This window comes from Triticum urartu, chromosome 3A, assembly GCF_056163025.1.
Source record: "Triticum urartu cultivar PI428250 chromosome 3A, HENAU_Tu73, whole genome shotgun sequence".
NCBI classification, from domain to species: Eukaryota; Viridiplantae; Streptophyta; class Magnoliopsida; order Poales; family Poaceae; genus Triticum; species Triticum urartu.
This window is the reverse complement of record NC_141875.1, coordinates 43,274,732-43,345,465: the sequence shown is the minus strand read 5'-3', so window position 1 is coordinate 43,345,465 and position 70,734 is coordinate 43,274,732. Positions and strand designations below refer to the sequence as shown.

General features: G+C 46.5%; 6 protein-coding genes across 7 annotated transcripts; 2 read left to right on the top strand and 4 right to left on the bottom strand.

Annotated features, from left to right (window-relative positions):
* Positions 1–1,773: 1,773 nt before the first annotated feature.
* LOC147978349 (uncharacterized) lies at positions 1,774–3,331 on the bottom strand. Its single transcript, XM_087514719.1, has 5 exons — positions 3,245–3,331; positions 2,740–2,901; positions 2,546–2,644; positions 1,946–2,439; positions 1,774–1,795 (listed from the first exon to the last, which is right to left on the bottom strand). The coding sequence occupies exons 1-5, from the start codon at positions 3,329–3,331 to the stop codon at positions 1,774–1,776; spliced, it is 864 nt and encodes a 287-aa protein (XP_087370845.1).
* A 12,488-nt stretch (positions 3,332–15,819) lies between these two features.
* On the top strand, positions 15,820–27,203 carry LOC147978348 (uncharacterized). Its single transcript, XM_087514718.1, has 5 exons — positions 15,820–16,796; positions 24,954–24,996; positions 25,918–26,058; positions 26,925–27,069; positions 27,124–27,203. The coding sequence occupies exons 1-5, from the start codon at positions 15,820–15,822 to the stop codon at positions 27,201–27,203; spliced, it is 1,386 nt and encodes a 461-aa protein (XP_087370844.1).
* Positions 27,204–29,180: 1,977 nt separating this feature from the next.
* Positions 29,181–30,935, bottom strand: LOC125546601 (uncharacterized). The gene is made up of 2 exons (XM_087516578.1): positions 29,608–30,935; positions 29,181–29,202 (listed from the first exon to the last, which is right to left on the bottom strand). Exons 1-2 carry the CDS (start codon positions 30,933–30,935, stop codon positions 29,181–29,183), a joined length of 1,350 nt encoding a protein of 449 aa, XP_087372704.1.
* Positions 30,936–34,928: 3,993 nt separating this feature from the next.
* On the bottom strand, positions 34,929–44,923 carry LOC125546600 (uncharacterized). Its single transcript, XM_087514717.1, has 3 exons — positions 44,499–44,923; positions 41,815–41,824; positions 34,929–35,828 (listed from the first exon to the last, which is right to left on the bottom strand). Exons 1-3 carry the CDS (start codon positions 44,921–44,923, stop codon positions 34,929–34,931), a joined length of 1,335 nt encoding a protein of 444 aa, XP_087370843.1.
* Positions 44,924–47,907: 2,984 nt separating this feature from the next.
* On the top strand, positions 47,908–48,616 carry LOC147978347 (jacalin-related lectin 19-like). Its single transcript, XM_087516577.1, has 3 exons — positions 47,908–48,000; positions 48,110–48,307; positions 48,380–48,616. The coding sequence occupies exons 2-3, from the start codon at positions 48,119–48,121 to the stop codon at positions 48,614–48,616; spliced, it is 426 nt and encodes a 141-aa protein (XP_087372703.1). The 5' UTR covers positions 47,908–48,000; positions 48,110–48,118.
* A 6,661-nt stretch (positions 48,617–55,277) lies between these two features.
* On the bottom strand, positions 55,278–58,434 carry LOC125542635 (uncharacterized). Of its 2 annotated transcripts, none has more exons than XM_087546236.1 (2): positions 57,015–58,434; positions 55,278–56,623 (listed from the first exon to the last, which is right to left on the bottom strand). In XM_087546236.1, the coding sequence occupies exon 1, from the start codon at positions 58,233–58,235 to the stop codon at positions 57,810–57,812; it is 426 nt and encodes a 141-aa protein (XP_087402362.1). In that variant the 5' UTR covers positions 58,236–58,434; the 3' UTR covers positions 55,278–56,623; positions 57,015–57,809. The 2 variants fall into 2 exon arrangements, with proteins under 2 accessions (XP_087402362.1, XP_048561705.2); XM_048705748.2 differs by having other exon boundaries at positions 57,015–58,404.
* Positions 58,435–70,734: the final 12,300 nt, after the last annotated feature.

Here is a 70,734-nt window from a genome sequence, read left to right as displayed (position 1 = left end):
ATAGGATTTTGCACAACCGGTTGATCTTGACTGATGCCAAGGTTGAAACTCGGTGGGGTAAAGGCCATTGGGTGCCTCTCATTCCTGCTGGCCGGACCACGAACGACTTGCGGGGCAGAATCCAAGGGTGAAATATCAACAAACATATCTGAATCGGCAGCTGCAGAATGATCGTCCTTATTTGCAGGGCGGGGCGTGTTGTCAGTGGTATCAACCGTAGATTTCATGACAATCTTCTTGTTTGGGCTGTAGGGGACACCGACGTTGACTGGGAGCCTGGAAGTGCGCAGATTTATGCTGGGGATTTCCACTGCATGAAAAGGCGCAGTCTGCTCCGGATGTTCACCTGCGTCGCTCGTGCCCGGCTTGACACCTGCATCAGTTGTGCTCCGGTCTTCAGGTTTCTCCGTCACATTGCTTTTGGCAGGTGGCGGGAACAGTGTGGACGCAGGAACAAAACCAGACTCATCTCTCCTGCTCCTGGCTACTGTCGGTGTGTTCGGTATGTCTGTTGGTTGCTTGCGGGGGCTACGACGCCTAGGTGGTAGACCAACACGCGAGACAGTCGCCTTAGCAGTATCTGCACCGCCAGGAGCTGGAGCTGTTGTGCCAGGACTCTCACCTGTAGATGGCATGTCCTTGTGAACTGCCGCCTCGACCGCTTCTGTCGTGGACACAGGAGTGCCACCACGCACGCGCTTGGAATCAGTGTCAGATGAGCGGGAATCTTCCTTGCCTAGGTTCGTCTCGGGAGCGTCCACTTCAACGCTTGCTGATGGGGTGGCATGACTCACAGTAGCATCCTTCATTGCCAGAAGGGTTGGCAGTATTTCAGCTGTCCTGGCAGATACCGACTCGTCACTCCCCGATGTACGGATGCCTGTTGTTGTAGGCTGCACATCTGCAGCCGGCGGAGATGGTCTGCCACTTGCATCATAGTTGGTGGGAGCGGTCAACGGTGCAGCAGCAGTATTGTCGACTGGTGCCTCCTGTACATCTGAGTTGCCCCCTGTTGACAACTTTGAATGCATGCGTTCGAGCGGGTCCTTACTGATATGCTTGGACCCACGCATAGTAGTCTTCTTCACCCTGCAAAAAAATGAAGCGCGTGAAAAAGGTATTTAAAAATGAAACAAAATTATGTTTGCCTTGGTAGAAATCTTAAGAAAATGGAAAAACAGGTGGAAAAGCTGGCAGTTGCCATGTAAGGGGAACGTCAGTTGCCATGTGTCATAACTAGCAGTTTCCATCCAGCAGCAGTTGCCATGTTAGCAACCTTGAAAGAATGATAAAAATGTCTGATCTGCCATGAATGCAATTTCAAACCTAGGCGTGGGATGAGCTCACAAGACAACGGTAAAAAGATGGCAGTTGCCATAAGGTACATTAAAGTTACCATTTGGCCTACATTCCAAATGCCATGTGAAAAACAAAAATAGAAGTTGCCACACGTTTAGAAAGTAAATAAAATATCATTTGGTAAAACAGCGGTGGCCACGTGGGGGGGGGGGGCGATGACAGAAGACAATGTGACAAGCTAAACGAATGCATTGGAAAATCAAAAAAATATAGCGCTATGTCAATGAAAGCGGATGAAGAAACCTACTTCCTGACTGCCTTCCTCAGGTCTGGCAACACAACAGGATCCCTGGTGTTGGTTGTCGTCGTGCGAGGAGATGTCCTGGTGGAAGTGGTATCACCGGCAATGGGGGCACCTTTGTTCAACCGAGCAGAAACACGGGTTGGCGTTGGCGCCTATTTCTTCGTAATTGCTCATCCACCAGCTGTCGGCTCGCTGCACGTATGAGATGGAGGTCAAAAAAAAGAGGTGGCAATTGTCAGACAGCAATCTCGTTGCCGCGTTTGAAAGAACACAAGTGCAAAGAAGAGGATGAGTCTGTTCGAAGAAAATAGACAAAGCAAAAAGCTAAGATGAAAGTCGAACCTCTTCCCGGCAGCTACAGGGTCGGTCCTAGACCTCTTGCCAGCAGAAACTTGCCCAGCACCCTCTGGAGCCATCCCCCTCTTTGATGGCAAAACCCCTTCGCCTCTCACAGCCGTGTGTTGTTTGACTTTATCCGGTTGGGGGACATCTGTTGCATCCTTGCCCTTGTTACCACCTGCGCGAACTTCAGCGTGTTCATCATCATCGGTGTCCTCTTGCACATTATCCATGACATCATCGTCATCCTTGCTGAGACCAGCGTCTCCACCTAGTTCATCTTGTGTGTCAGCGGGCTCCTGGGAACTGTTGTAGTCATACCGGCCACGGCAACTGGTTGGCCGGTGTGTACGTTCTGGGACGAATGAAGTGAATTGCCTCGCAACCGCGTCGCCGTCAGAGCCACTGAGGGACGTCCACCCCTCAACCAACTTCCCGAGCAAGCCAGTCATTCCAGATGCAAACTGCCCTATTAGCTGCTCAACAGGTGCCCTCGCCTGTACACAAAACAAAGAGGCATCAATGACAACCCCGTATTGCAATCACTTGCACGACATCGAAAAATACTCCACGGCAAACCATATATGTAGATCTTTTGATTACCTCTGAAGGACAAGACGGAGCTGAGTGCACGTCCATCCACTTTTCAAAGTTTTGAGGCCCCCCAAACACGCTGTAGTCTATAGAATGCTTGGCCATCAGCTGGGGAGAAAGAAAAAAAAGTAGCAAACGATATAAGAGAGAGAATGATGAACACTGACTAGCAGTTCATGTGTTGCAAAAAAAGCAGAAGTAACCTGTAGTTTACCATATTTTCTATCAGTTACCCTGTCTGCAGCAAGCACAGCCTTGACAGCATCGATAGTCCACGCAGAAACATCAAACTTGTGCGCAGGCGGCGGGCCTCCTGTCCCAGTGAAGTCCACGGTGGACAGATCAAGGCAGTCGACGTACATGAGCTGATGTACAAAAATTTTAAAAAGAAAGAAAAATCAGTTGCGGTCATGGTATTTTGCGACAAATAACAGGATAAAATATATGGTATTTTACGAAGAATATGCCATCTGCATGTGCTAGTTGCCATCATAGAGTGATGGCAGTTGCCATCATAGTATGATGGCAGTTGCCATGTTGTCATGTTGGCAGTTGCCATCACAGTATGATGGCAGTTGCCATATAGTCATGATGGCAGTTGCCACATAATCAACATGGCAGTTGCCATGTTGTTATGATCATGTTGACATGCATGAATAATGATGTGTTAAAAAATAGTGTTCACATAAAGGACCGGTAAAAAAATACCATTAAATGCAGTCGACAACCCTTCTGGTACACCTTGCTTGCAAATGCATCATGCAGGAAGTCGGCAATGAACTTACACCAGTTCATGTTCTTCACATATTTCAGTTTCGCCTGCACCGCATAAAATTCAGGACAAGGAGTTGCCGCATCAGAATTCCAATGGAAAAACAACAAAAAAAACTGTCAGTGACTAGCTTGCACATGACATCGGAGCAAAAAAATTGAAGGAAAAATAATGTAGTAAAGATAGATCATTCACCAGGATGGGGAAGCATTTGTTGCTTGGGCGAAGAGAAGTGGTCGGCGCGAAAACGGCTGAGATGAGGTACATGAGTAGCTTCATCTTGAAAACATCTCCGTGCGTCGTCATGGCCTCCAACGAATCTGCCACTGCAGTCGTGTCCGGCATGGATTCCAACCCAGGAAACAAACGAGGGAACAACGCTTCCTCGATCTCGTTGTTGACCTCGTACGGGACTTTGATATGTCCATGGGGCACACCCAACGTGCAGAACACGGATTCCTCATTCAGCGGTAGTCTTCCGCGTCCCGGAATCACGAATTCTCTGGAGGCGGGGTCGTAGATCTCACCAAGCCAATCGCATACAGGGTTGACAAGGTTCGTGCACTGGACAACCATCATAGACTGCATACCCATCTCAGCAGTAGCCCCCTTCTGATCGTCGCTGAATTTGTCAGTCAACGCAGTCAGTCATTCTTGGGAGGCTCTGTTACGAATACGTTTCTTCTTCTGCAAAAAACAGACATAAAGTGATCAGTTGTTGCCATGTTTTTGCAAAAAACAGATCAGTTGTTGCCGCGTTTTGCAATGTAAAGAAATTTTAGTTCGTGCCAGACGACTGCAAGCTCAAGGTTGTCAACCATTAACATACAGCAGGAGGAAGGGGGGATGTATGAACATTTACCTCATCACCCTCTTTTCTTTGCCCAGTTGCCCGATTACGCTGTGGTGGATCCATGAAATCATCATCGTCGTTTTGACGATCACCACGAGCCATTCTGCTGAGATGGGAACAGACCAAATTGTCATGGTGGAAATGTAAATGCAAAGAGGTCAGCAAAAACTTGCCACATGCAAAGCATATGTATGGCATCTGATACATTTGATATGCAAAGTCGGTTGCCACATTATGCAACCAATTTGCCACATTGTCTTATATGCAGAATGGCAACAGACAGTGTGTTCACACTCTATTTGCCACATGAATATACTATCCAGGTGGCAACAGGCACACTTTATGTGCACAGTGGTTGCCATCCAGTGCAGTTGGCTCGTGAATGTACATTGACTACCGATTGTGGCAACTATCACAGTGTGGTTACTATCACATATCATTCGGAAAAACACTAGCCGCAATGAAAATAGCATGATTGTGGCACCTAACACAGGAATTCAGCAAATCTTAGTTGCCACACAGAGAAAGAGCGTGTGCGTGGCAACTATCACATTACTTCAGCAAAATTATTTGCCACATGGAAGAGCGTGTGTGTGGCAACTATCACAGTCATTGAATGAAAAAATAGTTGCCATGTGAGAAAGCTTACATGTGGCAACTAACACAATCATTTCAGTAATTTGTTGCCGCAAGGGGAAACACGTTTGTGGCAACTATCAAATTTGTTCAGGGAGTTAGTGGTCGCACAAACATGATAGTTAATGTAACTATCAAGTTCACCTCATACTGCATTTTCAAAACCAAACTAACTAGATCTAGGGTTCAATGGCAACTACCTCGACTTCAAATTCACCCTCAAAATTCTCCCACGAACTGACTGCAAACACAAAATCGAACCAACGCACATCAAAAACAACCCCGGGAGACACCTGCTCAATCCATAGGCAATACTAGTTCGTGCCTCCGAACAGGCAGAACCACGCCGACGATGCCGCCGCCGCGCCCGCGACAAAACTGACCAGTGCAACCAAAAGCGGCTATCAGACGACTTCGGCGCCGGCAGGAACGCCGACGCATCGACGAATCGCCTGAATTTCTACGAATCTCGATCGAGAAATCGAACAGGGAGGGAAGGGGAGGAAATGCAGGAAGGGAATGCGAGGGTTGCAGCGAGCAGTACCTTCAACCCGCAGGCGCTCCGGCGAGCCGCTCCGTTCCGGCGAGCACCACCGATGGTCCCGAACACCGTCGATTCTTCCGCCTCCGCCGTCGCCTTCTCCCCTCGCCTTCTCCTTCGATGGTTTGAAATGCGAGTGGGTTCTGCCGGTAACTGCGGTGTGGGTGAGTAAATGGAAGTGTGAGGGAGAGGGGGCAGATGTTGGGTTTCGTAGTAATTTCAAAAAATTTCCTACGCACATGCAAGATCATGTGATGCATAGCAACGAGGGGGAGAGTGTTGTCTACGTACCCAACGCAGACCGACTGCGGAAGCGATGACACGACGTAGAGGAAGTAGTTGTACGTCTTCACGATCCAACCGATCAAGCACCAAAACTACGGCACCTCCGAGTTCGAGCACACGTTCAGCTCGATGACGATCCCCGGACTCCGATCCAGCAAAGTGTCGGGGTAGAGTTTTGTCAGCACGACGGCGTGGTGACGATCTTGATGAACTACAGCAGCAGGGCTTCGCCTAAACTCCGCTACAGTATTATCGAGGTATATGGTGGCAGGGGGCACCGCACACGGCTAAGGAATAGATCACGTGGATCAACTTGTGTGTTCTAGGGTGCCTCTACCTCAGTATATAAAGGAGCCAAGGGGGGAGGGGGGCGCCGGCCAGGGAGAGGGCGCAGGAGGAGTCCTACTCCTTCCGGGAGTAGGACTCCCCCCCCCCCCAATCCTATTCCAACTAGGATTCCCAAGGGGGAAAGGGGGAGAAGGGTGGCCGGCCACCTCTCCTAGTCCTAATAGGACTAGGGTAGGGGGAGGTGCGCAGCCCCCTTGGTCTGCCCTTTTCTCCTTTCCACTAAGGCCCATGAAGGCCCATATGGCTCCCGGGGGGTTCCGGTAACCTCCCGGTAACCCGGTAAAATCCCGATTTCGCCCGGAACACTTCCGATGTCCAAACATAGGCTTCCAATATATCAATCTTTACGTCTCGACCATTTCGAGACTCCTCGTCATGTCCGTGATCACATCCGGGACTCCGAACAACCTTCTGTACATCAAAATGCATAAACTCATAATGTAACTGTCATCGTAACCTTAAGCATGCGGACCCTACGGGTTCGAGAACAATGTAGACATGACCGAGACACGTCTCCCGTCAATAACCAATAGCGGGACCTGGATGCCCATATTGGCTCCTACATATTCTACGAAGATCTTTATCGGTCAGACCGCATAACAACATACGTTGTTCCCTTTGTCATCGGTATGTTACTTGTCTGAGATTCGATCGTCGGTATCCAATACCTAGTTCAATCTCGTTACCGGCAAGTCTCTTTACTCGTTCCGTAATACATCATCTCACAACTAACATATTAGTTGTAATGCTTGCAAGGCTTATGTGATGTGTATTACCGAGAGGGCCCAGAGATACCTCTCCGACAATCGGAGTGACAAATCCTAATCTCGAAATACGCCAACCCAACATCTACCTTTGGAGACACCTGTAATGCTCCTTTATAATCACCCAGTTACGTTGTGACGTTTGGTAGCATCCAAAGTGTTCCTCCGGTAAACGGGAGTTGCATAATCTCATAGTCATAGGAACATGTATAAGTCATGAAGAAAGCAATAGCAACATACTAAACGATCGGGTGCTAGGCTAATGAAATGGGTCATGTCAATCAGATCATTCAACTAATGATGTGACCTCATTAATCAAATAACAACTCATTGTTCATGGTCAGGAAACATAACCATCTTTGATTAACGAGCTAGTCAAGTAGAGGCATACTAGTGACACTTTGTTTGTCTATGTATTCACACATGTATTATGTTTCTGGTTAATACAATTCTAGCATGAATAATAAACATTTATCATGATTATAAGGAAATAAATAATAACTTTATTATTGCCTCTAGGGCATATTTCCTTCAGTCTCCCACTTGCACTAGAGTCAATAATCTAGATTACATTGTAATGATTCTAACACCCATTGAGCCTTGGTGCTGATCATGTTTTGCTCGTGGAAGAGGCTTAGTCAACGGGTCTGCAACATTCAGATCCGTATGTATCTTGCAAATCTCTATGTCTCCCACCTGGACTAGATCCTGGATGGAGTTGAAGCGTCTCTTGATGTGTTTGGTCCTTTTGTGAAATCTGGATTCCTTTGCCAAGGCAATTGCACCAGTATTGTCACAAAAGATTTTCATTGGACCCGATGCATTAGGTATGACACCTAGATCGGATATGAACTCCTTCATCCAGACTCCTTCGTTCGCTGCTTCCAAAGCAGCTATGTACTCCGCTTCACATGTAGATCCCGCTACGACGCTTTGTTTAGAACTGCACCAACTGACAGCTCCACCGTTTAATGTAAACACGTATCCGGTTTGCGATTTAGAATCGTCCGGATCAGTGTCAAAGCTTGCATCAACGTAACCTTTTACGGTGAGCTCTTTGTCACCTCCATATACGAGAAACATATCCTTAGTCCTTTTCAGGTATTTCAGGATGTTCTTGACCGCTGTCCAGTGATCCACTCCTGGATTACTTTGGTACCTCCCTGCTAAACTTATAGCAAGGCACACATCAGGTCTGGTACACAGCATTGCATACATGATAGATCCTATGGCTGATGCATAGGGAACATCTTTCATATTCTCTCTACCTTCTGCAGTGGTCGGGCATTGAGTCTTACTCAACTTCACACCTTGTAACACAGGCAAGAACCCTTTCTTTGCTTGATCCATTTTGAACTTCTTCAAAATTTTGTCAAGGTATGTGCTTTGTGAAAGTCCAATTAAGCGTCTTGATCTATCTCTATAGATCTTAATGCCTAATATGTAAGCAGCTTCACCGAGGTCTTTCATTGAAAAACTTTTATTCAAGTATCCCTTTATGCTATCCAGAAATTCTATATCATTTCCAATTAGCAATATGTCATCCACATATAATATCAGAAATGCTACAGAGCTCCCACTCACTTTCTTGTAAATACAGGCTTCTCCGAAAGTCTGTATAAAACCAAATGCTTTGATCACACTATCAAAACGTTTATTCCAACTCCGAGAGGCTTGCACCAGTCCATAAATGGATCGCTGGAGCTTGCACACTTTGTTAGCTCCCTTTGGATCGACAAAACCTTCCGGTTGCATCATATACAACTCTTCTTCCAGAAATCCATTCAGGAATGCAGTTTTGACATCCATCTGCCAAATTTCATAATCATAAAATGCGGCAATCGCTAACATGATTCGGACGGACTTAAGCATCGCTACGGGTGAGAAGGTCTCATCGTAGTCAATCCCTTGAACTTGCCGAAAACCTTTTGTGACAAGTCGAGCTTTCTAGACAGTAACATTACCATCAGCGTCAGTCTTCTTCTTAAAGATCCATTTATTTTCAAATGCTTGCCGATCATCGGGCAAGTCAACCAAAGTCCATACTTTGTTTTCATACATGGATCCCGTCTCAGATTTCATGGCTTCAAGCCACTTTGCGGAATCTGGGCTCACCATCGCTTCTTCATAGTTCGTAGGTTCATCATGATCTAGTAGCATGACTTGCAGAACAGGATTACCGTACCACTCTGGTGCGGATCTTACTCTGGTTGATCTACGAGGTTCAGTAGTATCTTGATCTGAAGTTTCATGATCATTATCATTGGCTTCCTCACTAACTGGTGTAGGTGTCACTGAAACAGTTTTCTGTGATGTACTACTTTCCAGTAAGGGAGCAGGTACAGTTAGCTCATCAAGTTCTACTTTCCTCCCACTCACTTCTTTCGAGAAAAACTCCTTCTCTAGAAAGGATCCATTCTTGGCAACGAATGTCTTGCCTTTGGATCTGTGATAGAAGGTGTACCCAACAGTTTCCTTTGGGTATCCTATGAAGACACATTTCTCCGATTTGGGTTCGAGCTTATCAGGTTGAAGCTTTTTCACATAAGCATCGCAGCCCCAAACTTTAAGAAACGACAACTTTGGTTTCTTGCCAAACCACAGTTCATAAGGCGTCGTCTCAACGGATTTTGATGGTGCCCTATTTAACGTGAATGCGGCCGTCTCTAGAGCATAACCCCAAAACGATAGCGGTAAATCAGTAAGAGACATCATAGATCGCACCATATCCAGTAAAGTACGATTATGACGTTCGGAAACACCATTACGCTGTGGTGTTCCAGGTGGCGTGAGTTGCGAAACTATTCCACAATTTTTCAAATGTACACCAAACTCGTAACTCAAATATTCTCCTCCACGATCAGATCGTAGAAACTTTATTTTCTTGTTACGATGATTTTCAACTTCACTCTGAAATTCTTTGAACTTTTCAAATGTTTCAGATTTATGTTTCATTAAGTAGATATACCCATATCTGCTTAAATCATCTGTGAAGGTGAGAAAATAACGATATCCGTCACGAGCCTCAATATTCATCGGACCACATACATCGGTATGTATGATTTCCAACAAATCTGTTGCTCTCTCCATAGTACCGGAGAACGGTGTTTTAGTCATCTTGCCCATGAGGCACGGTTCGTAAGTACCAAGTGATTCATAATCAAGTGGTTCCAAAAGTCCATCAGTATGGAGTTTCTTCATGCGCTTTATACCGATATGACCTAAACGACAGTGCCGCAAATAAGTTGCACTTTCATTATCAACCCTGCATCTTTTGGCTTCAACATTATGAATATGTGTATTACTACTATCGAGATTCAATAAGAATAGACCACTCTTCAAGGGTGCATGACCATAAAAGATATTACTCATATAAATAGAACAACCATTATTCTCTGATTTAAATGAATAACCGTCTTGCATTAAACAGGATCCAGATATAATGTTCATGCTCAACGCTGGCACCAAATAACAATTATTTAGGTCTAATATTAATCCCGAAGGTAGATGTAGAGGTAGCGTGCCGACCGTGATCACATTGACTTTGGAACCGTTTCCCACGCGCATCGTCACCTCGTCCTTTGCCAGTGCCCGCTTATTCCGTAGTCCCTGTTTCGAGTTGCAAATATTAGCAACAGAACCAGTATCAAATACCCAGGTGCTACTGCGAGCTCTAGTAAGGTACACATCAATAACATGTATATCACATATACCTTTGTTCACCTTGCCATCCTTCTTATCCGCCAAATACTTGGGGCAGTTCCGCTTCCAGTGACCAGTCTGCTTGCAGTAGAAGCACTCAGTTTCAGGCTTAGGTCCAGACTTGGGTTTCTTCTCCTGAGCAGCAACTTGCTTGCCGTTCTTTTTGAAGTTCCCCTTCTTCTTCCATTTGCCCCTTTTCTTGAAACTAGTGGCTTTGTTAACCATCGACACTTGATGCTCCTTTTTGATTTCTACCTCCGCAGCTTTCAGCATTGCGAAGAGCTCGGGAATAGTCTTGTTCATCCCTTGCATATTATAGTTCATCACGAAGCTCTTGTAGCTTGGTGGCAGTGATTGGAGAATTCTGTCAATGACGCAATCATCCGGAAGATTAACTCCCAATTGAATCAAGTGATTATTATACCCAGACATTTTGAGTATATGCTCACTGACAGAACTGTTCTCCTCCATCTTGCAGCTATAGAACTTATTGGAGACTTCATATCTCTCAATTCGGGCATTTGCTTGAAATATTAACTTCAACTCCTGGAACATATCATATGCTCCATGACGTTCAAAACGTCGTTGAAGTCCCGATTCTAAGCCGTAAAGCATGGCACACTGAACTATCGAGTAGTCATCAGCTTTGCTCTGCCAGACGTTCATAAAATCTGGTGTTGCTCTAGCAGCAGGCCTGGCACCCAGCGGTGCTTCCAGGACGTAATTCTTCTGTGCAGCAATGAGGATAATCCTCAAGTTACGGACCCAGTCCATGTAATTGCTACCATCATCTTTCAACTTTGCTTTCTCAAGGAACGCATTAAAATTCAACGGAACAACAGCACGAGCCATCTATCTACAATCAACATAAACAAGCAAGATACTATCAGGTACTAAGTTCATGATAAATTTAAGTTCAATTAATCATATTACTTAAGAACTCCCACTTAGATAGACATCCCTCTAATCTTCTAAGTGATTACGTGATCCAAATCAACTAAACCATAACCGATCATCACGTGAGATGGAGTAGCTTTCAATGGTGAACATCGTTTATGTTGATCATATCTACTATATGATTCACGCTCGACCTTTCGGTCTCCGTGTTCCGAGGCCATATCTGCATATGCTAGGCTCGTCAAGTTTAACCTGAGTATTCTGCGTGTGCAAAACTGGCTTGCACCCGTTGTAGATGGACGTAGAGCTTATCACACCCGATCATCACGTGGTGTCTGGGCACGACGAACTTTGGCAACGGTGCATACTCAGGGAGAACACTTCTTGATAATTTAGTGAGAGATCATCTTATAATGCTACCGTCAATCAAAGCAAGATAAGATGCATAAAAAGATAAACATCACATGCAATCAATATAAGTGATATGATATGGCCATCATCATCTTGTGCTTGTGATCTTCATCTCCGAAGCACCGTCATGATCACCATCGTCACCGGCGCGACACCTTGATCTCCATCGTAGCATCGTTGTCGTCTCGCCAATCTTATGCTTCCACGACTATCACTACCGTTTAGTAATAAAGTAAAGCATTACATCGCGATTGCATTGCATACAATAAAGCGACAACCATATGGCTCCTGCCAGTTGCCGATAACTCGGTTACAAAACATGATCATCTCATACAATAAAATTCAGCATCATGCCTTGACCATATCACATCACAACATGCCCTGCAAAAACAAGTTAGACGTCCTCTACTTTGTTGTTGCAAGTTTTACGTGGCTGCTACGGGCTTAAGTAAGAACCAATCTCACCTACGCATCAAAACCACAACGATAGTTTGTCAAATAGACTCCGTTTTAACCTTCGCAAGGACCGGGCATAGCCATACTTGGTTCAACTAAAGTTGGAGAGACAGTCGCCCGCAAGCCATCTATGTGCAAAGCACGTCGAGGGAACCGGTCTCGCGTAAGCGTACGCGTAAGGTTGGTCCGGGTTGTCTCGTCCAACAATACCGCTGAACCAAAGTATGACATGCTGGTAGGCAGTATGACTTGTATCGTCCACAACTCACTTGTGTTCTACTCGTGCATATAACATCAACATAAATAACCTAGGCTCGGATGCCACTGTTGGGTTTCGTAGTAATTTCAAAAAATTTCCTACGCACATGCAAGATCATGTGATGCATAGCAACGAGGGGGAGAGTGTTGTCTACGTACCCAACGCAGACCGACTGCGGAAGCGATGACACGATGTAGAGGAAGTAGTTGTACGTCTTCACGATCCAACCGATCAAGCACCGAAACTACGGCACCTCCGAGTTCGAGCACACGTTCAGCTCGATGACGATCCTCGGACTCCGATCCAGCAAAGTGTCGGGGTAGAGTTTCGTCAGCACGACGGCGTGGTGACGATCTTGATGAACTACAGCAGCAGGGCTTCGCCTAAACTCCGCTACAGTATTATCGAGGTATATGGTGGCAGGGGGCACCGCACACGGCTAAGGAATAGATCACGTGGATCAACTTGTGTGTTCTAGGGTTCCTCTACCTCAGTATATAAAGGAGCCAAGGGGGGAGGGGGCGCCGGCCAGGGAGAGGGCGCAGGAGGAGTCCTACTCCTTCCGGGAGTAGGACTCCCCCCCTCCCCCAATCCTATTCCAACTAGGATTCCCAAGGGGGAAAGGGGGAGAAGGGTGGCCGGCCACCTCTCCTAGTCCTAATAGGACTAGGGGAGGGGGGAGGTGCGCAGCCCCCTTGGGCTGCCCTTTTCTCCTTTCCACTAAGGCCCATGAAGGCCCATATGGCTCCCGAGGGGTTCCGGTAACCTCCCGGTAACCCGGTAAAATCCCGATTTCACCCGGAACACTTCCGATGTCCAAACATAGGCTTCCAATATATCAATATTTACGTCTCGACCATTTCGAGACTCCTCGTCATGTCTGTGATCACATCCGGGACTCCGAACAACCTTCTGTACATCAAAATGCATAAACTCATAATGTAACTGTCATCGTAACCTTAAGCGTGCGGACCCTACGGGTTCGAGAACAATGTAGACATGACCGAGACACGTCTCCCGTCAATAACCAATAGCGGGACCTGGATGCCCATATTGGCTCCTACATATTCTACGAAGATCTTTATCGGTCAGACCGCATAACAACATACGTTGTTCCCTTTGTCATCGGTATGTTACTTGTCTGAGATTCGATCGTCGGTATCCAATACCTAGTTCAATCTCGTTACCGGCAAGTCTCTTTACTCGTTCCGTAATACATCATCTCACAACTAACATATTAGTTGTCATGCTTGCAAGGCTTATGTGATGTGTATTACCGAGAGGGCCCAGAGATACCTCTCCGACAATCGGAGTGACAAATCCTAATCTCGAAATACGCCAACCCAACATCTACCTTTGGAGACACCTGTAATGCTCCTTTATAATCACCCAGTTACGTTGTGACGTTTGGTAGCATCCAAAGTGTTCCTCCGGTAAACGGGAGTTGCATAATCTCATAGTCATAGGAACATGTATAAGTCATGAAGAAAGCAATAGCAACATACTAAACGATCGGGTGCTAGGCTAATGAAATGGGTCATGTCAATCAGATCATTCAACTAATGATGTGACCTCATTAATCAAATAACAACTCATTGTTCATGGTCAGGAAACATAACCATCTTTGATTAACGAGCTAGTCAAGTAGAGGCATACTAGTGACACTTTGTTTGTCTATGTATTCACACATGTATTATGTTTCCGGTTAATACAATTCTAGCATGAATAATAAACATTTATCATGATTATAAGGAAATAAATAATAACTTTATTATTGCCTCTAGGGTATATTTCCTTCAGCAGAGGCGTGCGACATCAACCGCAGTCGAAGCGTGGCGTGCGGGCGCATTGCAGTTCCACCGCACGACTCAGATGGCAACCGCTGACCGCGGGGTGGCAACCAACGTGCGGGCGAACCTACTCGCACACCGCACACGCGCCTCATCCTACGTGGCACAAAAAACCACCTGGTTTGTTCCAAGATTCGTGCACACACCTGCCAACGGTGATGCTTGCGTGTGGTCGGGGTGGTGAACGCCCACACGTGTGGGCTTTAACATTTCCGATTTTTAAGGGATAGGAGGTAGACGGACGCATTCTTTTCATTTCATGTTTATTTTCTAGTGTAGGGAGGAGCCTCGTGCCTTCTTCTTGTGAAGGCAAGTGACTTCGCAAACTGCTCAATTGGTAGTCACTGAAAGGTATGGGGCTAGCGCCTTCATAAAAATCACAAGTTGAATATTGGTCAGATCTCTAGGTCTGGGGCAAGTTGCTTGGAAATGTTTTGTGCCTACTTCGATTTGTTGTTCGTGTTTGTGTCTTCAGGCAAGAAGACAAATCCTTTTGTTCTACTGCTAGTACTATGTTAACGTATTAAATGACTATTTTACTTCATGTACTTTCAAGTACATCGATGCTTTTGGTCGCTGTTAGCTCCTCATATATGTAGGCGGTAAATTAATGTTGTCTGCCTTGCGCCCCTAGTGTGTTTTTTCTTGTTTTAATTTAGCTGGCCAGGATTAGTGTTGGTCCATTTTACGTTTTTGACTAGATCAGCCTTGGTGCGCCAAGCTTGTACCAGGAGTAGTTAGAGGGAGATCTTCTAGTTTTAAGTTAGATGTTTATCTTTCAATCTCTATCTCTCTCCCTCCTGTAATATCTCTTCGGTTAGCCTAGCTACCAACTTGTGTAATCGCACCCGCAAAAAAATAAAAAACTAACTTGTGTAACCTATCGAGAGATGGGTCTCTCCTCGATCAATATATACATCACGCGGATCCCCATGGCGGTGGGACGACCCAGATTCCGGCCTATGGACAACCCTTGATATCAGTAATGCAGATAAGAGACAGTGTCGTACGTGTATATGCTTCAAACAGCCCCATGATTTGTTCAAAGCCAGTTTTGAAGGAAATGATGTAATAGGACATGACAGTGGCGTGAGGACCGTCCAGGATGATGAAACTTGGTTTGCTTCCTAATAATAACTGGGATTGTAATTAAGATGACCTTAAATCAACACCTAATGAGATTTAAGAACTCAGGGAAGTATTTGTTAAACATGTTAATGTGGAGGCGTCAAGGGTTCCTGTCTTGCGCCTCACACCTGAATATCTAGGGATAGATCTCCTGTCCTATTACAACTCCCTTTATCCCGATCTCCTCTCTCTCTCTCTTGTATTCTGTCCGGTTACAACAACGGACTGCCTTGTACTTCACGTTTACAATCTATATAAACATTGCGGGCTCCCGATCAGGGGGTTGAGACGCTTCATTATTGTTTTCATGGTATACAGAGCAGGTTTCTTCCACCACGTCTAGCCTCTCCTCATCGATCTCCCAAAACCCATCTCGCTGCCATGTCAACCTCTGCCGCTCCGGTCTCCTCCGGCCTCAACTACAACGTCTCCGAGCCGCTCACCCGGACGAACTATGTCCTCTGGCAAGCCCAGGTGCGATCCCAGATAATGGGCGCCGGCCTGTATGGCTACATCGACAAAACCACGGCAGAACCTCCCAAGATCATCACCACCAAGGACAAGGACGACAAGGATCAGGTGATCACCAACCCTGCCTATGCCCCCTGGTTAATTCAAGATCAACAGATCGTCGCATATATCCTTCGCAATCTCTCCAAGGAGGTGCTGGTTCAGGTTGCATCGATGGAAACATCACATGCGATTTGGACGGCCCTGAGCAACATGTTCTCCGCTGTATCGCTCTCCCGCGTCAACAACTTACGGGCCTCCCTCACCAACGCCCAGAAGGGCAACCAGCTGGCGGCAACCTACTTCGGGCACATGCGTGCTCTCTCTGATGAGCTTGCGGCAGCAGGAAAACCGATCGGGGAGGACGAGTTGGTGTCGTTCATCCTCGCGGGGCTTGACATGGAGTATCAGCCCATCATCTCCGCCTTGGACACACGTACTGATCCAGTCACCGTCGAGAACCTCTTCGCCATGGTAGCCAATTTCGACCAGCGCGTCGAGATGTTCCATGGGACAGGCGCTGGCAACTTCAAGTCCTCCGCCAACATTGCTTCTCGTGGCCGCCAGGGACCCAACAAAGGCTCCCGTGGTCAGCAGAAGGGTGGTGGTGGTGGCGGATCTCGTCTAGGTGGCAGTGGCGGTAGCTACAACAACGGCGGCGGCGGCCACAACGGCGGCGGCTACAACAATTCTGGCTACAATCCTAGCGGCTACAACAGCAACAATGGTGGCAGCAGCCACTATGGTGGTGGTGGTGGCGGTGGCCATTATCACCAGGGAAACAACAACGGCGGCTACCCTCCTCGACGCAACAACAGAGGGCGCAACAACTTTCAGGGGTATGAAGGGTATGAAGGTCGTTGTCAAATTTGCAAAAAAACTAACCATATCGCCAAAGATTGTGATTGGCGTTATGCTGATGACGCATCCCAAAAGAAAAAAGTTGCTGCTGTAGCTGATGCATCGTATGATGTCGATACCAATTGGTAGTTAGACACGGGTGCAACAAATCGCATCACCGGAGAACTCGACAAGGTGACGATGCAAGAAAAGTACCGCGGCCACGATCAAATTTACACCGCAGCAAACGGTGCAGGTATGAAGATTAGTCATATTGGTCAATCAATTATCGAAACTCCACATAAAAATCTAGTTCTGAAAGATATCTTGCATGTACCCAGTGCTTCCAAAACTATTCTTTCCGTCCATCGTATTGCTCTTGATAATAATGTATTTCTTGAGTTTCACCCGTTCTTATTTTTGATCAAGGATCAGGTCACGAAGAGAGTTCTCCATAGGGGTACATGTGTGCAAGGACTCTATGCGCTGCTTCCTCAATATTGTCAGTTCAACAAACAAGTCTATGGTGCCATCAAGCTTTCTGCTGAAAGGTGGCACAGTCTTTTAGGTCATCCCTCGTTTGCTAGTGTTCATCAAATTCTTTAGTAAAAATAAACTCCCAGTTGTTGGTGAGCGAAATTTAGAAACTATTTGTGATTCTTGTCAAAGAGCAAAAAGTCATCAGTTGCCCTATCCTATTTCTACTAGTGTGTCTACTCAGCCATTGCAACTTATTTTCTCTGATGTTTGGGGTCCGGCACCCACCTCCGTTGGTAGACACTCTTACTATGTGAGTTTCATTGATGATTATAGCAAATACACCTGGATATATCTTCTTAAAAAACGTTCTGACGTCTTCCAAGTTTTTCATAACTTTCAAGCACTTGTTGAACAAAAGTTTGATCGCAAAATCCTTGCCGTGCAATCAGACTGGGGTGGTGAATATGAGAAGCTTAATTCTTTTTTTCAAAAGATAGGAATTTCTCATCACGTGTCCTGCCCGCATGCTCATCAACAAAACGGCTCCGCTGAACGGAAACATCGACACATTGTTGAAGTAGGTCTTGCCCTCCTAGCTTCCGCCTCTATGCCTTTAAAATTTTGGGACGAAGTGTTTCTCACGGCAGTACATCTTATCAATATGTGGCCTAGTCGCACTATTGCCAATGAAACCCCCACTGAACGTCTTCTTCACGTCACACCAGATTATAATACACTTCGTGTTTTTGGGTGTGCCTGTTGGCCCAACCTTCGTCCCTACAACTCTCGGAAACTTATGTTTCGATCTCAACAGTGCGTCTTTATTGGTTATAGTGCACAACATAAAGGTGTCAAGTGTCTTGATGTGCCCACCGGTCGTGTGTACATCTCCCGTGATGTTGTGTTTGATGAAACTCAATTCCCGTTTGCCAAACTTCATCCGAATGCCGGAGCTCTCCTTCGAAAGGAAATACTTCTCCTCCCATCTCATCTTTCCGGCATTACTCCTGTGGAACTCGATGATTGTATTGACTTAAATTTGACTAATTCTTCTAATCTGTCATCTGAGTCTGCTGCTACAGGTGGAGCATGTGCTGAAAACGGGGTCCAAAACGGTGCAATTTCTGCTGAAAATAGTGCTCCGTTGCGCCCTGTAGCTATCGTGATGGAGCCGCTGCAATCGTCTTCGGGATCTGAGTTTCCAGTCGTGCCAGGGCCGACAGGATCTGCGCCGGGATCCGCTCCTTCGTCACATCCTGCGCCTGCGCCTGCTCCGCGCCAACACTACAAGAAATATGTCAACTTATGACCTTCTGTCAGTGACCCTTGAAGAATTGGTCATAAATTTATGACCATTTTAGACCAATTGGTCAAAAGCTGTTCAGGGGGATTCAAACCCTAAACCATTGCGACCATTTTGGTCAGAAAGGTCGTAATTTCCTTACACGAAATGGTCACAAAGCAAACAGTGCTAGTCCGCTGCCTTATTTCTAGTTGTTAATGACCAATATAGATGGTCATAACCTTGTAGATTGTGGTGGGTTGTGATGACTAGGCGCCATCTCATCAGTTTTGCCTATGTGTCATGTCCATGTGGCAGTTTTTGCCCTAGGTTGTGAAGCAACCTATATTTCTATCATTCCCAAAATTCCCAAAAAAATCTCATAAATTCTTTGGGTCATATCTTCATCAAATATGTAAAAATCCTTCCTTGCCTAGTTCAAAACTAATTCAACAATATTCATTTTCCTATTATGTTCACAACAACACTTTATGAAGGAAGTGCTATTTATATATTCTTGATTTCCCTACGAATTTTTGGGCACTCTTTCCTATCCAAATCATTACCGCATGACAAAATTCAGCTCCATTTGCCTAGCAAATCTTCCTCGGCAAATTTCCAAAGTTTTTGTCCACCTAGAAGCATTGTGAAGGAAGTACCTTTTTTATATCTCTAAATGACATGAAATTTATACAGTTTCTTCATATGCCCAAATTATCACCCTCCTCCAAATTGCAGCTCAGTAAAATCATCTATGTGAGCCCAGGTTCAATTTATATTTTATGGCCAAATTGGCATGTTGCAAAGCAAGTGTTATATAGACCCCTCCTATTACCCTCAAACTTTTCGGGCACTCTTCCATACCCAAATCATTGCCACATGATAATATTCAGCTCAATTTTCCTAGTAAATCTTTCTCGGGAAATTTCCAAAGTTTCTACCTCGAGAGAAGCTTTGTGAAGTAAGTACTAGCTAGGCTTACCCAAATGATCTGAAAATTGACCAGCGCGTTACCATACCTAAGTAACTTACCTACACCAATTTTGAGCTCATTTCATTCATCCAATCTCTCTCACTAGTTTTCCCAAGTTTTTGTCCATAGAAGAGCATTGTGAAGGAAGTACTACTTTGGCATGTCCAAATGGTATCAATTTTCTACAATGCTTTCCTATGCCCAAATAACCATCCTCCACAAAATTTCAGGTCAATCCATTCATTATTTTGAGCCCAGCTTCAACATTCATATTTTTGTCCAGCGTGGTACTTTGCAAAGCAAGTACCACCTAGGATCCTCCTTTTGAGCTAAAAATTTGTGAAGACATTCTCCTTAGTAGACGATCATCCTCAGCCAAAACTCACGCCCATTGGCCATGTGCATTTCCCGTACCGCTAATCAAACACTTGGCTGCTAATTCATGTTTGAGCATCGATCGGTCTTCTCGTGAGTATCTTATGTTGTAATTTTCTTCCTAGCACCAACCTGGGGAGTGCCCAACCCACTAGACATGCCTAAGCCGCCCAGAACACATGGCAACATTACGGTCACGCGGTGACCACGCGACGGGCATGCGAGTTTACGCGCTCTAGAGTTGAGGCCCTTGGCCACCGCCCAAACCTCGACGTATCGCCACCAAACCATGTATTTATGATTAAATAAGTCCTTATGTAACTAGAAATGATTTTTGGAAAAAATACATAGCAAACTATGAGGCAGCTGCAGTTCAAATTTGACCCGCTTCCAACTGAATCGGCGAAAATTTGTCTTTTTCACGAGAGGTGGATCAAAATTTTTTACACCCAACCATTTTGTCAATTGTGCATTAAATATGGCCTAGTATTTTATAAAAATGATTCGGTCCAATTTTACAACAATTATTTGGTAGTTCCTTCACAAAAAAACCTCCTTTCGGGCACTCAAAAAATGGAAAATGGTTTTTTCGTCCAACGAAAATGAAAACTTCCTTAGGCAACATTGTTTGCCATTCCAATATGCACCCTTGTGCACAATATGAGATCATTTAAACAAACTATGCCATGAATGTGGCCATAAGATTGATCATTTGGCTTGAAAGCCATTGATCTCCACACATGATAGCTCGTTTCTGAGAACACTTTTTTAAAATAATTGCTGTATTACAAGTTTGTTATTTTTCCTAGGAACTTGGCCACATATGATGACACAATGCGAAGGTTTCCCAATTTTTTGATTTTTTTGAATTTTTTATACCCGTTTCAAAATGCAGTCAAAACGGCGGGAATGACCGTTCCTAGCTAGTGGTTCATATCTTGGAATTTTTTTGGTGTTTCTGTGATTAAATAGATACTTATGTACCTAGAAATGATTTTTGAAAAAAATAAATAGCAAACTATGAGGCAGCTGCAGTTCAAATTTGACCCGCTTCCAACTGAATCGGCGGAAATTTGCCTTTTTCACGAGAGGTGGATCAAAAATTTTTACACCCAACCATTTTGTCAATTGTGCATTAAATATGGCCTAGTATTTTATAAAAATGATTCGGTCCAATTTTGCAACAATTATTTGGTAGTTCCTTCACAAAAAAACCTCCTTTCGGGCACTCGAAAAATGGAAAATGGTTTTTTCGTCCAACGAAAATGAAAACTTCCTTAGGCAACATTGTTTGCCATTCCAATATGCACCCTTGTGCACAATATGAGATCATTTGAACAAACTATGCCATGAATGTGGCCATAAGATTGATCATTTGGCTTGAAAGCCATTGATTTCCACACATGATAGCTCGTTTCTGAGAACACTTTTTTAAAATAATTGCCGTATTACAAGTTTGTTATTTTTCCTAGGAACTTGGCCCCATATGATGACATAATGCGAAGGTTTCCCAATTTTTGATTTTTTTTGAATTTTTTATACCCGTTTCAAAATGCGGTCAAAACGGCGGGAATGACCGTTCCTAGCTAGTGGTTGAATCTTGGAATTTTTTGGTGTTTCTCTGATTAAATAGATACTTATGTACCTAGAAATGATTTTTGAAAAAAATAAATAGCAAACTATGAGGCAGCTGCAGTTCAAATTTGACCCGCTTCCAACTGAATCGGCGGAAATTTGCCGTTTTCACGAGAGGTGGATCAAAAATTTTTACACCCAACCATTTTGTCAATTGTGCATTAAATATGGCCTAGTATTTTATAAAAATGATTCGGTCCAATTTTGCAACAATTATTTGGTAGTTCCTTCACAAAAAAACCTCCTTTCGGGCACTCGAAAAATGGAAAATGGTTTTTTCGTCCAACGAAAATGAAAACTTCCTTAGGCAACATTGTTTGCCATTCCAATATGCACCCTTGTGCACAATATGAGATCATTTGAACAAACTATGCCATGAATGTGGCCATAAGATTGATCATTTTGGCTTGAAAGCCATTGATCTTCACATGTGATAGCTCGTTTCTGAGAACACTTTTTTAAAATAATTGCCGTATTACAAGTTTGTTATTTTTCCTAGGAACTTGGCCACATATGATGACACAATGCGAAGGTTTCCCAATTTTTTTGTTTTTTTTTAATTTTTTATGCCCGTTTCAAAATGCGGTCAAAACGGCGGGCTTGACCGTTCCTAGCTAGTGGTTGAATCTTGGAAAACTTTTGGTGTTTCTTTGATTAAATAGATACTTATGTACCTAGAAATGATTTTTTGTAAAAAATAAATAGCAAACTATGAGGCAGCTGCAGTTCAAATTTGACCCGCTTCTAGCTGAATCGGCGGAAATTTGTCTTTTTCATGAGAGGTGGATCAAAACTTTTTACACCCAACCATTTTGTCAATTGTGCATTAAATATGGCCTAGTATTTTATAAAAATGATTCGGTCCAATTTTTCAACAAATATATGGTAGGTCCTTCACAAAAAAACTCATTTCGGGCACTCGGAAAATGGAAATTGAATTTTCTGTGCATAGAAAATGAAAAATCCCTTTGTCAATGTTGTTTGCCAATCTAAGATGTAAACTTGTGCAAAATATGACATCATTTAAACAACTATTTTATATGTCTTTCACCAAAAAACTCATTTTGAGCATTGAAAAATGGAATGAAAAATTTGTATGTAATCAATCATGACCAATTTATATGGTCAAAAAATCTTCAAATTATTTGGTGCGCTCTGATTGGTCCATAGGTATATCACACCGATCATGCGTCAACCACCGTTGGATGCTTCTGGATCCAACGGCAGCCCTCGCCCCCTTACCCTCTCACCCAAACCCTAACTTATGGATCCCCACCTCTCCCCCGATCCACTCTCACTTATCGTCCCACAGCCGCCACCCCCCAACCCTCTCGCTCCTTCTCAATCTCTCGATCGCCAACCACCCAGCCGCCGCCGCCACCATCCTCCTTCCTCTCCCCCAACCCCGGCCGCCGTCAACCCCTCACCTTCCCTTCTCTCCCACGGCTGCGGTCGGATCCGTGCTCCCCCCTCGCTCATGACCTAGACCTAGCCGCATGGCACGGCCATGGCCATGGCGGCGGCCAGATCCACCCCCTCCCCTGCTCCGTTCCCTCGACGCCCGGTGGTCATCCCCCATTAGGCCACCCGCAGCAGCTCACCCGCCCCTCCTCCTCCTTCCCGACGTCGATGCGCTCGTTCCCCGCCTTCCCCCGCCTGAACCGCCTCCTCCTTCCCGCCGATCCTTCGCTTCCCCGTGGCCCTAGGCCAGCATCGACGGCGCTCCCTCCTAGATCCGGCAGCGCCGTCGTCGTCAAGGGCTTCTTTGACCCGGTCCTTGACGGAGGGCAGGCTCGAGCGTCGGGAGATGACCTACGCGTGCTTCTACGCGGCCCAGATCGAGCAAGGCAGTGGTACGCATCCCTGCTCCTCCCCTTCTCTTCTCCTGCATCTCGCCCCCTCCCCCCTCCCTAAATCTGATGCATGCGCCCATTTTCTTGCATGTTCGTGAAGAGACCCGATCTGGTTTTGTGAAGGAAGGGGCCGGCCATGGAGAAGATCTCGCGGGCATCAGATCATCCATGGCGGCCTAGGAGGAGCACCACCGGTTCAGTTTTGTCACTTGCTCCACCGGTTCAGGTGAGTCCCTCCACTTCTCCTCATTTGGATAATCCCAAATCTCCGCTCTCTTACTCACCCCGTCCGTTCTCCCTCCCAGATCCGTCGTCACTCGAGCACCAGGATGTCGGGTTGACTACTATCGACGCCAACGGCCGCCGCCGGCCTCGTCATCGACGACCACACCAACTGGCGTTGCCTCTCCCATGCCATGCCTGTTTAGTAGCTCTGCGTGGTCATGTTTACAGTTGCATGCATATGTTAACTGGTATTAGATAAATTTTAAGAGACAATGTCATTTCGTACTCAAGGTTGCCTAAAATTACTCTGCCATTGTTAACTGAATGAACAGAAACAATACTACATGAGTTCCACTGGTTAGCTAGCTGTTACACAACTCTGCTCTATGTCATGAATTTGGATGAAGAAAATTTGGTTGCTGGCCTAAAAATTAACTGGTCTGTAATTTGGTTGATGCCTAAAGACGTTAAGATTGCTGTGTGGTGGGGGGTTTCGTGTGCTTTTTCTGTTTTGAGGCGAATGGTGATGTAGTTAAAATGTTGGGATTCTTAAGGCATGCCTCCAGTTCTGCGTACATTTGTGCTTGAGTTGGAACCAACACTTGCTCATAATATAAACACAACTATGTGCACAGTTTAGCTAATTATACTAGGGGTGATTAAGAGTGCACTGCACTGGAATGGATTATTGGCTGTGATACTTTTTTTGTATTAATCTACAAACACGTGTACAGTGCATTGTTGCTAGTTTGCTTAGATATGTTCTGTTCTCATCTTGGATGAGCAGTGTTCTCTGGGCCAATATATGTACCAGTTTATGTTCTTCTGCACTTGAAACATCAACATGTATTTTTCCTTGTTTTATGGAATAATTGGTAAACTTCATATTATGCAAACCTGTTGCATTTCACACAATCAAAGCTTGTTACTACATCAGTTGCTTTCTCCAAGTGTCTTGGTCTTGGATTTTATCTCGATATGCACAACACTCCTATATTTTTGGATAATGTTCTGGATAATGAAGTGAGTTACCCTCCAATTTGGACGACCCATTTAGTTGAAACTAGTTTCTGCACCATATGCTATCTAGCTGTTGGGTGCTAATTCTAGTTACTTTATATGAAGCAACAGTTATCTTGCAGCCATCTAATATGCAATTCTAATAATATTTCATATCCTGATTTTTAAGTTGTATATGTCATTCATGCATGAATTCCTTTCTTATGTACCAGCTCCCTAATCATGTTTTTTGTTTTTCGGGTTGCTATCTTGGGATAGAATCCCTTCTCCTGTCTCATTGTGATTCCTGCCTTTGGTTTGATTTGTTTTGTTTTTTGTGCAGGTTGCTTAGATCTGATTTGGACGAGTTGTTGCTGCTCCTGCAGGTGGATGACGAGGCCTCATGGCTGCTCCCTACTCCTCCAACCACATGACTTGGTGTGGTGAGCTCATGTCATCTCATCTCATCTCATCTCACGTGCACAACAAACTTTGGATTGTTCTGGACATGTCTTGGTTCATTATTTGAAAATTTGATTGCTATGGTGTTGTTTGAGGCTGGCTTGAGCAGAGGAAAAGCTGTTCCTTTTTTGATGATCATGGTGATACTGCTGTCATGTTGCTTCTTGTAGTGAGTAGTATACACATGGACCTGATAAAATGGTCCTTGATATGATGGAATTAGTAGCATTTGTGTGGGTTTACACTGTTGTGCCTAAACTACTATGGTTGCCAAGCCAGCATCCATTGCATCAATCCTCATGAATTAGTGGACAATGTACACATAAACTCTATGGAACAATAATGATAGTGATCCAGCACAATAGTTTACTTAATTCCTTTGCTGATGTTTAAACTGATAATTATGATGCATTGGTCCATATGGCCTTGTTTTTTAATGCATATATATGATTTAGTTGACAGACCTTGATCTCAACCTCTGAAGTTTAACAAACTGGTCTATATTACTGAGGATGTATAATGTAGAAGTATAGAAACCATAAATTCAAGCTTCTGCTGTAGCATGCTCAATATATACTGTTAGAGAACAGTGTGTTCTACAAAAGGTTGAAACAGCATGGTCTCGGTCAGTTGTAGGAAGTAGAAACGCTAAGGCTGGCATCTTTTCCACCTCACTGTTTTATTTGTTTTTCTAATTTAATTTTGTGGATAGTAAATTTGCAATTGTAAGCCCTTTGTAAAAAAAATGCATTTTACGTTTCCATGCCATGTAGTGATGAAGCATGTGTCTCTGATATTCTGCATGACTGAAAGGCTGATATCTTGTATAAATTTGGCTTTTGCAGGTAATCCTTTTCCCTGCCACGTTCAGCTGCATCACTCTGATGCCCATGAAGGGTGATAGGAACCATCTTCCTGCCGCCATGAAGGGCCACTTGAAGCTGTCAAAAGACACCTGTAGAGTTTGTTATACTGTGATCGCATTTGTATGTGTTGATGTAATAGATTGTTGCTTCTTGTTGATGTAATAGATTGTTGCTTCTTGTTGATGTAACAGATTGATCGCATTTGTATATTAGAATCGGCTTGTTACACCTGTTTTCTGTCTATTTTGATTTAAATACTGGTTGTTTAATTATTGGCATATTGAAATATGAGGAACATGGCCATGACAACAAAGTTCCACAAACCAGAATCGGACATTTGGGACCTGCTTATCAGAACCTGACAATTGGGACCCATTTGAAAAAGGAAAAAAGGGCCACAACCCAGAAATAAAAAGGCCGAATTATAGGGCCTGGCCCGTGTAGCTTACCCAAATTGCAAGAAAAAAACAATAAATGGGCTGAATTAATGGGCTCGGCCCATGTAGAAAATCGAATTGGACCGGGCTGAATCTTGTGCCACGTCAGATTGCCACGCTGGATGCCTACGTGGCCTGGGGAGGTTGCTAGTGACCAAAACGCCACAGTAGACGTATTTTGGTCATAAATGTTTGCGACCATTCCAGAAGAAAGGTCGCTATAGTCAGTCTACGACGCCCAGCTTTTGACCTTATGTTTTTGGTCACAAAAAGGTCATAAATGGAAATTTGTGACCTTTCAGTGACCAATAGTGGTGGTCATAAGTTGACATATTTCTTGTAGTGCAATCCCGTGCCAGCCCGCATCGGTCTGCGCCTGGGTCTGACCCCGCGGACGCGCTCCACCAACCAACCAGGTTCTCGGCTGAACCTCGGGTCTACACCAGGCGGGTCCCATCCGCGGCAACCGCACCGGGCGCGCGCTCCCAGCTGGATTCTGCCCCGCCTGGATCCTCTGTGGCCATCCCGTCTTCTCCTCTGGTTCCGCAGGCCGCAGAAGATCCTGTGCCTGGTTCCTCGGGATCGTCAGCCTCGATCCAGGGGGAGATTGCCGATTCTGCTGATGCTGGTGCATCTGGATCTTCAGCGCCAATGCATGCTGTTGCTACACCACCTCGTACACGTCTCCGTGCAGGTGTGATTCAACCTACAAATTATAAAGTTAAATTTGGTTTGGCTGCTTCCACAGGAGAACGTCGCGCATATAAGGAAGCTCTTGCTGATCCTAGTTGGAAAAAGGCTATGGAGGATGAATATCATGCTCTTTAGAAGAATAACACGTGGCATTTAGTTCCCTCACGGCAAGGTAAAAATGTGATTGACTGCAAATGGGTGTTCAGAATCAAAAGAAGGTCTGATGGCACGATTGATCATTATAAAGCCAGGCTTGTTGCAAAAGGTTTTAAACAGAGGTATGGCATAGATTATGAAGATACTTTCAGTCCTGTTGTTAAGGCTGCTACCATTCGTCTTGTTCTATCCATTGTTGTGTCTAGAGGATGGAGTCTTAGACAACTAGACGTGCAGAATGCGTTTCTTCATGGTGTTCTGGAAGAGAAAGTGTACATGAAGCAACCTCCTGGGTTTGAGGACAAAAACAAACCGTCTCACATATGCAGGCTTGACAGATCACTCTATGGACTGAAGCAAGCCCCCAGAGCATGGTACTCTAGGTTGAGTACAAAACTGCAACAACTTGGTTTCACTCCTTCAAAATCTGACACATCACTGTTTATTTACAATAAGTCAAACACTTCAGTTTTTGTGCTTATCTATGTTGATGATATTATTGTCACAAGCTCATCTAATGAAGCAGTGACAGCCCTCTTGTCAGATTTGAACTCAGAATTTGCTCTTAAGGATCTTGGTGACTTGCATTTTTTCCTTGGCATTAAGGTCAAGAGAAACAAAGAAGGTGGTCTTCATCTTTCTCAGGAAAAGTATGCTACAGATCTTTTGAGGAGAGCTGGGTTGCAGGGTTGCAAACCTTCCCCAACACCTTTGTCTAGTTCAGAGAAACTCACACTTGTTGAAGGAGAACTCTTGAATCAAGAGGATGGCACCAAATACAGAAGTCTGGTGGGTGCGCTTCAGTACTTGACTCTCACCAGGCCTGATATCTCCTTTGCAGTAAACAAGGTTTGGCAGTATCTTCATGCACCAACCACTGCTCATTGGACGGCAGCCAAACGTATACTGAGATATGTGAAAAACACTCTAAGTGTTGGTATAACCTTCAGTAAGTCACCATCCACTCTTGTTAGTGCCTTCTCTGATTCTGACTGGGCAGGTTGCTTGGATGACAGAAGATCAACTGGTGGCTTTGCAGTGTTCTTTGGTCCCAACTTGATTTCTTGGTGTGCAAAGAAACAGCCCACAATTTCCAGATCTAGTACTGAAGCAGAATACAAAGCACTTGCCAATGCAACAGCAGAAATTATTTGGGTGAAGTCTATGCTTAAGGAACTTGGCATATATAACATTCGGACACCTTGTCTTTGGTGTGATAATCTTGGTGCGACATACTTGTCAGCTAATCCTGTGTTTCATGCACGTACTAAACACATTGAAATTGATTATCACTTTGTGAGGGAAAGAGTTGCCAACAAGGAATTAGACATTCGATTTGTTCACTCGAAGGATCAAGTTGCTGATGGGTTTACAAAGGCACTGGCTACAAGGCCGTTTGAGGAGTTTAAGCGTAATCTAAACTTGCGCAGTTCAGATTAAGGGAGGGTGTTAAACATGTTAATGTGGAGGCGTCAAGGGTTCCTGTCTTGCGCCTCACACCTGAATATCTAGGGATAGATCTCCTGTCCTATTACAACTCCATTTATCCCGATCTCCTCTCTCTCTTGTATTCTGTCCGGTTACAACAACGGACTGCCTTGTACTTCATGTTTACAATCTATATAAACATTGCGGGCTCCCGATCAGGGGGTTGAGATGCTTCATTATTGTTTTCGGTATTGATACTTAGAAATAGAAGTTCAAGACACTATTATTAAGTTGATCAAACTACAGAAGTTCGTATCTCTTAGCGCGCAACGAAACCGGGGCACCATTTAAGTTTGCAAAACTAACTAGATTGACACAGCAAGTAGAGAACACACACAAAGTCCAAACTTCAGCAAACTCCAGACCATCTCCTCACAAAGTCCATGTGATCATCAGATGGATTAACACCTCGCCACTCCATTCTCTACAGCAGAACATAGTATAGCAATCGAACCATGGAATTGACACCTAATTGCACAGAATCCTCAAGCTTCTGGATGTTTCAACGATCCCTTAAAGAAAACAACTTTAGTCACCAAATGCTAATTGTACAGAATATTTAACACTGGATTTGGACCTGAACATATATTGGTCCTTACGAATTTCTGAATAAGGCAACTAAGTTAGCATAGCTTTAGCTTCGGAGAAGAACTGAAATTTCAAACAAGTATGTTCTCCAAGGAGATAGGCCTCAACAAGCTCTAGGCTGCAATTGTACTGATAACTTCAAAAAGTGGCATGACAAGAGATTACACTATAAATGAAATATATAGCGCTAGAGATATCGTGTCATATGGGGCTGATTCAAACTAAACTTTACAAAGGCTACACCATCACTGACTTGTATCTAAAATGTTTTAACAGTTAAAAATAAATCCAGTGCACAGATCAATACCTTGTGAGATTCAGAAACTTGGGGAACTCCGATGTAAGGAAGGACTTGAGAAGGTGTGATTTTTCTCTGACCATGTCGGCATCTTCGCCATCGAGGTCTTCCTCTCCATTAATATATGGAACAACTGAAATCATTTTGTTGGTAACCATATCCATGGTAACAACCGAAACCTTGTTAATCTTCTCTCTTTCCTCAGACAGCAAAAAGTGTATAATACTAGGGTCGTCCATGCTGACAAGAGGGTACTTGGGGACAGCATCGCGCGGGAGACGTTCAGAGGTGTTGTGACGCCAGAATTCATAAGCTGTCACAAACGTATCCCGGTCCCACTCCATGTCAACACTCTCCGTTGCCTTCAAAACATCAGTGATAATTTTATAACCCTGGCGAGGTTCAAGTGGGCCACAGAGCCGACCATCGGTGCGAACAACAGAAGTATACTTGAGAAGATCACCCCCACCAGTGACACATATGCTGCGGTTCACCTCAAGGAAACCTCTTTCTCGGTATCCAGGACGGTGATGGGTAAGTAACCCTAGATAAGAGATGGTAGGCGTTTCTGCAAATACATCATAAAATAGAATACCTCCTGTGTAGTAGGAAATCCAGCAAATACGGTTGTTGAACGTGGTGACAGCGCTAGTCGACCAATCAACGAGTCTCCAGTATTGATGCTCCTTGTGCTGGATGGGTATCTTATGAAGCTCCCATGTGCCATCATCATCCGTAGCTGATACACGAGAGCGGATCATGCACACTTCAGCTTCCATCATGTCGTCTGGGCCTGGTATCTTAGTGATACTAGCCAGCTGTGCGACGACAAACTCATCTTCATGGCCAGGGGATGATCCACGAACGAGCCCCAGAGTGTTGGGCAAAAAGTGTCGACGTGTAGTGATTGCCTCCGTGTCTTCCTTGAAAAACGGAGGCAAGACCATTGGTATGGTGCAAAGCGGAAGGCGTTTGAACTCGATGTGCGGCACAGGATCTGAGGATGCCACACAAACGAAGTTGTCAAACGTGAGGTGGAGGCCAAAGTAGACGAGCCGGAAGAGGAGGAGGTCGCGATGTGCGGCAGCCAGCTCGGCGCCCCTTCGTTTGGTGTCGCCGGGCCACCGCAGGTAGAGGCGGGAGACTGCGGGGGGCTCGGCGTGGAGGATGGCGACGTCGAAGGGCTGGCCGAGGGAGGTGGACGAGGTGGCCCTCAGGGGCGCCGTGGATTCGTCCGGGAAGCACCAGCCGTCGCAGTCGCCCTCCTCGCCCCTGTGGTAGATGAAGCGGTCCAGCATCATCCAGCCAGCAACCTGGTCGGATCGAGCCATGGCCATGGATCGGCGGGCGGATCGTTGGGATTGATCAAGACGTAGGGAGGTTTAGCTGGGTTTCTCGTGTGCCTCTCCGCCTGATGCGTGGAGGAAGTCTATTTTATGAGGAGAAGAGACCGAACCAAAATCAGTATGGAATTTGCAACTTACGAAAACAAACGTTAAGAACTAGGAATGTACTGTTGGACTTAACCAGCAACCACGATGGTTATCGTGTCCAGCGTACACGAGACAATCACCGGTTCTGAGCTCTCGTGTGTGTCTCTCCCCGGAATAGCTTACAAGTGCTCCCATATGTACACGCATGCCTGCATGCCGGCTAGCTTCTTTTTTTTTTTTAATAAAATAACACTTTTATTAACTCAATATGTAGCATCGAAGCATATACAAAACAAATAAGCAACACCCGACGGCTGTACATTTAAGATGCACACAACCACACTTCAAAAGTCCAACTAAAATAAATACAACATAATAGCAACAGCAAAGGCATAAGGGCATCTTCAATTTGAACCGAAAGTAGCATGCATTTAAACATAAAAATAGATAGTTTTGCATAACCGAACATAAAAAAATTAAACTAAACTAAGCAACTAAACTAGTTTTGGTCGAAGTGGAGGTCATAGCCAATCCTTCCTGGTCAGGAACGGTGTGCCGCAAGCTGGGTCCGGGCCGGTGCCGTCGTCGGGGTCGTCGGGGACGACACTCCTCCACTCGTCGATGTCGATCTCCTCATCCTCGCTGCCCACCTCGCCGCCCTCCACGCCACCGCCTGCGCTGCCTTGGACCTCGTCGTCGGAGATAACAATAACCTTGCCGCCGGCGTCGGCAAAGATCATCCGCTTTGCCTCCACGAGCTTCGGGTGCTCCCGGCGGAGCTCTTCCATGTAGGCCTCGAGGCGGCCTCGGCCTCGAGGCGCTTCTTCGCCCCGCGGTCCTCCCGCACCATAGCCGAGCTCAGCACCCCCGGCTCCGGCAGGACGAGTTGGACTGGACGTGTGCCTGGGGGCAAATTGAGCCAAGCCGCTGAGCCGTGGAAGCGGACCTGCCAGTGGTCCTACTCCATGCCACGAGCTCGCCCGTGTGGATGGTCCCGAGCCACTGCCGGGTGTGGGTCTCCCGATCCGTGATTTCGACCACCCACGTCCCCTAGTGCCACTGCCAGACCCCCAAGGTAGGTCCTCGTCGGCGGCCGGGCCGGAGGAAGGACTGGGAAGTCATCGAACAGGCGTAGTGGCGCGGCGGCGGGCAGATCGGGCGACCGGCGACGGTGGCTTGATCAAGAGCTCGCGGAGGACGACCAGCACGCGTGGTGGCGCGGATATATGCTGCGGATCGGCGGCGGGGACCGGTGGCCACCACGTCCGGCCATCGGAGGGGCGGTGGAGCGGGGCCTGGCGGCAGCGGTGTGAGGGGTGAAGAGGAGGCAGGGAGAAGAGGCTCCGATTTTACTCGGCCACGTAGAGATGGAGTAAATATAATCAGATTTTTAGGTTTGAAGTAAAAAAATTACTCCACTAAGCTGTATAGAGGATCGGCTAGGTCAAACTTAGTGGGGTAAAAAGCCAAATTTACTCCACTAAATAGATATAGGGGATCGGTTAGAAATGCTTTTAGCGCCCAACGAAACTGCGGCGCCATACAAGTTTGCAAAACTGAAGACTAGTAGAATACCCGTGTGTTGCCATAGGCATTTTAAAAATCTCACTCGTTCATCATGATCATGTTCTACTGGAAAGAAACATCTGATGTTTATGGATATATGATATTCCTCATTGCAATTAATGTCACTAAATTTCTTGATCCATCAAACCATGGGTAAGTGCAGAAGTAAATGAATCTGAGTTCAATGCCCATGCGTTGCCAATGGCTAACAAATGTCTAGAAAGAGAAATGTTGTGTGGTGGGGTCATTGACTATCTACATGGGATGATACTTCATATTCGTCATGTTGTAGACAAATGCATCTCATTACCGCCTTCCTCTCCTCCATCTTCTCAGCCACCACGTGACAATTTGCTTCCTTCCTCCCACTGTCCTCCAATCTATGTGTTTTCTCCCCCTACCTTGCACAACTATACTGAGAATCTTGTTCAATTTCAAACAACCTTTTCCATTTGGCCATCTCGTAGATTAAAGATGGCTCACACATGTCAATTATGTCAATATTGTGCACTGGCAAAATCCACGCACTAAACATGCGATGGTGACCGGGCTTGGTTAGCAGTTGAAACATGCCTACGATAAAATGTTTACTTGAAACAGATATTTTCGAGGATAATTTATTTGAAGGAAAAGGAGATATTTGGGTTCATCCTACCGCATATACCTTAGGGAACAAATTTCATTAACTCAGCATCTAATATAGAAGGACATCTTATTAGGGGTACATAGAGTTGTAGAATTATAGAAAAACGAGGTTATATATACTCCATGATGGACTTTCTTATTATGGCTACAATGGTTATGTGAAGCAAATAGTGAAGACTCCATAGATTGAAGTTATCTATTATTATATTATATCTAAATAGCTAGCCCCCACTATTAGGAATTCTCTCGCTTCTCCTTAAGCCACGTCACCCAAATTAATTTTGCCGTTAGATATACTAGATCAGTCCATTATAGCCGTTGGATCTACACAATGAGAGCCACTCCACCACCCACATGTAGTAACCGATGCATGCATGCAAATGTATGTAGTAGTAGGCCTAAAAGGTATTTTATAATCAAGAAAAAGAGGACGCATGCATGCAGCTCATACTCCAGTGCTGCATGAAAGAAAGTTATGCATACATGCATATTTTGTTTTATTTTCGTCCAATTTTGAACTTATACATAGATATGTATATTCATTTATTTATTTAAAAAATATTTATGAACAAATTATCTTTCTACAAGAGAAAGCATAGACACTGGCTAGGTTGATTAGTTTCACGCAGTTTTTATTTCATACAAACTCCCACAGCAACGCGCGGGGCATTCATCTAGTTTCTTTTAAAAGATAAGTCACATAACACCTAGAAATTTATTTTTCCCCTTCCTCTTTGACACACAATAAACCGTGTCATTGTGTATATAGAGGAAATAAACTAATATAACTACAAACAATAGCCTTCTACTTTGGGTGCCATACAAGTTTGCAAAACTAACAAGACTGACACAACAAGGAGACAGAACACACAAGAAATCCAAACTTCAGCAACTCCCAGACCATCTCGTCACCAACTTCATGTGATCATCATCAGATGGATTAACACTTCGCGACTCTATTCTCCACAATAGAGCATACTATAGCAATCCAACGATGGAAGTGACGCCTACTTGCACAGAATCCTCGAGCTTCTGGATGGTTTAATTAGCGATCCAGCGTCATACAAGTTTGCAATAACTGGGGCACCGGCGCCATACAAATTTGCAAAACTAACAAAATACAAACTTCAGCAACTCCCATACCATCTCTTCACCAAATCCTATTATCATCAGATGGATGAACACCTCGCCACTCTATTCTCGGCAGCAGAACATAGTAGAGCAATCCAATGATGGAACTGACACCTACTTGCACAGAATCCTCCAGCGCTTCTGGATGTTTTAGAGACCCCTGAAAGCATACGACTTTAGTCACCGAATGCTCTAACCAAATAGGAGTAACTAGATGAATTGTACAGAATATTTTGCACTGGATCAATTTGGGCCTGAACATACATATTGGTTCTTCCAAATTTCTCAAGGATGCTAAGTTAGCATAGCTTTAGCTTCGGAGTAGAACTAAATTTCCGAACATGTAAATGTACCAATAACTTCAAAAGGTGGCATGACAAGAGATTACACACTATAAATGACATACATAGCGCCACAGAGATATCATGTCACACTAATAGCGAGGTCCTGTTTCAAACTAAACTTTACGAAGTCTGCACTCTATCGATCACTGACTTATTGTATCTTAAGTGTTTAAAAGTTCAAAAGGAAAATAAAATACAGTGTGCAGATTAATCAATACCTTGTGAGATTCAAGAACTTGGGGAACTCGGATGGCAGGAAGGACGTGAGAAGGTGTGACTTTTCTTTAACCATGTCAGCATCTTGGCCACAGAGGTCTTCCTCTCCTTTAATATATGGAACAATTGAAGTGACTTTCTCAGTAATCATATCCAACGTAACCATGGAAACCTTGTCAATCTTATCTCTTTCCTCAGAGATCAAATAGTGGACAGTATTAGGGCTGTCCAGGCCCACAAGAGGGTACATCAGGGCTTGGCGCGGGAGACATTCAGAGATGTTGTAATGCCACAATTCATTAGCTATCTTGACCCTTTCGTGGAAGCAATTTATGTCACCAGTCTCCGTTATGCTCAAAGTATCAGTGAGGATGGTAAAACCCGTACGAGGTTTAAGTGGGCCATAGAGTCTTTTATCATTGCGAAGAATATACGTGTACTTGAGAAGATCACCAGTGACACAGAGGCTACGGTTGACCTCAAGGAAACCTCTTTCTTGAGTCGTTGTAGGACGGTTTCTGGTAGGTAACCGAAGATAAAAAATGTTAGGTGTTTCTGCAAATATATCGTAGAATAGAATACCTCCTGCGTAGTAGGAAATCCAGCAGATATAGTTGTTGAATGTGACGACAGCATCCGTCAACCAATTATCCAGGGCCAAGTATTCATGAGTCTGATGCTGAATAGGTATCTTTTGAACCTCCCACATGCCATGGTCGTCAGGATCCGACACACGTGAGCGGAGCACGCACACTTCAGCTTCCATCCGGTGGGCGCCTCGTATCTTGGTGACCATAGCCAGCTGTGCCACGGCAAACTCTTCTTCACGGCCGCGAATGAGCCCTACAGTGTTGGGGAAAAACACTCGCCGCATAGTGGCATCCTCCGTGTCTTCCTCACAAGACGGAGTTGAAGGAAATATGCCCTAGAGGCAATAATAAAGTTATTATTTATTTCCTTATATCATGATAAATGTTTATTATTCATGCTACAATTGTATTAACCGGAAACTTAATACATGTGTGAATACATAGACAAACAAAGTGTCACTAGTATGCCTCTACTTGACTAGCTCGTTAATCAAAGATGGTTATGTTTCCTAACTATAAACAATGAGTTGTTATTTGATTAACGGGATCACATCATTAAGAGAATGATCTGATTGACATGACCCATTCCATTAGCTTAGCACCCGATCGTTTAGTATGTTGCTATTGCTTTCTTCATGACTTATACATGTTCCTATAACTATGAGATTATGCAACTCCCGTTTACCGGAGGAACACTTTGGGTACTACCAAACGTCACAACGTAACTGGGTGATTATAAAGGAGTACTACAGGTGTCTCCAAAGGTACATGTTGGGTTGGCGTATTTCGAGATTAGGTTTTGTCACTCCGATTGTCGGAGAGGTATCTCTGGGCCCTCTCGGTAATACACATCACATAAGCCTTGCAAGCATTACAACTAATATGTTAGTTGTGAGATGATGTATTACGGAACGAGTAAAGAGACTTGCCGGTAACGAGATTGAACTAGGTATTGGATACCGACGATCGAATCTCAGACAAGTAACATACCGATGACAAAGGGAACAACGTATGTTGTTATGCGGTCTGACCGATAAAGATCTTCGTAGAATATGTAGGAGCCAATATGGGCATCCAGGTCCCGCTATTGGTTATTGACGGGAGACGTGTCTCGGTCATGTCTACATTGTTCTCGAACCCGTAGGGTCCGCACGCTTAAGGTTACGATGACAGTTACATTATGAGTTTATGCATTTTGATGTACCGAAGGTTGTTCGGAGTCCCGGATGTGATCACGGACATGACGAGGAGTCTCGAAATGGTCGAGACATAAAGATTGATATATTGGAAGCCTATGTTTGGATATCGGAAGTGTTCCGGGTGAAATCGGGATTTTACCGGAGTACCGGGAGGTTACCGGAACCCCCCGGGAGCTATATAGGCCATGATGGGCCTTAGTGGAAAAGAGAAGAGGCAGCCCTACATGGGCCGCGCGCCCCTCCCCTCCCTTGGTCCGAATAGGACAAGGAGAGGGGGCCGGCCTCTCTCTCTCTTTTCCCCCTCCTTGGCCGGCCGCCTCCCCCCCCCTTTGGTCCTTTATATACTGAGGCAGAGGCACCCTAGAGACACACAAGTTGATCCACGTGATCTTTTCCTTAGCCGTGTGCGGCCCCCCCAGCCACCATAGTCCTCGATAATACTGTAGCGGAGTTTAGGCAAAGCCCTGCTGCTGTAGTGCATCAAGATCGTCACCACGCCGTCGTGCTGACGGAACTCTTCCCCGACACTTTGCTGGATCAAAGTCCGGGGATCGTCATCGAGCTGAACGTGTGCTAGAACTCGGAGGTGCCGTAGTTTCGGTGCTTGATCGGTCAGATCGTGAAGACGTACGACGACATCAACCAAACGCTTCCATTGTCGATCTACTAGGTATATAGATCATACTCCCCCCTCTCGTTGCTATGCATCACATGATCTTGCGTGTGCGTAGGAAATTTTTTAAAATTACTACGAAACCCATCAGTGGTATCAGAGCCAGGTTTTATATGTTGATGTTATATGCACGAGTAGAACACAAGTGAGTTGTGGGCGATATAAGTCATACTGCCTACCAGCATGTCATACTTTGGTTCGGCGGTATTGTTGGATGAAGCGGCCCAGACCGACATTACGCGTACGCTTACGCGAGACCGGTTCTCCCGACGTGCTTTGCACAGAGGTGGCTTGTGGGTGACAGTTTCTCCAACTTTAGTTGAACCAAGTGTGGCTACGCCCGGTCCTTGCGAAGGTTAAAACGGAGTCAAATTGACAAACTATCTTGTGGTTTTGATGCGTAGGTGAGATTGGTTCTTAGTTAAGCCCGTAGCAGCCACGTAAAACTTGCAACAACAAAGTAGAGGACGTCTAACTTGTTTTTGAAGGGCATGTTGTGATGTGATATGGTCAAGACATGATGCTGAATTTTATTGTATGAGATGATCATGTTTTGTAACTGAGTTATCGGCAACCGGCAGGAGCCATATGGTTGTCGCTTTATTGTATGCAATGCAATCGCGATGTAATGCTTTACTTTATCACTAAACGGTAGCGATAGTTGTGGAAGCACAAGCTTGGCGAGACGACAACGATGCTACCATGGAGATCAAGGTGTCACGCCGGTGACGATGGTGATCACGACGGTGCTTCGAAGATGGAGATCACAAGCACAAGATGATGATGGCCATATCATATCACTTATATTGATTGCCTGTGATGTTTATCCTTTTATACATCTTATCTTGCTTTGATTGACGGTAGCATTATAAGATGATCTCTCACTAAATTATCAAGAAGTGTTCTCCCTGAGTATGCACCGTTGCCAAAGTTCGTCGTGCCCAGACACCACGTGATGATCGGGTGTGATAAGCTCTACGTCCATCTACAACGGGTGTAAGCCAGTTTTGCACACGCAGAATACTCGGGTTATACTTGACGAGCCTAGCATATACAGATATGGCCTCGGAACACGGAGACCTAAAGGTCGAGCGTGAATCATATAGTAAGATATGATCAACATAACGATGTTCACCATTGAAAACTACTCCATCTCACGTGATGATCGGTTATGGTTTAGTTGATTTGGATCACGTGATCACTTAGAGGATAAGAGGGATGTCTATCTAAGTGGGAGTTCTTTAAGTAATTTGATTAATTGAACTTAAATTTATCATGAACTTAGTACCTGATAGTATCTTGCTTATGTATGTTTGATTGTAGATAGATGGCTCGTGCTGTTGTTCCGTTGAATTTTAATGTGTTCCTTGAGAAAGCAAAGTTGAAAGATGATGGTAGTAATTACACGGACTGGGTCCGTAACTTGAGGATTATCCTCATTGCTGCACAGAAGAATTACGTCCTGGAAGCACCGCTGGGTGCCAGGCCTGCTGCAGGAGCAACGCCGGATGTTATGAACGTCTGGCAGAGCAAAGCTGATGACTACTCGATAGTTCAGTGTGCCATGCTTTATGGCTTAGAATCAGGACTTCAACGACGTTTTGAACGTCATGGAGCATATGAGATGTTCCAGGAGTTGAAGTTAATATTTCAAGCAAATGCCCGGATTGAGAGATATGAAGTCTCCAATAAGTTCTATAGCTGCAAGATGGAGGAGAACAGTTCTGTCAGTGAGCATATACTCAAAATGTCTGGGTATAATAATCACTTGATTCAATTGGGAGTTAATCTTCCAGATGATTGCGTCATTGACAGAATTCTCCAATCACTGCCACCAAGCTACAAGAGCTTCGTGATGAACTATAATATGCAAGGGATGAACAAGACTATTCCCGAGCTCTTCGCAATGCTGAAAACTGCAGAGGTAGAAATCAAGAAGGAGCATCAAGTGTTGATGGTCAACAAGACCACTAGTTTCAAGAAAAAGGGCAAAGGAAAGAAGAAGGGGAACTTCAAAAGAACGGCAAGCAAGTTGCTAATCAAGAGAAGAAACCCAAGTCTAGACCTAAGCCTGAAACTGAGTGCTTCTACTGCAAGAAGACTAGACACTGGAAGCGGAACTGCCCCAAGTATTTGGCGGATAAGAAGGATGGCAAGGTGAACAAAGGTATATGTGATATACATGTTATTGATGTGTACCTTACTAGAGCTCGCAGTAGCACCTGGGTATTTGATACTGGTTCTGTTGCTAATATTTGCAACTCGAAACAGGGACTACGGAATAAGCGGGCACTGGCAAAGGACGAGGTGACGATGCGCGTGGGAAACGGTTCCAAAGTCAATGTGATCACGGTCGGCACGCTACCTCTACATCTACCTTCGGGATTAATATTAGACCTAAATAATTGTTATTTGGTGCCAGCGTTGAGCATGAACATTATATCTGGATCCTGTTTAATGCAAGACGGTTATTCATTTAAATCAGAGAATAATGGTTGTTCTATTTATATGAGTAATATCTTTTATGGTCATGCACCCTTGAAGAGTGGTCTATTCTTATTGAATCTCGATAGTAGTAATACACATATTCATAATGTTGAAGCCAAAAGATGCAGGGTTGATAATGAAAGTGCAACTTATTTGCGGCACTGTCGTTTAGGTCATATCGGTATAAAGCGCATGAAGAAACTCCATACTGATGGACTTTTGGAACCACTTGATTATGAATCACTTGGTACTTACGAACCGTGCCTCATGGGCAAGATGACTAAAACACCGTTCTCCGGTACTATGGAGAGAGCAACAGATTTGTTGGAAATCATACATACCGATGTATGTGGTCCGATGAATATTGAGGCTCGTGACGGATATCGTTATTTTCTCACCTTCACAGATGATTTAAGCAGATATGGGTATATCTACTTAATGAAACATAAATCTGAAACATTTGAAAAGTTCAAAGAATTTCAGAGTGAAGTTGAAAATCATCGTAACAAGAAAATAAAGTTTCTACGATCTGATCGTGGAGGAGAATATTTGAGTTACGAGTTTGGTGTACATTTGAAAAATTGTGGAATAGTTTCGCAACTCACGCCACCTGGAACACCACAGCGTAATGGTGTTTCCGAACGTCATAATCGTACTTTACTGGATATGGTGCGATCTATGATGTCTCTTACTGATTTACCGCTATCGTTTTGGGGTTATGCTCTAGAGACGGCCGCATTCACGTTAAATAGGGCACCATCAAAATCCGTTGAGACGACGCCTTATGAACTGTGGTTTGGCAAGAAACCAAAGTTGTCGTTTCTTAAAGTTTGGGGCTGCGATGCTTATGTGAAAAAGCTTCAACCTGATAAGCTCGAACCTAAATCGGAGAAATGTGTCTTCATAGGATACCCAAAAGAGACTGTTGGGTACACCTTCTATCACAGATCCAAAGGCAAGACATTCGTTGCTAAGAATGGATCCTTTCTAGAGAAGGAGTTTCTCTCGAAAGAAGTGAGTGGGAGGAAAGTAGAACTTGACGAGGTAACTGTACATGCTCCCTTATTGGAAAGCAGTACATCACAGAAAACTGTTTCAGTGACACCTACACCAGTTAGTGAGGAAGCTAATGATGATGATCATGAAGCTTTAGATCAAGATACTACTGAACCTCGTAGATCAACCAGAGTGAGATCCGCACCAGAGTGGTACGGTAATCCTGTTCTGGAAGTCATGCTACTAGATCATGATGAACCTACGAACTATGAAGAAGCGATGGTGAGCCCAGATTCCGCAAAATGGCTTGAAGCCATGAAATCTGAGATGGGATCCATGTCTGAGAACAAAGTATGGACTTTGGTTGACTTGCCCGCTGATCGGCAAGCAATTGAGAATAAATGGATTTTCAAGAAGAAGACTGACGCTGACGGTAATATTACTGTCTACAAAGCTCGACTTGTCGCAAAAGGTTTTCGGCAAGTTCAAGGGATTGACTACGATGAGACCTTCTCACCCGTAGCGATGCTTAAGTCTGTCCGAATCATGTTAGAAATTGCCGCATTTCATGATTATGAAATTTGGTAGATGGATGTCAAAACTGCATTCCTGAATGGATTTCTGGAAGAAGAGTTGTATATGATGCAACCAGAAGGTTTTGTCGATCCAAAGGGAGCTAACAAAGTGTGCAAGCTCCAGCGATCCATTTATGGACTGGTGCAAGCCTCTCGGAGTTGGAATAAACGCTTTGATAGTGTGATCAAAGCATTTGGTTTTATACAGACTTTTGGAGAAGCCTGTATTTACAAAAAAGTGAGTGGGAGCTCTGTAGCATTTCTGATATTATATGTGGATGACATATTACTAATTGGAAATGATATAGAATTTCTAGATAGCATAAAGGGATACTTGAATAAGAGTTTTTCAATGAAAGACCTCGGTGAAGCTGCTTACATATTAGGCATAAAGATTTATAGAGATAGATCAAGACGCCTAATTGGACTTTAACAAAGCACATACCTTGACAAGATTTTGAAAAAGTTCAAAATGGATCAAGCAAAGAAAGGGTTCTTGCCTGTGTTACAAGGTGTGAAGTTGAGTAAGACTCAATGCCCGACCACTGCAGAAGATAGAGAGAAAATGAAAGATGTTCCCTATGCTTCAGCCATAGGCTCTATCATGTATGCAATGCTGTGTACCAGACCTGATGTGTGCCTTGCTATAAGTTTAGCAGGGAGGTACCAAAGTAATCCAGGAGTGGATCACTGGACGGCGGTCAAGAACATCCTGAAATACCTGAAAAGGACTAAGGATATGTTTCTCGTATATGGAGGTGACAAAGAGCTCATCGTAAACGGTTACGTTGATGCAAGCTTTGACACTGATCCGGACGATTCTAAATCGCAAACCGGATACGTGTTTACATTAAACGGTGGAGCTGTCAGTTGGTGCAGTTCTAAACAAAGCGTCGTAGCGGGATCTACATGTGAAGCGGAGTACATAGCTGCTTCGGAAGCAGCAAATGAAGGAGTCTGGATGAAGGAGTTCATATCCGATCTAGGTGTCATACCTAGTGCATCGGGTCCAATGAAAATCTTTTGTGACAATACTGGTGCAATTGCCTTGGCAAAGGAATCCAGATTTCACAAGAGAACCAAGCACATCAAGAGACGCTTCAATTCCATCCGGGATCTAGTCCAGGTGGGAGACATAGAGATTTGCAAGATACATACGGATCTGAATGTAGCAGACCCGTTGACTAAGCCTCTTCCACGAGCAAAACATGATCAGCACCAAGACTCCATGGGTGTTAGAATCATTACTGTGTAATCTAGATTATTGACTCTAGTGCAAGTGGGAGACTGAAGGAAATATTCCCTAGAGGCAATAATAAAGTTATTATTTATTTCCTTATATCATGATAAATGTTTATTATTCATGCTACAATTGTATTAACCGGAAACTTAATACATGTGTGAATACATAGACAAACAAAGTGTCACTAGTATGCCTCTACTTGACTAGCTCGTTAATCAAAAATGGTTATGTTTCCTAACCATAAACAATGAGTTGTTATTTGATTAACGGGATCACATCATTAAGAGAATGATCTGATTGACATGACCCATTCCATTAGCTTAGCACCCGATCGTTTAGTATGTTGCTATTGCTTTTTTCATGACTTATACATGTTCCTATAACTATGAGATTATGCAACTCCCGTTTACCGGAGGAACACTTTGGGTACTACCAAACGTCACAACGTAACTGGGTGATTATAAAGGAGTACTACAGGTGTCTCCAAAGGTACATGTTGGGTTGGCGTATTTCGAGATTAGGTTTTGTCACTCCGATTGTCGGAGAGGTATCTCTGGGCCCTCTCGGTAATGCACATCACTTAAGCCTTGCAAGCATTGCAACTAAATGAGTTAGTTGCGGGATGATGTATTATAGATCGAGTAAAGAGACTTGCCGGCAACGAGATTGAACTAGGTATTGGAATACCGACGATCGAATCTCGGGCAAGTAACATACCGATGACAAAGGGAACGGCGTATGTTGTTATGCGGTCTGACCGATAAAGATCTTCGTAGAATATGTAGGAGCCAATATGGGCATCCAGGTCCCGCTATTGGTTATTGACCGGAGACGTGTCTCGGTCATGTGTACATTGTTCTCGAACCCGTAGGGTCCGCACGCTTAAGGTTACGATGACAGTTTTATTATGAGTTTATGCATTTTGATGTACCGAAGGTTGTTCGGAGTCCCAGATGTGATCACGGACATGACGAGGAGTCTCGAAATGGTTGAGACATAAAGATTGATATATTGGAAGCCTATGTTTGGATATCGGAAGTGTTCCAGGTGAAATCGGGATTTTACCGGAGTACCGGGAGGTTACCGGAACCCCCCGGGAGCTATATAGGCCATGATGGGCCTTAGTGGAAAAGAGAAGAGGCAGCCCTACATGGGCCGCGCGCCCCTCCCCTCCCTTGGTCCGAATAGGACAAGGAGAGGGTCCGGCCTCTCTCTCTCTCTTTTCCCCCCTCCGCGAATCCTATTCCAACTAGGATTGGGGGAGGGAATCCTACTCCCAGAGGGAGTAGGACTCTCCTGGCGCGCCCTCCTTGGCCGGCCGCCTTCCCCCCCCCTTTGGTCCTTTATATACTGAGGCATAGGCACCCTAGAGACACACAAGTTGATCCACGTGATCTTTTCCTTAGCCATGTGCGGCGCCCCCAGTCACCATAGTCCTCGATAATACTGTAGCGGAGTTTAGGCGAAGCCCTGCTGCTGTAGTGCATCAAGATCGTCACCACGACGTCATGCTGACGGAACTCTTCCCCGACACTTTGCTGGATCAAAGTCCGGGGATCGTCATCGAGCTGAACGTGTGCTAGAACTCGGAGGTGCCGTAGTTTCGGTGCTTGATCGGTCGGATCGTGAAGACGTACGACTACATCAACCAAACGCTTCCGTTGTCGATCTACTAGGTATGTAGATCATACTCCCCCCTCTCGTTGCTATGCATCACATGATCTTGCGTGTGCGTAGGAAATTTTTTGAAATTACTACGAAACCCATCAGGAGTTTCCTCCGTGTCTTGCTCACAAGAACACGGAGGTAAGGCCATGGGTATGGTGCAGACGGGGAGGCGTTTGAGCTCGATGTGCGGCCCAGCTGCAGGATCCGAGGATGCTATGCAGATGAAGTGGTCATGCGTGATATGACCTTCCATGGAGACGAGCTGGAAGAGGATGAGGTCATGGTGCGTGGCCATGAGCGCGGTGCCGGTGCTGGAGCCGTATTTTCCTTTGGTGCCGCCGGGCCACCGCACGTAGAGGCGAGAGACGGCGGGCGGCTCAGCATGGAGGATGGCGACGTCGAAAGGCCTGCCGAGGGAGGTGGACGAGGTGGCCCTCAGGGGCGCCGTAGATTCATCCGGGAAGTGCCAGCCGCCGCCGTCGTTGTCCTCGTCCCTGCGGTAGACGAAACGGTCCAGCATCATCCAGCCAGCAGCCTGGTCGGATCCAGCCATGGCCATGGATGATGGGTCGGCGCAGGGGTTGGGTGGGGTGGGTTAGGTTTCGCGAGAAAAGAGGGCGGCGCTGGAGGGATATCTGCGAGAAACTCGATCTCGTTCTCGTCTCAATCTAATTAAGAGACATTGCACAACGATTGGAGGTACTTTGCCGTCAGATCTTTCTTCTTGCAACTAACGCACCAAATCGCGATCTGAGATGTGGACACTTTTCGGACGTGGGGTTTGAAAACTTCTTACTTGCATCTTATTTTTAAGAAAAGGAGTCATGTTGCCATCCTAGAATATACTGGCCAAGCAAAGAGCTACAGCCGTGAGTTGAAGGGGCGATTAGGGCTGGCCGCAGCCGCCGCCCGCAGGGGCGCCGGCGCAGGCCGTTTTTTCTCGCGTGTTGCCTCTTCATCATGATGGCTACTACCACGGCGTTGCTGCGTTTGGTCCTTATGGTGCTTATGCATCAGGAACTTGGCTGCTGACTGGATTAGGAGACAACTTCAAGTTCATCCAAGTTTTCTGTCCCGGCGTTGGCCTCGGCAGCGAGCGGTGTTTCGTCCCGTCATTGTTTTCAGCAACGATCGGTTTTCTGTCCTGCAGCTCTGGCTGATCCCTCGGCAAGGTTCATGCAGTCTTGATCTCTGTCTACTCTGCTCCTTGCGAGTTAGGGTTTGGACGTACGACGTTTTGGCTTGTTTGACTGGTGGGTGATCGCCATGAATAATGAAACTCATATGTTGGAACTGCCGTGGCATGGCTAGTGCCGCGGCCGAAAGAGCGCTTCTGGATGTCCAGAAGCAGTGGGGGCTGGATGTCGTCTTTCTGTCTGAGACGCATCTGAACAAAGCTAAGGCAGAAAAATTCCGAAAAAAGTTAAAGACGGACAGCATGGAGGTGCATGAAAGTAATGTTGGAAATATGCCCTAGAGGCAATAATAAAATGATTATTATATTTCCTTGTTCATGATAATTGTCTATTATTCATGCTATAATTGTGTTATCCGGAAATCGTAATACATGTCTGAATGCATAGACCACAACGTGTCCCTAGTGAGCCTCTAGTTGACTAGCTCGTTGATCAACAGATAGTCATGGTTTCCTGACTATGGACATTGGATGTCATTGATAACGGGATCACATCATTAGGAGAATGATGTGATGGACAAGACCCAAACCTAAGCATAGCACAAAGATTGTGTAGTTCGTTTGCTAGAGCTTTTCCAATGTCAAGTATCATTTCCTTAGACCATGAGATTGTACAACTCCCGGATACCGTAGGAATGCTTTGGGTGTGCCAAACGTCACAACGTAACTGGGTGGCTATAAAGGTGCACTACGGGTATCTCCGAAAGTGTCTGTTGGATTGGCACGAATCGAGACTGGGATTTGTCACTCCGTATGACGGAGAGGTATCTCTGGGCCCACTCGGTAATGCATCATCATAATGAGCTCAATGTGACCAAGTGTCTGGTCACGGGATCATGCATTACGGTACGAGTAAAGTGACTTGCTGGTAACGAGATTGAACAAGGTATTGGGATACCGACGATCGAGTCTCGGGCAAGTAACGTACCGATTGACAAAGGGAATTGTATACGGGATTGATTGAATCCTCGACATCGTGGTTCATCCGATGAGATCATCGAGGAGCATGTGGGAGCCAACATGGGTATCCAGATCTCGCTGTTGGTTATTGATCGGAGAGTCGTCTCGGTCATGTCTGCATGTCTCCCGAACCCGTAGGGTCTGCACACTTAAGGTTCGGTGACGCTAGGGTTGTAGAGATATTAGTATGCAGTAAACCGAAAGTTGTTCGGAGTCCCGGATGAGATCCCGGATGTCACGAGGAGTTCCGGAATGGTCCGGAGGCAAATATTTATATATAGGAAGTCCAGTTTCGGCCATCGGGAAGGTTTCGGGGGTCACCGGTATTGTACCGGGACCACCGGAAGGGTCCCGGGGGTCCACCGGGTGGGGCCACCTATCCCGGAGGGCCCCATGGGCTGAAGTGGGAGGGGAACCAGCCCCAGGTGGGCTGGTGTGCCCCCCCCCTTGGGCCTCCCCTGCGCCTAGGGTTGGGAAACCCTAGGGGTGGGGGCGCCCCACCTGGCTTGGGGAGCAAGGCACCCCCTTGGCCGCTGCCCCCCCTGGAGATTGCATCTCCTAGGGCCGGCGCCCCCCCAGGGGGCCTATATATAGTGTGGGGGAGGGAGGGCAGCCGCAACCCTAGCCCCTGGCGCCTCCCTCTCCCTCCCGTAACACCTCTCCCTCTCGTTGGTGCTTGGCGAAGCCCTGCAGAGACCCTGCTGCATCCACCACCACGCCGTCGTGCTGCTGGATCTCCATCAACCTCTCCTTCCCCCTTGCTGGATCAAGAAGGACACTACAAGAAATCTGTTAATACATGACGGATCTAGTCCGTCACAGATAAGTGAAAAACTGTCATGGGTGCCCATACATGACGGATATGAAATCCGTCATGTATATCGCGTTATAATTTGACATCGTACCTTCCTTGACCGTCATGGATCTGCCCCAAGCCCGCCCAGGCCCAAACCATTGTGACGGAACAATCCGTCATGGACTGATGCCACGTAGGATTTCGATTGACCAACATGGCTACCTATGTGGATACTATTTTTCGTCATAAAATTCGACATGGATTTAGGTACAGTATAAATTTGGTCGAGCCCATTATCTCATTTATTTCAGCCTAATTTTCACCCAGGACGTTTTTAGCATAATGCATCACACAAATGCCAACTTTTACCCAAGAGGAAGTGTTTGCAAAGTGTCAAACATTACACGGTTCATTGAGTATGTAGCCAACTGTATGTATCTACAACATAGCAGTTTATTCCTCCAAAATCATCTATGAAATGATTAACTTACAACATAGATTTACAAAATATATCACAACAAGGTTAGGAACTAGTACAATTCATTTTACATGAACGGAACACTATGAGGAGCTCCTCGAGAAGGATACACTTGTTATCCCAAAGGCTTCTCCATCCACCAGCATCAACATCACTATCAACTGTTGTGAGAGCAAGAAGAAAATCTGTGATGACAAGAGCCCATGGGTATGGCGTAACCAGCATAAAAAAATTATGACACTTCCAATCTGGCTACCTCCCAATGTGAATAGCATATGTGCTGAAAGCACCTCCTTGCTTTGTTTCTCAAATGCAGGGACTGATTATGAAGATGGGCCCTTGTGGCGGCGGCTTTGGTGACGTCTGGGAGATGGACGTGCGCGGCATCGACCGTATTGTCAAGTTGATCCTGTGGCACTGTGGCGCGGTCGATGCCATCTCAGTGGTATACGAGCGGGATGGCCAGGAGGAGCAGACCAGGCAGTGGGGAAAACCTGAAGGAGAGCGGTCAGAGGTAATACCTACACTATCACATTTTCTTTGAGAGAGACTAATACTATCGTTGGTATGTTTGTGGATTGTGCAGATTTGTCTGGAGTCAGACGAGTATCTCACATGCGTAAAAGGTCGGTTAGGCAATTATGCTGGGTGTTTCCTTGTCGGAACAGTCACTTTTGTCAGCAACCGGTGCACCTTCGGGCCATATGGTATGGGCGAAGGTGCGCCGTTCGAGCTCCCGGCGGCCGGCGGCAGAATCATTGGATTCCACGGCCGCTCCGGGGGGCTTCTCAATGCTCTTGGGGCCTACGTCAAGATGGGCTAACTATCAGGACTCACCATGCTATGTAATGTTTCATCTAGGTAGATGCTTGTGCTGACTGTTATGTTATGAGTTTCTTTTGCTTATGTTAGTGATGAACGACAGTCGGTAGACTGACTGCCAAACTTAAACTAGATGCTTCAATCCTGGTGTTGGTCTTCTCAATTTAGTCCAATGGTGCTGGTCTATTGTTAAAGCCTAAATCTGGAACAGACTCTCTGTTTTGCTAGTATTTCAGTACACTTGCTGCGACATGTTAGTCCTTTTTCTGGGCTTGGAACCGGCTATGCAACAAAAGTGTTACACTTGTTGTCACAAATAGGCAGAGTTACCTATCCTACCAAATAAAAAGAACCACAAGACATAAAAATGTGCACATTTATAAATAAACAAAGAGAGGGTTTAACTGGAAATCCATTTTGGCTCTAGGGAGCACATGCTCCTGTGTGCCAAAAATGGATTTTACAAATGTTAATTTAAAAAAAATGTGTTCATTGTCACACCCAAATGTACATGCAAATTTTCAGGGGGAAATAAGTTCTTTACTCTCTTTTTTTCTTATTTGTGATTTTTTAGCTTTTTGGATTTTCTTCTTATTTTCAAAACTAATCTTCATCCTTCTATTTTTGAATTATTTTTATGTTTTGTGCAAGTGAATTCTTTTCCTTCCAGAGATATTTTATCTAGTCTTGCGCACCAATGCCAGTTAATAAAGTGCAAGCCCTTTGCAATTACCAGCCTGCAAACTAAACAAGCCACACACAGTAAGCACTATTAGATGAAACGATGCTCAACATACCTAGGATGTTGTGAGCAATAAAAAAAGAAGAAAAACATAAATGAAGCGCACAAACATTTTACAGAAATTAACCTCGCCATGATAACATTCATGTCCCATGGATATTTATTCACGGGTGGGCAATGGATTGGCTTGTGGATATGGACATGGATCCAGATTTAGTTTTGCCTAGCAATTCCGCCCCATTGGCAACCCTACATGTGGAGCCATAGCATGCCGATGGCCGGCATGGGTGAGCTCCTTGCAGTGGGTGCCCTCACTTCCGACACGTATCAGCTCCACGCCATCGTCGCAACCGCCGTGCTAGCCCAAGAAGCGGCGCTGCTCAAGCACCACTTCCTGGACATGAGCATTTAATATATAGACGTATCATTTAGGCCAAGAAAGACACTCCCCTCCCCTCCTTAAATCGTTCAATATACGGATGGCAAGATAATAGATAGTCATTTTGCGTGCAAAACAAGTGCAAAAAACTTGTCATATAGACGACACATGCTCCATCCTTCTAAGAGAAAAATGCATGCTTCAATCATGGGAAGGGAAAAGATAGGGGCATGTCGGGGGTTGTCTGGACCTCCGAGGGGAAAGACAAGGGCATGTTGGGTGGTTGTCTGGACCCTCGACGGGCTTTGTCAAGGTCCATGTCGACGTGGCACTCGGACGTTGTGGGGATAGGGGAGCAATTGCAGCAGTGCGCCGGGATGAAGTGGGTATTTATCTGGGAGCTTAAACGATCTTTGTCCCTGAAACACCTTCTTAAGCTTCACATGGACTTTCCACTGTCTGCTCAAAATCACCTATCGACTACCTACGGGTGGACCACCTCGTGGCCTGGGTGACTTGGGTCGCCTCGATACTGCTCTTTGGCGAGATATCGCCCAAAGGACTCCCCTTGTTTTGCTCCATCTCCAAGATGATTATTGGCAGTGGCACCTCTATTGCTTTCTGGATCTTTGGATCACACAACACTAGCAACCCAATTCAGAAAGGATTTGTTGCGCCAAAGGTTTACCCTCCCCTCGAGCCGCCCTCTCTGGCGACACGGGGGAAACCCTAGTCTGCCGCCGCCAGGACCTCCCACCGCCCCCTCCCCCGCATCGTCGTCGCCGGAGGGGACGCCGGCGAAGCCCATGCGTGCCCAGGGAAGGTGGCGGAGGGGTGCTCATTTTCTTGCCCGATGGCGTCGCTTCTCGAGTGAATCGATTGTCCGGTGAGGCGGGGCGCGTACTTCCTCCATGGCGACGACAGCGTCTTGCTCGTCCTCGGCGGCTCCATATGACTCGAGGTGGAGGGCGTGCAGCGGTGGGCGCGCATGAGCGGCCAGGCAGACTAATCTGGGCCTCGAGGGCCTCCTCCATGTTCGCTCGGATAGGGGCAGCACATGAGGCTCTCTTCAGCTGTCGTGGCGAGGTGTCGGGCCGGAGACCTCTGGTGGTGCTGTTCTGGGTGAGCGTCGGCGGCGCTCGGCTCGTTGGCTCATGCGAACTGGTTCCCAGACCGGCGGGCTAGGCAGTGGAGGTGGATTTGGGGTGAAAGTGGGTGGAAGAAGTGTTGTGGCGGTCGGGCTCGACCTCGGCTCATATCAACATCACTGCTCGAGGTGAGCAGTTGTGTCAATGGAGGTGCCCCTGCTGGATCTGGTGAGGACGCTCACCGTGGTGTTGCAGATGGATGGGAGGTTGCGCGCTCCGATGCTTTGCCGGACTCAGCGGCCAACATATGCGGAGAGGTCCGATGTGCATTGCTTTAGGCGAAAGCCTTTTGCCGGCCTTGCCGGCATCGATGATGGCGACGCCTTCGAGCGTCGTTTTCCTCCTTTGAGGCATCATTGTTAAGCTCTTGCATCGTGTGCTCTAATGTGCTCCAGGCGAAAGCCTAAGATCCCTCCATGGATCGAACGATGATGGCGTCTTTGACGTTGTTACCCCCTTAGGGGCGTAGTCTTTGGAGCCATTGAGCCGCTGTTGACCGTTTGTCGTCTCCGCTCGAGTGTGGTTGGTCTGTTTGGTGTGTGGTTGGGTTGTTGGAGTGTTCGGTACTGGCGGTGGAAGTGATCTGTGTTGGCGATATTTGCCTTGGTCACCCTGTGGTACTGTTGGTCGACCTCTCTATTGGGGGTTCGTGGTGGTGATGAGGTCTCGGAGTTTGGTGTCTTTCGGCGGCGTGCGAGGTTTGGTTGTCTCGCATAGTGTTCGGGTTCCCTCTATTTGTAATGGTAGTCGTGGTCTGGCTCAGAGGAGGTGCAGGGCGGTCTCGGTGGAACATTGCCCTTCGGCACGGACTGTGTCTCTTTGTCGCGACGTGGCTAGGTAGTGCGAAGACCTTCGACGGTGGTTGTGACTCTTCTAGTTCTTCAAGGTGCGGAGTGCTCGCAGGGCAGCAAGCGACTTCTTCTCTTCGTCTTCTCGGTGTCGGATCTCCTTTCGACTGATTCGACAAAGCTAGCTCCCACCCTTCTCGGTCCACCTAGTGTTGTTGGGTGCTAAGTTCTTGGTGTTGACTCCTTGTCGTAGCTTGCTTCTGTTTCTCCTTCTGTCGTTTCTTATTTCCTTCTCTTGTGTGTTGGTTGCTATCTGTTGTACTCGATTTGTTATATCTCATTCTTATTGTCTATAATGAAAAAAAATGGTTCAGGTTGGCATAAGCCCGTAGTAGCACCGTCAAAAAAACACTATTTAAGAGGGAGGGGGGGGGGGGGGGGGGCGTCCAGGAGGCCTTACCAATGACAGAGTTACCACTCACTCTTCCAAGGAGCAGTAGATTCGAGCTCTTGGAAGGTGAACTGGAGGTCCTCCCGTCATGCTGATAACACTCATCAAGCAGAATTTCTCCCTAAACGACAAGAGTGCTTCAAATAGCTTTAGAAAAGATATTTGCACATGAAGATGGTATGCTAATAAAAAAAGCTTTGGAAAATAAATGCACTGAATTTAATAAATCATTGACTGAACCAGTACGCCGGCGAGGTCCTCGACGCCATCGCCACGAGCACCCACGCCTTCCACGCGCAGCACCACTCCACCACCGAGAGCGCCCTGGCCTCCGACGCGCGGCACCACCTCGCCGCCGAGAGCGCCCTGGCCTCCGACGCGCGGCACCACCTCGCCGCCGAGAGCGCCCTGGCCTCTGACACCCAGCAGCACCCGGCCACCGTCACAACCACCGCGCCAGCCCAGGAAGCGGTGCGGCCCGAGCTGCACCACTTGCGCGGGGATGACGCCGCGGGGAGTTTCCTGGCCGCCACGGTGAAGAGGGCCGAGGACGCCATCACCGACGAGTACGACTCGAGGCGGCCGCGGCGGTGCGGGCGGCGGAGCAGGACATGAGCTGCCTCATCGACGAGCTCGCCGGTAATTATCCATCGTCCCTAGTCCGAACGACGACCTCATCCATGGATTCGTGATCCTGTGAGCTCGACAATGATCTGATTATTTGCGCAAATCTTAATTGTTGGGTGATTGGGTCGTCACCTTCCAGAGCTGAGGATCATATTCATATCTGACGAGATCATACCGGAGTTGAACTGTGAGGATCTGGAGGAGCAGAACCAGAGGCTAAGGGCGGAACTGGACGCCACGACCAAAGATATCAAGTGGAAGATGGAGAAGATTGCAGAATTGCAGGAACCATTTCTTTCCTGAACTCCAGAATGTTGTCTTACTTTCAGAGTGCTGAACTTTTCAACTCAGCTCTATAGTATCTTTATACAAATTGACACCAGTATCGGAATATCAGTGCCTAACAAAAAGTTACAGACGCAAGGCCTCACATACCCAAAATTTACAGGGGCGTATCGAATTTTGTTACTGAAGTGATCATCGACATCATATATGTCCACAGAGACAGCAAGTTGTGAGCACACTGAAATGAAGCAACCATACACAGTATAAATTCAAATCATCTAGAACTAACATCAGTGTTAGTTTACTTTCAGTTTTCAGAGTGTTGAATTTTAATTCAAAGTGTCGTTTTGCAAATGAACACCGATATCAGCTGTTATAAAAAAAACGGGTTACAAATAGCAATGTCGAATGCTCAAGTCTGGCTGAAGAGGGCGTGAAATGCATTTCTACAAATTACCCTGAATTGCTTATAGCCAAAAATTCTAGCGTCATGTCAGAACTTTTTCATGGGATTGATCTGAAATGAAGCTTACAAACAAACACAATACGGTGTATATATGCAACTGGGAGCAAAGACAGTATAAATTCAAATCATCTAGAATCAGCATCCGGTGTCAGTTTACATTCAGTTTTCTGAATGTTGAATTTTCACCTCCTTCAGAGTGTCGTTTTGCAAATGAACACCGATATTCAGCAGTAATAAAAAATAAATGGGTTACATATAGTAATGTCGAATGCTCAAGTCTGGCTGAAAAGGGTGTGAAATGCATTTTTTTACAAATTAACCCTGAATTGCAAGTTTATAGCCAAAAAATTACAGCGGCATGCCGAATTTTGGTCATTGGATTGAAAAAAACACCGATATCGGTTGTTAGAAAAAAAACAGTTATGGGCAGTAAGTGGAATTTCCAAATCCAGATTGGCTTCGAATGCATTTTTTTCAGCCAAAAATTGGAACTGTATGCCAACATATTGTATTGACCATGGACCGCAGTTCCAGCATATGCTCAGATAAACAGTAACAGAGAGCACCTGCCCTGCTTACAGGCCACCATAGTTCACCTAAAAAGGTTTGATGATTGAATTCATGTCAAAAGATTCGATGCTAGAATTTTTAACTCAAATCTTCTCAACACTGAAGATTTGTGTGTTTTTTATTTGTCTACTGCCTGAATGAGGGAGTATGCGGTGTTGAGAGGATTTGAGTGGAAATTCTACATATTCACACGAATGTTTGTTCTTTTTAGCTAGATTGTTGGTACATTGATACTCCTTAACAATAAATAATAACCAAAAAAGCTACCTCCCCTTGCAGTATGACCCGGTTTGTTTGCTTTCGCCATCTTGACATAGTCTTTTGTTGTTTTAGGGTACTTTGGAGGTCAACACACTGGACATGGCAGGTGGAGAGCAAGCTGGCTGACCATGATCTGGCGCTGCATGAGCTGGAGAAGGTAGGGTTATGCATTTCTTATCTGAACTCTGTAACATGTTTAGTTTCAGTTTTCAGATTGCTGAATTTTCACCTCAACTTTAGAGTGTCATTTCGAAAATGAACACCGAAGTCCGCAGTTATAAAAAAAGAAGTTACAGATGGTAATGCCGAATGCACACTGAAAAAAGTGAATATGTGTCGAATGCTGAATTCTGTTTTTACTGATCATGGACAACATATGCTTAGAGAGGCAGTATCAGAGAGCAGTACTTGCACTTCTTTACAAGTGAAAACATGTAGGTGGGAGTTAAAACAATGTCAAATTCAGATCATCTATCTGTACTCCCATTTTAATGCTAGAATTAGCTTCAGTGTTAGTCCCTCATTCAATCCTGATGCTATTCAGGCAGTATTCCCCCTAAATTAGTATTAGGAAGAGTCAGTGTAAGATGGTTTCAGTGGAACTCTAGACAAATATTGGCACTCCCACTTTTAGCTAGATTATCGCTACATTCATAGCTAACAGACTACAAGCAGGGGAGAAGCTCCCAGAGGAAGACCATCAACATCTTTATGCGGTAATGACGTATGTGAGAAATATTCTGGATGAGGAATGGAAAAGGATGAAAGATTCATTTCAAGACCTCAACAAAGAGCAGGTTAACAACAAAGAGCTCCAAGATAATCGCCAAGAGTTGATGCAGGTAAACTAAAAGCCCATAGTTTTTGAAAGTTCTAGTTGCGCTATTTGGGAGGAGTTACATTGTTACTAAAAGTTTTCCTCATTGAAATGATCATAATGTGCAGGGTTTCGAGAACATGCCGATTAGTGGCGGTACCATTGTTGGAATAAAAAGGATGGGCTTAAGCTGCAAGGTTGGTCTCGTATTGGCAGGAGGAAATACAGAAGCCATTGTGGCGTTCGTTTACGACTATTCAGGTCGATGAAGACGATAAGGTGTCTATCCAATTTCCCTACCGCATTCATGCACTTACATTCTCTGAATTTTCTGGACAATTGCAGGAGGTTATAGATGAAAAAGAAGTAATTAAGTGTCATTTTTTATGTTTTAGGTGTTCAAAATGTTTATGTTTTATGTGTTCAATTTTTCTATACATTTGGTCAGACTGAAACAACTGTGACTTAGGACAAAACAAGAATGCACTATTCTATCAAAAGAGAGGGCACTTCAACATGCGCCACTATGCCCACACATAATATTCAGGAAAAGCTCAGGTAATCGCGTCCTATTGTTAATGAGTTCAGAACTCTAGAGTTACTTCATCACAAAAGAAGAATTCTAGAGTTACCATGGCAATTTAAACTGCACCCTGGTAAGCTAAGCAACACAATAGCTCTAGCACCAAAAGGTTGGAAATATTGACACCCATATACGCTGCAAATTATTATAGGTGAAACTTGAAAAGGACAACATAGCGATACAATCTCCTGGTTCAAATGTAGTTGCACAAAAGAGAAAGCAATCATTCAACATAAAACTAGCAGTGTTGTTCACATAAACATGAGGCCTTGACATCTACCTAGATAAGGTGTACAGGCAAGTTAACTCACCCTCAAAGAGCTGGAAGCAAACATGCAGCTGCTCTTTACTTGTCAGTTGTCTCCGCCACAAATCCAATCCCACATTGTAGATCAACAAGCTCTGCTGTGGATTCATAAGCACCAGCATCCCTAAGAAAATCACTATCCATGGTAGGTTAAATTGCTTCATTTTATAGGATTCAGAGCCTCACTCGAGCCTTCAAATATTAAGCATCCTCTCAGAAATGTAAGTTCAACTGGCTCTAACTTCATCGTTCATCTAACTGTGAATTTGTGAAAGAAAGCAGAAGTGGCAATCATCATCAAGACATGGTATATTGGATTTAGCAGAGTCGGCACTTAACCTCAGGACATGATCTCTTGCATTTGTCAATCGTAAATCCAAAGTAGTGATTTTTCTTACGAGAGACATCTTCTCATCCTCAATTGTGAAAAAGGCTGCTGCCTCGGTAGTATTTGCTTCATCATCATCAATCAAAGCTTCTTTGAAAGATTGCAATGCTGTGATAAGGATAGAACGAGGTTTTTCTTTGCCCACAGGACTATCCTCTGCAACACAGTTTTTAGTAACTTTAGTTTCTGAATCATCCTGTCAAAAAGAAAAGGAAAAACATGAGTGTACATTCATGCAAGCCTATAGATCCTAATGATACAGACCAACCTTTTATCTTTAACACAAGCAACAAAAGTAAAATGATCCACGGTAACCATCTCATGGTAGTTACCCATTATCATGGAGTCTTTTTAGTGTACAAAATTTCAAAATACAAATATCAGCAAGTGCCATGTGCTTAATCTGCACAAAACCTCGTGGTAAGGAAAATGAGAACTCTGGAGACCAAACTAACTGTTTGATAACAGCTTTAACAAGACTACAGTAATCCGGTGCTGTAAGGTAACATAACATCATACAATCTGGTGACCAAACCAAAGGTAGGAAGAAATTTCACCAGAATCATCCCACATAAGCAAGGGCTCACCTTGTTGTATACCAAAGAAGGAGGCCACGGCATGACATAGGGATGGGCATCATGATGACTCTGATATGGGCCCTCAAAGAGCTGATGCAGTTCTGAAGTTTCCAGGCAAAATGATAGGAACCACTCTGGAGAATTACTACGGTTCCGACATTCAGCAACCGACAGGTACACAAAGCCATCAATAACTGACAAAATTCCTACTTCAGAATGAATTACCATTGAACAATTAATGAACTCAACAATTGCGCACAATGGAAACGACTTGTCAAACATCCATCTCTCCACTCCATCGCTGTCTTTTCCCCACAACCAAACAAAAAGCATCCCGTCATTGATGCCCTCAAAATTTAAGTGCACGATACAGAGCTTCCCGTCCTTGGTCTGGCCAAGCTTGAATGTAGAGAGCACCGTACTCAAGGGCGGCGGCATATGCATTCGGTGGAACTGAGATGTCGTCGCATTGAGCACGAGCATACCGGCACCCTTCGGAAATATCCAGTAGATGAATCCATCAACCACCTTACCAGGGTTTATAGAGCTTCTGGCATTCTTGGGCACCAGGCCCAGGGCCTTTGTTTCCACCCGAGGGAAAATTTGCCACTCCATGGTGTTGGATGAGAAGAGAGCGACACTTGCCCGCGCCCAATAGCGGTCACGGCGGTTGCAGACCACACGCTGCAGCCCCTGATCCTCCTGGTAGGAGAGCGTGTGGAACTCAAGGAAGCTGTTGTCCTTCAAAACTTGCCTGTCGGGGTAGAGGGACAGGGCCTGCCTCAGCGGGCTGTAGCTGGCTCGCTACTTCCGGTGGGCGATTTGGATCTCGTCGCCCAACATGTAGTCGAACTCCCACCCGGGGTCGTCGGCGTGCTTGAGGCCGCCCATGCGGCGGGTCTTGAAGAAATCGGCGCCGCGGAAGGCGTCGGCGAGGCCCGTGTCGGAGGGGTGCCAGGGGGAAGGGTAGACCAGGACCAGATCCATGTACATTTCGAGGAAGAACGCGAGGAGGGGCGGCGGGCGGAGCGAGCGGAAGCGGCGGCGGAAGGCGGGGTCCGAGCGGACGGCGCGGAGGAAGGCGCGGCAGGAGAAGGCGGCGCGGGCGAGGTTCGGGAGGTCGGGGAGGCGGGCGAAGATCTTGCGGAGCAGGTCGTCGCAGAGAGCGCTGATGGTGGTTTGAGCGGGCGGCGTGGGTCTCGCCGGCGGCGGTGATGGTAGGGTGGACATGGCGTGGGGTGGGAGCTCTCAGAAAAGGGGACTTCTTTTTCGTTGAGGGGTCGAGGAAGAGCAGCACAGCAGGGTTCAGCCCGATGAGCCAACCAGGACTGTGGGCCGACCCAATTGTTGAAAACGCACCTTCAAACTATTCCCACAATTTCCAATCTTTTGGTAACCCTTTCTTTTTCGTAGTTTCTAATTCTTTTGCTACACATATATATTTGTTTGGTTGATAAAAAAACTACTTTATTATTAGTCATTATTGTTTGTCTCCAAGGTTTTTGTTATTTATTATTTTTCTTAACATAAGATGTTCAACACATTTTCTTTTTTCGACAAGCTTATCTATTTTACTCTTAAGATATTCGTATATGACAAAAAAGAATTCCGTTCACTTTGATTAGTTCTCACTGGTCCTCCTCTTTTCTTCGTTAGATATATGTTTGCATAAATTAAAAAATGCCTCTTTTCTTGTTCTAACGGGTTTTGTTGTAATAACAAAACTTGTAGTGTCAACTATTCACAGAGCATCGATGTTCTAGAGAGTTAAATTGAACTTAAATTTAATTTAATAAATGCAATCTATAAACTACTATCCTATATTTGAATTCACGTTCAAAAAGCTGAGTCTGCATTAGTTAGCATTATTTTGCCACATTTTCTCCTACTAAACCAGAACAAGCCAAGTGGCCTCTTTTTTTGAAACAAGGCAAAAGACTTGACATTTTCATTGATTAACTAGAATGCTTAGACACAAGCCACGAAGTGGCAAAAAGAAAAGTCCTACTCTCGTGGCATAAGAATACGTGCTTGGCTTCCACCAACATCCAAAGATGGGCCTCCTCTTTGATTTTCGCGAAGATAATGGTGGTCAGGGAAGCAGCGTTGCGAAAAGATCTTGCGTTTTGTTCCTTCCGAATTTCCCAAGAGACAGACATCATAACAGTAGCAATGGCCTTTCAATTATGGTTCCAAGAAATGTAAAGTTCAACTGACTGTAACTTCATCGTCCATCTAACTGTAAACTTGTGATAGAATGCACAAGTAGCAATCGTCATCAAGACATGGTGTTATCCTCAAGACATGGTCTGGGAGATGGACGTGCGCGGCATCGACTGTATTGTCAAGTTGATCACGTGGCACTGTGTCACGGCCGACGCCATCTCAGTGGTATACGAGCGGGATGGCCGGGAGGAGCAGACCAAGCAATGGGGAAACCCAGAAGGAGAGCGCTCAGAGGTAATACCTACACTCACACATTTTCTCTAGGAGAAACTAATACTATCATTGGTATGTTTTCGCATGTGCAGATATGTCTGGAGTCAGACGAGTATCTCACAGGCGTAAAAGGTCGGTTTGGCAATTACAATGGATATTTCCTTGTCGGATCGATTACTTTTGTCAGCAACCGACACACCTTCGGGTCATATGGTATGGGCGAAGGTGCGCCGTTTGAGCTCCCGGTGGCCGACGGCAGAATCATTGGATTCCATGGCTGCTCGGGGGGAGGGGGGAGGGGCTCCTCAACGCTCTTGGCACCTACGTCAAGATTGGCTAACTATCAAGACTCGCCATGCTATGTAATGAGTTTCTTGTGCTTATGTCAGTTGATGATCGAAGGACAGTCGGTGGAGTGACTTCTAAACTTAAGCTGGATGCGTGTTCTCATTTATATCCAAAGGATGTAGTGTGCATATGTAGACTTTTTTGCGAAAATGCATAGGTAGACTTTGTTTTGCTACCGTTCAAGTTTATAAATCTGGAACAGATTCTGTTTGCTAATATTTTAGTATACTTGCTGCGACATGTTTGGTCCTTTTCCTGGGCTTGGAACCGGATATGCAACAGAAGTGTTACACTTATTGTGACATAGGCGGAGGTACCTATCCTACAAAATAAAATGAACCACGAGACATAAAAATATGCACATTACAAATAAACAAAGGGAGAGTTTAAGTTCTTTACCCTGTGATTTTTCAGCTTTTTGGGTTTTCCCCTTATGTTAAAAATAGTCTTCATCCTTCTGTTGTTCTTGTACCTTTCTGGATCTTGTGTGGATGTAAGTACAGTGGATGTGTGATTTGGGCTTGTTCTTGAGTGTTTCTCTTGTGATTACCCTTTGTGTTCATCTTGTTCTTGGGGATTTCCCCTCCAATTCGTGAAAGATCTCCATTTAGGGTTACACCCTACAACAGCAGGGTAACTCTTTTGTTGATGAGTTCTACACACAAAGCTCTTCCATCTGGCGCCAGCTTGACTCACCACAAACAACTGTCCGGAGTGCTTGTCGTTGCTGCCAGACCGCGCGCTCAGACTTGGAGTTTCAGCGCGTTCATGAGTTCTTATCTCGCCTCCGTTCTGAGTTTAAGCCTCGACATGCTTACTTGCTTGCTCGTGGTTGCGTTCCTCTCTCGGAGGTGCTTGCTGAGCTTCGTGCTGAGGAGACCGATCTTTGTTCTGCTGGGTTGCTTGTAGTTCCCTCTATGATGGTCGCCCGAGCTCCTGTGTTGTCTGCTCGCCTCACTGCTCCACCGCTCCTGCCCACACCTTCAGAGGGGGGGTGCCCTCCTTATGCAGAGAAGTGTCGGTCGTGACGTGACATCTTCTATGGCTACTGCTCCAGGCCAGGTCACCCAAAGTCTAATTGTCGCCAGAAGCAGCGAGACCAGGGGTCTTCTTCCAGTGGGACTCATGCGTCTTCCTCGACTCTGTCACTTACTGACTAGGACATTGTGTGGTTCAAGCGCATACTGGCTTTCTCCAGCTCTTCATCGGTGGGTTCCGCTGCCACTGTGACTGCTTCCACCTCTCCATCACCGCCGGCACCTACACAGTCAGGTACATCTTCGTGGGTTTCTGGATTCTGGAGCTTCTTTTCATATGTCTTTTGATTCTTCCACGTTGTCTTCTCTTCAACCTCTTGATTATTCTATTAATGTTCTCATTGCCGATGGCACACACCTTCCTATTGCTAGTCGTGGCACTCTTTCTACTCCGTCTTTTTTTGTTCCTAGTGTTTCTCATGTTCCCCGTCTTACCATGAATCTCTTCTCCGCTGCCCAACTTACTGACTCTGGTTGTCGTGTCATTCTTGATGTTGACTCTTGCTCTGTTCAGGATCATCGCACCAAGGCTCTGGTTGGTGCTGGCCCACTGCGTTGTGAGATAGAGGGCCTTTGGGAGGTTGACTGGCTTCGTGTTCCTTCCGCTGCCATCACTTCTGCCAATTCTCATGCTCTTGTTTCCTCCTCTTCTGCGTCTTTCCAGCAGTGGCATCATTGACTTGGTCACATGTGTGGCTCCCGCTTGTCATCGTTAGTGCGTCAGGGCGTCATAGGGTCTGTCTTTGGAGATGTTTCCTTACATTGTGATGGTTGTAGAATTGGCAAACAAACCTAGTTACCTTATCCTACCAGTGAGTCGGTATCTCAGGTCCTTTTGACTTAGTTCACTCTGATGTTTGGGGTCATGCTCCCTTTGATTCGAAAGCTGGTCACCGCTACTATGTTCAGTTTATTGATGATTTCTCTCTCTACACTTGGCTCTACTTTATGAAATCTCGTAGCGAGGTTCTCTCTATATACAAGTGATTTGTTGCCATGGTTCACACCGAGTTTTCCACGCCTATTCATACTTTTCTTGTTGACTCCACTGGAGAGTATATCTCCCAGATGTTGCGTGGTTTTCTTGCGGAACAAGGTACTCCTGCCCAGTTCTCATGTCCTGGCGCCCATGCTTAGAATGGCGTTGCAGAACGTAAGCATCGTCATCTGCTTGAGATGGCTCGTGTGCTGATGATCGCCGCTTCTCTTCGACCCCACTTTTGGGTTGAGGCTGTTTCTGCATCCACCTATCTCATCAACATTCAGCCATTGGCTGCCTTGCAGGGTGGTATTTCCTATGGAGCCTCACACAGATTGTTCTCCTAACTACTGAGCTCTTCGTATGTTTGGATGTGTGTGCTATGTTCTTCTTGCCCCGCGAGAACACACCAAACTGACTGCTCAATCGGTTGAGTGTATTTTTCTTGGCTATAGTGATGAGCACAAGGGCTATAGATGTTGGGATCGTGTTGGTCGTCAGCTGCACATTTCGCGTGATGTGACCTTCGATGAGTCTCGTTCTTACTACTCGCGTCCTTTCTCCTCGAGCTTTTCTGTGGATAATACTTCTTTCCTTCTCCTTCTTGATACACCTTCCTAAATGCCTCACGTCTCCCCCTTCCTCCAACACGTCTCACTCTTCCTCATACACCACCTTCCCCTCCATTAACCTCCCCACCCTCATCATCCACCTCTCCACCATCCTCTCTAGTATGTCGGCCTCTCTCTCCTTTTCCTCTCCACTACACTCGCCGCCCTTGTGTTGAGGATGATTCTACTGATGCACCTTACACTTCCGGAGCGCCTCCTTTCACGCCTCCACCGGTTCATAACCTTCATGCTCGGTGAGGGAGTCCTGGATTAGGGGGTGTCCGGATGGCCGGACTATACCTTCAGCCGGACTCCTGGACTATGAAGATACAAGATTGAGGACTTCGTCCCGTGTCCGGATGGGACTTTCCTTGGCGTGGAAGGCAAGCTTGGCGATGCGGATATTTAGATCTCCTATCATTGTAACCGACTTTGTGTAACCCTAACCCTCTCCGGTGTCTATATAAACCGGAGGGCTTTAGTCCATAGGACAACATACAACAATCATACCATAGGCTAGCTTCTAGGGTTTAGCCCCCTTGATCTCGTGGTAGATATACTCTTGTACTACCCATATCATCAATATTAATCAAGCAGGACGTAGGGTTTTACCTCCATCAAGAGGGCCCGAACCTGGGTAAAACATTGTGTCCCTTGTCTCCTGTTACCATCCGCCTAGACGCACAGTTCGGGACCCCCTACCCGAGATCCGCCGATTTTGACACCGACATTGGTGCTTTCATTGAGAGTTCCTCTGTGTCGTCGCTTTTAGGCCCGATGGCTCCTACGATCATCAACAGCGATGCAGTCCTGGGCGAGACTTTTCTCCCCGAACAGATCTTCGTCTTCGGCGGCTTCGCACTGCGGCCCAATTCGCTTGGCCATCTGGAGCAGATCGAAAGCTACGCCCCTAGCCTCAGGTCAGATTTGGAAGCTTGAACTACACGGCTGATATCCGCGGAGATTTGATCTTCGACGGATTCGAGCCACAGCCGGGCGCGCCGCACTGTCACGATGGGCATTATCTAGCTCTGCTGCCGAACAGTGCCCTGGAGGCCGCACCCGCATCAGCTCCGACCCTTAGTTCGGAGCCAGCTGCGCCGATCGAGGATGGGTGGTTGGACACCGCCTCAGAGGCTGCAATCTCTACGGCGATTGAGCCGAACACCAGCTTTGTCCTCTGCGAAGCCCGCGACTCCAAAGCGCCGGACTCCACCCCGGACTCCGAGCCCTCCGCGCCCCTGCTGATCGAATCCGATTGGGCGCCGATCATGGAGTTCACCGCCGCAGACATCTTCCAGCACTCGCCCTTTGGCGATATTCTGAAGTCACTAAAGTCTCTCTCTTTATCAGGAGAGCCCTGGCCGGACTGCGGTCAGCAAGGTTGGGATACGGACGATGAAGAAATTCAAAACCCACCCACCACCCACTTTGTAGCCACTGTTGATGATTTAATCGACATGCTCAACTTCGACTCCGAAGACATCGACGGTATGGACGCCGATGCAGGAGACGATCAAGAACCAGCACCTATAGGGCACCGGAAAGCCACCTCGTCGTATGACATATACATGGTGGATACCCCAAAAGAAGGAGATGGCGATGGAACGGCGGGGGATGACCCCTCCAAGAAACAACCTAAGCGTCGGCGTCAGCGGCGCCGCTCTAAATCCCGCCAAAGCAAAAACGGTGATTCCGGCACGGGAGATAACAATACTCCGGATAGCGCCGAAGAACACCCCCTCCAGCAAGATTCAGCACAGGAGGATGGAGAAGCCAGCCCTCATGAGAGAGCGGCAGACAGAGAGGTTGAGGATGATAATTATATGCCTCCCTCCGAAGACGAGGCAAGCCTCGACGACGACGAATTCGTCGTGCGAGAGGATCCCGTCGAACAAGAGCGTTTCAAACGCAGGCTTATAGCCACGGCAAGCAGCCTCAAGAAAAAACAGCAACAGCTTAGAGCTGACCAAGATCTGCTAGCCGACAGATGGACTGAAGTCCTTGCGGCCGAAGAGTATGAACTCGAACGCCCCTCCAAGAGCTACCCAAAGCGCAGGTTGCTACCCCAATTAGAGAAGGAAGCACCTAAACCTACTTCACCAGTGCATGATACGGCCGATCGGCCACCTTGTGGCCGCGACAGAGAGGCCTCTCGGCCCTCCACTCAAGCCGCACCCCGGCGCCGCTCAAAACATTCAAAGGCACGGGAAAACATGCCAGACCTGCGAGACATATTGGAGGACAAGGCGAGGCAAACAAGATCGATCTACGGATCGAGCGGGCGCCCCACGGCACGTGACGGTGATCGTCACTCCGGATATAATAAATCCGGCCGGGCCAAACACAATAGGCAAAGCTCGTTTGAGCTGCGTCGTGATATAGCCCAATACAGAGGCGCCGCACATCCCCTATGCTTCATAAATGAAGTAATGGATCATCAAATCCCTGAGGGTTTCAAGCCCGTGAACATCGAATCATACGATGGCACAACAAATCCCGCGGTATGGATCGAGGATTATATCCTTCATATCCACATGGCCTGCGGCGATGATCTACACGCCATCAAATACCTCCCACTCAAACTTAAGGGACTAGCTCGACATTGGCTTAACAGCTTGCCAGCAGAATCAATTGGTTGTTGGGAGGACCTGGAAGCCGCATTCCTTGACAACTTCCAGGGCACTTATGTGCGACCACCAGACGCCGATGACCTAAGCCACATAATTTAGCGGCCAGAGGAATCGGCCAGGCAATTCTGGACACGGTTCCTAACAAAGAAAAATCAAATTGTCGACTGTCCGGACACAGAGGCCCTAGCAGCCTTCAAGCATAATATCCGCGACGAGTGGCTTGCCCGGCACCTTGGACAGGAAAAGCCGAAATCTATGGCAGCCCTCACGACACTCATGACCCGCTTTTGCGCGGGAGAAGACAGCTGGCTAGCTCGTAGCAATAACTTGACCAAGAACCTTGGTAATTCGGACACCAAGGACAAAAGTGGCAGGTCACGTCGGAACAAGCAAAAGCGCCGCGTTAACAACGACAGCAATGAGGATATGGCAGTCAATGCCGGATTCAGAGGCTACAAATCCGGTCAGCGGAAAAAGCCATTCAAAAGAAATACTCAGGGCCCGTCCAGTTTGGACCGAATACTCGATCGCTTGTGCTAGATACATGGCACCCCCGAAAAGCCAGCCAATCACACCAATAAGGATTGTTGGGTGTTCAAGCAGGCAGGCAAGCTAAATGCCGAAACCAGAGACAAGGGGCTGCGTAGCGATGATGAGGAGGAGCCCCGGCCGCCGAACAACAATGGACAGAAGGGTTTTCCCCCACAAGTGCGGACGGTGAACATGATATACGCAACCCACATCCCCAAGAGGGAGCGGAAGCGTGCGTTAAGGGACGTATATGCGATGGAGCCAGTCGCCCCATAGTTCAACCCATGGTCCTCCTGCCCGATCACCTTCGATCGAAGGGACCACCACACTAGCATCCGTCATGGCGGGTTCGCCGCATTGGTTCTAGACCCAATTATTGACGGATTTCATCTCACAAGAGTCCTTATGGACGGCGGCAGCAGCCTGAACCTGCTTTACCAGGATACAGTGCAAAAAATGGGCATAGATCCCTCGAGGATTAAGCCCACCAAAACGACTGAGGGAGTCCTGGATTAGGGGGTGTTCGGGTGGCCGGACTATACCTTCAGCCGGACTCCTGGACTATGAAGATACAAGATTGAAGACTTCGTGCTGTGTTCGGATGGGACCTTCCTTGGCGTGGAAGGCAAGCTTGGCGATGCGGATATTCAAGATCTCCTACCATTGTAACCGACTCTGTGTAACCCTAACCCTATCCGGTGTCTATATAAACCGGAGGGTTGTAGTCCGTAGGACATCAACTCCATACACAACAATCATACCATAGGCTAGCTTCTAGGGTTTAGCCTCCTTGATCTCGTGGTAGATCTACTCTTGTACTACCTATATCATCAATATTAATCAAGCAGGAGTAGGGTATTACCTCCATCGAGAGGGCCCGAACCTGGGTAAAAACATCGTGTCCCTTGTCTCCTGTTACCATCCGGCGTTGACGCACAGTTCGGGACCCCCTACCCGAGATCCGCCGGTTTTGACACCGCCATTGGTGCTTTCATTGAGAGTTCCTCTACGTCGTCGCCTTTAGACCCGATGGCTTCCTTGATCATCAACAACGATGAGGTCCAGGGTGAGACTTTTCTCCCCAGACAGATCTTCGTCTTCGGCGGCTTCGCACTGCGGGCCAATTCGCTTGGCCACCTGGAGCAAATCGAAAGCTACGCCCCTGGCCATCAAGTCAGGTTTGGAAGCTTAAACTACACGGCTGACATCCGCGGAGACTTGATCTTCGACGGGTTCAAGCCACGTCCAAGCGTGCCGCACTATCTCGAGGGGCATGATCTAGCTCTGCCTCCGAACAGTGTCCTGGAGGCCGCACACGCACCGGTTCCGACCCTTAACTCGGAGCCTATTGCGCCGATCGAGGATGAGCGGTTGGACGTCACCTCGGGGGCTGCGATCTCAAAGGCGATCGAACCGAACGCCAGCCCCGCACTCTGCATGACCCGTGACTCCGAGGATCCGGACTCCTCCCCGGACTCCGAACCCCCCGCGCCCCTGCCAATCGAATCCGGTTGGGCGCCGATAATGGAGTTCACCGCCGCGGACATCTTTCAGCACTCGCCTTTTGGCGACATCCTGAATTCTCTCAAGTCTCTCTCTTTATCAGGAGAGCCCTGGCCGGACTACGGACAGCGAGGATGGGATACGGACGATGAAGAAATTCAAAGCCCACCCACCACCCACTTTGTAGCCACTGTCGATGATCTAACCGACATGCTTGACTTCAGCTCCGAAGACATCGACGGTATGGACGACGATGTAGGAGACAAACAGGAACCAGCACCTGTAGGGCGCTGGAAGGCCACCTCGTCATATGACATATATATGGTGGATACTCCAAAAGATGGAGATGGCGATGCAACAGCGGGGGATGACACCTCCAAGAAGCAGCCAAAGCGCTGGCGTCAGCGGCGCCGCTCTAAATCCTGCCAAAGTAAAAATGGTGATTCCGGCACGGGAGACAATATTACCCCGGATAGCGCCAAAGAACACCCCCTCCAGCAAGATTCGGCACAGGAAGATGGAGAAGCCAGCCCTCACGAGAGAGCGGCAGACCGAGAGGTTGAGGATGATAACTATATGCCTCCCTCCGAAGACGAGGCAAGCCTCGATGACGACGAATTCGTCGTACCATTAGACCCCGCCGAACAAGAGCGTTTCAAACGCAGGCTTTTAGCCACGGCAAGCAGCCTCAAGAAAAAGCAACAACAGCTTAGAGCTGACCAAGATTTGCTAGCTGATAGATGGACTGAAGTCCTTGCGGCCGAAGAGTATGAACTCAAACGCCCCTCCAAGAGTTACCCAAAGCGCAGGCCGCTACCCCGATCAGAGGAGGAAGCACCTACATCACCAGCGCACGACATGGCAGACCGGCCACCTCGCGGCCGCGACAGAGAGGCCTCTCGGCCCTCCACCCAAGCCACGCCCCGACACCGCTCAACTAAGGCACGGGAAAATGAGCCAGACCTGCGAGATGTACTGGAGGATAAGGCAAGACAAACAAGATCGATCTACGGATCGCGCAGGCACCCTACGGCACGAGACGATGATCTTCACTCCGGATACAACAAATCCGGCCGGGCCGAACACAACAGACGTAGCTCCTCCGAGCTGCGTCGTGATATAGCCCAGTATAGAGGCGCCACACACCCACTATGCTTCACAGACGAAGTAATGGATCATAAAATGCCAGAGGGTTTCAAACCCATCAACATCGAATCATACGATGGCACAACAGATCCGGCGGTATGGATCGAGGATTATCTCCTTCACATCCACATGGCACGCGGCGATGATCTACACGCCATCAAATACCTCCCGCTCAAACTTAAAGGACCGGCCCGACATTGGCTTAACAGCTTGCCAGCAGACTCAATCGGTTCTTGGGAGGACCTGGAAGCCACATTCCTCGACAACTTCCAGGGCACTTACGTGCGACCACCGGATGCCGATGACTTAAGCCACATAATTCAGCAGCCAGAGGAATCGGCCAGGGAATTCTGGACACGGTTCCTAACAAAGAAAAACCAGATAGTCGACTGTCCGGATGCAGAGGCCCTAGCAGCCTTCAAGCATAACATCCGCGACGAGTGGCTTGCCCGGGACCTGGGACAGGAAAAGCCGAAATCTATGGCAGCCCTCATGACACTCATGACCCGCTTTTGCGCGGGAGAAGACAGCTGGCTAGCTCGCAGTAACAACTTATCAAAGAACCCTGGTAATTCGGATACCAAGGACAAAAGTGGCAGGACACGTCGGAATAAGCAAAAGCGCCGCGTTAGCAGCGACAGTAATCAAGACACGGCAGTTAATGCCGGATTCAGAGGCTATAAATCCGGTCAGCGGAAAAAGCCATTCAAAAAGAATACCCAGGGCCCGTCCAGTTTGGACCGAATACTCGACCGCTTGTGCCAGATACATGGCACCCCCGAAAGGCCAGCCAATCACACTAACAGGGATTGTTGGGTGTTCAAGCAGGCAGGCAAGTTAAGAGCCGAAAACAAAGACAAGGGGCTGCACAGCGACGACGAGGAGGAGCCCAGGCCGCTGAACAACAATGGACAGAAGGGCTTTCCCCCACAAGTGCGGACGGTGAACATGATATACGCAACCCACATTCCCAAGAGGGAGCGAAAGCGTGCGCTACGGGACGTATACGCGATGGAGCCAGTCGCCCCAAAGTTCAACCCATGGTCATCCTACCCGATCACTTTTGATCGAAGGGACCATCCCACTAGCATCCGTCATGGCGGCTTCGCTGCATTGGTTCTTGACCCAATCATCGACGGATTTCATCTCACAAGAGTCCTCATGGACGGCGGCAGTAGCCTGAACCTGCTTTACCAGGATACAGTGCAGAAAATGGGCATAGATCCCTCAAGGATTAAGCCCACAAAAACGACCTTTAAAGGCGTTATACCAGGTGTAGAAGCCAACTGTATAGGCTCAGTAACACTTGATGTGGTCTTCAGATCCCCGGACAATTTCCGAAGCAAAGAGTTAATCTTCGATATAGTCCCGTTTCGCAGTGGCTATCACGCCCTGCTCGGACGAACCGCATTCGCAAAGTTCAATGCGGTGCCGCACTACGCATATCTCAAGCTCAAGATGCCAGGCCCTCGAGGAGTATTCACGGTCAACAGAAACACCGAACGCTCCCTCTGTATGGAGGAGCACACGGCGGCTGTCGCAGCGGAAGTACAAAACAGCCTTCTTAGGCAGTTCTCCAGTCCGGCCGTTAAAAAGCCAGACACTGCCAAGCGCGCCCGGAGTAACCTACAACAAGACCGCCTGGCACGTTCTGAGCAGGCGTAGCAATGCGGCCCCAACCCTAGCCCTCGCGACATAGTGAAACCAGTGCCTCGCGTACATAACTACGCCCTTGAAATACCATGGGCATAGGGGAAGGGGCACAATAATGGCACGCCCAAAATACGGCTTAAAACGTACTAGGGGCTGCCGGATTCTTTTTTAATTTCTTCTTACTTTCAGGACCCCATACTTCGGACGACCTGTTCGGCAATTTGACTGCCGCACAAACGATGCAAGATCCAGGGAGGCAGACAAGCCATGCCGCATCATGGAACTCCCAGGTGGTCTCTGTTACGAGCAGTATACCTATTTTGAATACAATTCCGCGGCCTGCCCCTGGTCAGGACATGTTAAATAGTCCAATATCTTTTTGCTTATCGCACTACTTGTATCGTTCGGCTTTGATAAATAGCCTCTCTATAAACAATGCATAGCTTTTTGTCTATTTTTTGCATTATCCTCTTTTCATATATATGTTTATTAAATGACATGATCGCACCTGTACACCATGGTACGGCAAACACGCCAGGGGCTTCAGTACCCCTCATTATGGTGTGAGAAGTCCGTACACTTTCACAAGTGCGGCACCCCGAACTTATAGCACTATATGCATCGACTCCGAATCATGATTTGGGTCAATAGTTGGGTTTGCCCGGCTCCTATGTTTTGGTGCCTTACGTTCCGCTATATTGGCTAAGGTAGCACTAGGAGAACCACTGCGATTGTGCCCCGGTTCAGCTGGGTTAAGCACCTCAGTGGAGAAAGCTAAAACTGACTGTCATGATGAGGTGAGAGACCGGTCGCTGTTCGAGAGGTTTTTCGAGTCCCTAAATTTACGCC

What these genes read in the sequence shown, in the direction of transcription:
- LOC125546600 (XM_087514717.1), bottom strand. Translation starts at nt 44,923, where the DNA reads ATGGCCATGGCTGGATCCGACCAGGCTGCTGGCTGGATGATGCTGGAC.
- LOC147978349 (XM_087514719.1), bottom strand. Translation starts at nt 3,331, where the DNA reads ATGAACTGGTGTAAGTTCATTGCCGACTTCCTGCATGATGCATTTGCA. An exon ending in GAAAATATGGTAAACTACAG is followed by an intron (nt 2,645 to 2,739) that starts GTTACTTCTGCT and finishes CTTTCTCCCCAG; the next exon opens with CTGATGGCCAAGCATTCTAT. An exon ending in CCTGTAGCTGCCGGGAAGAG is followed by an intron (nt 1,796 to 1,945) that starts GTTCGACTTTCA and finishes TCATACGTGCAG; the next exon opens with CGAGCCGACAGCTGGTGGAT.
- LOC125542635 (XM_048705748.2), bottom strand. Translation starts at nt 57,620, where the DNA reads ATGGAGTGGCAAATTTTCCCTCGGGTGGAAACAAAGGCCCTGGGCCTG. An exon ending in CTTCTTTGGTATACAACAAG is followed by an intron (nt 56,624 to 57,014) that starts GTGAGCCCTTGC and finishes TCTTTTTGACAG; the next exon opens with GATGATTCAGAAACTAAAGT.
- LOC147978347 (XM_087516577.1), top strand. Translation starts at nt 48,119, where the DNA reads ATGAAGATGGGCCCTTGTGGCGGCGGCTTTGGTGACGTCTGGGAGATG. An exon ending in CTGAAGGAGAGCGGTCAGAG is followed by an intron (nt 48,308 to 48,379) that starts GTAATACCTACA and finishes TGGATTGTGCAG; the next exon opens with ATTTGTCTGGAGTCAGACGA.
- LOC147978348 (XM_087514718.1), top strand. Translation starts at nt 15,820, where the DNA reads ATGTCAACCTCTGCCGCTCCGGTCTCCTCCGGCCTCAACTACAACGTC. An exon ending in AACTTTCAGGGGTATGAAGG is followed by an intron (nt 16,797 to 24,953) that starts GTATGAAGGTCG and finishes TTTTTTGTGCAG; the next exon opens with GTTGCTTAGATCTGATTTGG. An exon ending in GTTATACTGTGATCGCATTT is followed by an intron (nt 26,059 to 26,924) that starts GTATGTGTTGAT and finishes CTGGTTCCGCAG; the next exon opens with GCCGCAGAAGATCCTGTGCC.
- LOC125546601 (XM_087516578.1), bottom strand. Translation starts at nt 30,935, where the DNA reads ATGGCCATGGCTCGATCCGACCAGGTTGCTGGCTGGATGATGCTGGAC. An exon ending in AAGTTTCTGAATCTCACAAG is followed by an intron (nt 29,203 to 29,607) that starts GTATTGATCTGT and finishes AACATCCAGAAG; the next exon opens with CTTGAGGATTCTGTGCAATT.